The 70168-nt window shown below is 53.9% G+C and overlaps 1 protein-coding gene across 2 annotated transcripts; it reads left to right on the top strand.

Moving 5' to 3' along the window:
* The first annotated feature begins 13822 nt into the window (after window positions 1-13822).
* On the top strand, window positions 13823-65670 carry Rph3a (rabphilin 3A). Of its 2 annotated transcripts, XM_026412071.2 has the most exons (20): window positions 13823-13893; window positions 19536-19547; window positions 27091-27237; window positions 40839-40968; window positions 42065-42151; window positions 43494-43656; window positions 44779-44817; window positions 44911-45063; window positions 50957-51043; window positions 51748-51810; window positions 52670-52855; window positions 54330-54409; window positions 55181-55255; window positions 56729-56838; window positions 57709-57835; window positions 58924-58980; window positions 59532-59686; window positions 62419-62500; window positions 64872-64968; window positions 65540-65670. In XM_026412071.2, exons 1-20 carry the CDS (start codon window positions 13823-13825, stop codon window positions 65668-65670), a joined length of 2052 nt encoding a protein of 683 aa, XP_026267856.2. The 2 variants fall into 2 exon arrangements, with proteins under 2 accessions (XP_026267856.2, XP_026267857.2); XM_026412072.2 differs by lacking the exon at window positions 19536-19547.
* Window positions 65671-70168: the final 4498 nt, after the last annotated feature.

The following is a 70168-nucleotide window of genomic DNA, read 5'->3' as shown; positions in this document are numbered from 1 at the left end:
TCAGGCAAGAAAGGCTCAGAGGACAGGAGATGGCATTATGGGACAGGTGAGCCGAGCTGGGGTCCAAGGGGCTAAACAGAGGATCAGGAGCATCTCGGGGGTTGATAAAGCCTTCTCACTCCCGTCTGTGCCATCCAGGGGGCTTCTGCAGAAGCTCAGGGACCAACTTGAAGTCCTACCTGTGGGCTTGGGAGGGCAGCACGGTGCCGCTGTCCGTGGTCCTGAGCCGCTGTCCATGGTCCTGAGTCGCAGCCGGGGGGGCCCTGCTGACTGCAATCCAACCTTCCTCAAGGACAAGACTCTTGTTGTGTCTGTTTTCTGTCTTCGTGGAAAATATGCACGGACGACACTGCCCGTGTGAATCAGAGTCCCAGCGGGAAACAGATGGCAATTCAAAGTGTGCAATTTGAGGAGAATTTTGAAAAGGAGTGAAGGTGTGAATAGGATTAAAGAACCCGTTGAACCTCCCGGGGCTGCAATAATGGGAGCTGCTGCCTGCCACCTCCAGGCATGACGGGGACCACAGCTGGGGGGTGGGAGCTGGAGGGGCGGTGTGGAGGAGGGCTCCTGACCTGAGCTGTGGCCACTGGGGAGGACATGGACATTGCAGAAAAGGAGCCCTGTCCTGCTGCCCCTCCCTCCACCCGGCCTCCTCTGGTGCTCCCCATGGGCTGAATCCAAACGGAGGCCAGAAACCCAGGGGGGGACCTGTGACATAATACATAACAGCCAGCTTCAGGGGAAGAGAACAGGGAGGTCAGGGTGAGGAGCAGATGTGCATGATGGGCATAAGGAAGGCACACTGCCAACATCAGCTAGCTATGCCGGGTAACAACCACGCCCCAAAGTTAGTGGCTTAGCACAAGGATCACCTTTGCTTTGCTCACATCTGCACCACGTGAGCTGTAATTGGTGGGTTAATCCATCTGCTGATCTTGCCTGAGCACTCACGTGGCTGAGCTGAGGCTTCATAACTGGGTAGCTCCGTGGCTGTCTGGAGCTGCTGAACTTCTTGGCTGGCTGTGCAAATAGGGTCGACTGGATTTCTAACATAAGAAAGGAGCCAGTAAGGAATAGGGCTGGAAATGTCTGGCCCTAAGTCCTCTCCTGCTTTCTTCTACCTCCTCCATCTTCCAATGCTGGAGAAAAGCCAACTAACCTTTATAAGCTTTATTTTTCTATCTTTCAAATGAACTAGGTGGTGTTCCTGGCCAGCCTCGTATATACCATGTTCCTTGGTATGGTTCCTGGCACACAGTTGGTGATTGATACTTTCATATATTTAGCAGCCCTTATATTTTGGAGATGATGGCTAAGATAACTTAATCCTCTTTATTTAACCATGCATCAGGCACTGATGTCCTATTAACCTTAAAAGTATCAAGTCATTTAATCCTTCAACATCCCTCTAAGTAGGTATTATCATGACTGTTGTTATAATCCTTGATTTTCATTGAAGGAAAGAAAAGCACAGAGAGGTTGAGTAATGGTCTTAACATCACACAGCTAAAAGAGGCAAAGCTGGGATTTGAACCCAGGCAACTCTCAGTCTCTGTACTCCTCTGCCTCCAATGATGAGGGTCCTAACATCATTGGAGGCAGAGGAGTACAAGGGTGTTGGAAATTGCTGAGTTCTGCCTCCACCTTCCTTCAGGTTTTGATGGCTGCTTTCCTGGGGGAGAGGGGGAGCCCTGCGGTTCATGCGCACTTTCCAACCAACCAGACCAAGGTTTCCTCTTTCTGTCACCTTCCCCTCCTGGCGCCAGGAGGACTCAAGTGGGAGAGGAATGGACGAGGCAGGTCTTGGTGATCTATTATTCATGGGATGGAGGGAGAGAAGCTCTGTGCTCTCTCTGAAGTGCTCTCAGGTTTCTTAGGCTCCATCCTCCGCGGAGCACCGCAGCTGGACCAGGGGTGGGAAGGCGCCTGCTGCTGTCAGGAGCTCTGGGCTGATTGTCCTGGGGGGTGAGTCAGGAAGCGGCTGAGTGACTCCAGGTGAGGCTGCACCTGCGCTGGCCGGGGACCAGCCGCTCCCCACCGTCCCCTGTTCACATCAGCCTCAAACAACCCTGGGGAGGGGCGCAGGGGCTGCCGGGGGCTCTGGGTGCTCGGCTGTCTGCGGGGCTCAGGGCTGGAAGGCAGATGGTGTGGCTCCCGAGCCTGCGCTGCTGGTCCCCTCCAGAGGGGATGTGCCCCCAACTCTGTGATGTGGGTGGAAGGCAGAGTGGAGTGTGTGTGTGTGTGTGAGTGTGAGCGCGTGTGGGTGTGAGTGTGTGTGGCAAGGAGGAAGAAGAGCCCTCCAGGGGCCGCCCCACTTTCTCACAAGGCTGAGGTGCGAGGCGAGCTTCGGGGCTGAGCGGCTGGGACCAGAACATTTGCACTTTCTGCCTTGGAACTAGAAACTGGCTCTGCCTGGTGACACAGGGCCAGGCCTGGCTCAGGAATGTCTGAGGGTCTGAGGCCCTGAGCCTTTCCTTTCTGGATGCAGCTGGGCAGCTTCAGGAAAGCAGGCCACCCTCCTGCACAGCCCGGGCACACGAGCTCCTGCTGGCACTTGGTTACCCTGGAGACAGGGTCCTCATCACCCATCAAAGCACCACCCTGCCTTTTCCATGGCTCTGTCGGCTGGAGACCTGCTTTGGTCTCCAGCCAGATCCTCCTTGTGTCTCCTTGGGCTGCCCAGGGGTGCCATGCGGATCTAGTGAGGGCGCCCTGCCGGAGGAGCTCCCCGCAGGGCTGCAGAGCACCCGGCTCCCAGGGAGGCTCCCAGGGGTGCGACCTGGGTGCCCCCACCCTCCCTGTCTGTGACCTTGGGCAAGTTCCCTCACCCCTCTGAATGGGAAGCACTTCAGAACCCACCGCAGGACAGTGACTGAGATTTAAGGGGTGGTCTAGGGGAACTGGCCAACTGAAGATGGATGCTGTCACTCTCAGGGCCACCCCACCCTCTGCAGAGCTGATCCTCCAGCAAGGACAGCAAGCTGGTCAGGCGCAGGCTCTGTGGCCACAGGCGACTCTGAATACGGCCCCATTGGCTGTGTGAGCAGGAGGCAGCGGGAGGTCCGTGAGGGAGACGGCAGCTCTCCACGTGGAGGCCCACGGCCAGCCCCTGGCACCTCCGTCCAGCAAGCCTCACCTCCCTCCCTCCAATCTCCTGCTCCTGCTGCTTGTTGGACAAACCAAGCCAGTGGACAGGGGAGCCGCCTGTGGATGTGACCACTGTGTCACATGTCAGGAATGTCCAAGGGTCCAGAGCAGGGTGGGTGCCTGTGGCTCTGCAAGAGTGAGCAGACGCCACGCAGCCGGGAGCACTTATGCAGCTGAGCCTCACGACTTGCCCCCTGCAACCATCATTTCTCATCCCTGGAGCTGGATCGCTGTCTCCTGCCTGCACTTTGTGAGACTGAAACATCCCTGGATTCTGGGGGCCGGGGCTGCTGGGGTCTGAGTCCCTCTCTGTTCCCAGGGCTTCACGCTCAGGCTGAGGCAGGAGGTCACCCGTGGTCTCCTGGAGCAGCGCGGGACCTAGGGCTGCAGGCTGCTCAGCGCCAACCCAGTTCCAAGCAGAACGGATGTCGTGGCAGCCTGGCTCTGAGTGGCAGCCAGGGGCCATTAAACTAAATGGCTTGTTTTAATATTCAGGCCCATCTAATCCCATCTTCCTGTTGGGCCTGGGAGTTGTGCGCATGCCTGAGCCTGGAAATCAGCCCCGCATGGTGCTCTTTTGCTTGCTGGGCTGCGGTGGAGCTGGCGCCGAGATCAGCCCGCTTAGCAAGGTGGCCAGGGCCGGTTTCTGCTTTATCAAGGAATCTGGTGACTGGCTGGACGACACCGGGGGCCCTGCAGGGCTACCGTGTTAGCTGTGTCTGCTGCATTTGGGTTTCATGGACTCAGGGCTCAGAAGGACTCTGTAGTCCAGGAGAGGAAGAAGTCTGGGATTCCCCTAGGTTCTCCCTTTGGGGTCATTTCTGGATCAGTCATGTGGGAGTCAGGCCATTAATTCTGCAGCCTCATTTCAAACGTACTCCTTGTTGCGACTCAATGGGCTGCGAGTCTTATGGCAAATGACTTTACCTCTCTGGGTTTCAGTTTCCCAATCTACAAAAACAAGTAGGGAAAGATGCTACTTTCTAGGATTATTATGAGGGTCAAATGTGCCGTTCATTACATGGGGCTCAATGCAGTAGTCCCTGGCCCAGTAGCAATCACAGGTAGGATGTGTCTGGTTGCGCAGCGATAACAAACATTTCCCAAAGCTCCAGATTGATTTCTTACTCATTCTACCTGGACGTGTTGGGTAGAATGAGTCTGGGTCCCTGAGTGAATTGTTCCTGCCCAGGGAGCCTGTGGATGTGACCTTTATGTGATGGTCATAAATTAACAGGAGCTCCCATTGGGCAGGTGTTTGGTGCCAGCTCTTCATGTAGATCGTCTCATTTGATCCTCAATATCCCGTTTTTGAGAGGGGTGTTATTTTTCTCCCCAGTCTGCCCAGGAGGAAACCGAGATATAGGAAGTGAGCAGATCTTCCCAGGGTTGCCTGGCACAATGGCCTTGGACCCCGAGCCCGTGGGTACCTGAGCCGTCTTGCTGGATGTCTGCAGGAGATCTCAGGCTCTCGATGGCCCCGTGCAAGCTGCGGTTGTCTGAGCAGCGAGGGTCAGGGACACTCTGCACTGTCATCTCTAACTCTTGGACGCAGGGCTCACCCCTGCGCCCTGCCCTCGTCCTGCCCTGTTCTCTCTCCCTGTCTCCCAGCACCTGAGGCCCCATCCTCAGGAAGGTCCACCCCCTGACGGGCCACGCCCATTCCTCTCCTGCATCCTCTGGGCGGTGCCTGCCCCAGCTCACCTCTCAGAGCCCCGCCCAAACCCCCCGCCCCTCGAGGAGCCCCTCCCCCCTCCCCAGCAGAACAGACCCCACAGTCTGTCTGCTCCCATGACATTTTGTACAAAAATCCATTCTACACACACACACACACACACACACACACACACACACCCTTTTCTAGAAAAGGGAAGAGACTCGCCTTTGTTTTTAATTAATTCCAGCTCTCAGCCTGGCTTTTAACGCTGCCACCTCATTTGTCTTATTAAGTACTTGGTTTTGCTTTTAATTAGCATTGTTTATTGCCACTGAATTTTAATTGTCAGTGCAGCGTCCCAGCAGGCCTCCACCGGGGTGGCTTGGAAATGCGTCCTGTCCTGCAGGAAGCTCGGAGGCCAGCCTCTGGGAGGGAGGGAGAGCTGTGAGAGGGGCTGGGGGATTTTTCTCCAGGCCTTGGCCAAGCCTGGTGACCTTCACTGGCCCAGATGAGGTCACATGCCTATCCCGGGCCAATCACAGTCGGCCGACAGAAGTAAGGCACTGATTGGCCCGGAGGACCACGCTGGCCCACCTCTGGGAGCCAGGCTTGGTGACCCCCACCTGAACCACACAGATGGACTCTGAGAAAGGTCATTTCCTGAAGGAAAGTTGGGGGTGCTGTTACCCCAGCAAAGACTATCCAGATAACTGCGAGGTGGGCCAAAACAAGGGCCATCTGCCCCAGATGTCCACTACCATGCCTCACCCAGGCCTGACCAACCCCCAGGAGTCACTCGGAAACCAAGACAGGGGCTGCATTGGATCTCGGGGTTCTGGGTCTGTGGCCATCGATCGTCCACGGCAGCAGGCGGTTCCAATGGTCAGTTTTTGCTGCGTAACAAACATATTGACAATTCACAGCTCAGAACAGCCACCGTTATTATCTCATGAAGGTTCAGGTCGGCGATCGGGCTGAGTTCAGCTGGGTGGTTCTTCTGGCCTGGGCCAGGCTCCGGCAACCCTGGAAGAGCTGGTGCAGACACACCTCGGGGACAGCTGCTGCCTCCTGCCACACGTCTCCTCCTTCGGGAGAGCCTGGGTGCTCCTGTGGTGAAGGCAGCTCCCAATTCAGCACAGAGGAGGCCCCGACATTCCCAGGCCCTGGATGGCATCACACTCTCCACCCGCCGGGCACAGAGGGGCTGCCTCTGGCTCAGGCTCAGACGCCAGGGTGGAGGAGGGGATGCCACCTCTGGAGGAGGGGCCCCGAGGTGTTGTGGCTGCAGGAAGGGGAGAAATGGGGCCCTGTTGCCGACTGGTCAACCCCACATCCCCACAGTGGCACCAAGGGGCCGTTAGTGCCCTTCAAGTCTCCTGCAGCTGGAGGGAGAGAGCAGCGGTGGACGACACCAGAGATGATGACCACGGTGGTAGCTGAGCTCATGTTACGTCTGTCACACTGCCGCTCGTCCCCTGCACCTTCTCTCCCTCTTCCTCACGTGCAACCAGGACGACGTGGCGGGGTGATGAAGCGTGGGGACGGGGCGTCAGCCCCGCCAAGTGCCTGCTGGGGGGATAAGCCACCCACCCTCCTCAGCCTCAGGGTCCCCTCTGCAAAATGGAGACAACGCACCAGAAGAATTAATTAAATTAAATTAATTAATCAAATGAGGCCATCCAAGAAGAGTGTCCCACCCAGTGCCAGGAACAGCCACTGTGACGAGGTCAGTCCTGTTGACAAGCAAGAAGGGACATTAGCTCGGCCTGTAAGTGGCTGAGTGTGGGGAACAGGCTCTGGGCCCGCCTTACAGCCTGACCAGAGGGGACTGTCCCCTGGGATTATCTGAAGGCTCACGGCAGGGACCATTTTTTCTCACTCCCTGGCAAGGGGAGCACCGTGCGGAGGGGACAGTTTGCTGTGTTTGGGGTCCGGGAGCTCAAAGCTGCCTCCATCTCCTTCACCTCTCAGGAGGGTCTGGCCCTGTGCCTGGCGCCGGCTCCAGCTCAGCAGGGGACCAGCCGGGACCTTGCAGTTCCAGCCGTGGCCAGGTTCAGGGCAGGCAGAGGACCTGCCTAGGCCCCTCCAGTGTGACTGGGTGGCTGGATGTGAGGGTTCTGAAGAGGTAGGGGGGCTCACCTGGCCCGTGGCTCCCGTGGGTGTGGCGAGCTGTGCAGGACACCAGCCTTCCTTCTCTTTGCATCCTGGGTTGTAGGAATCTAAGTGTCCAGCACAATCAAATTGGTATTTGAGATAGCAGAATATCCCTGCTCAGGTCACTTCTGTGACCCTTCTATGGCTCCCATCAGGCAGAGTGGAGGCTTCTGAGGGCCTCAAGGTCTGGCACCGCCACACCTCTCTGATCCCCACAGCCCCTTGCTCACTTCACTGTGTCTTCCTTGATGTGTCCAAGTACCATGCAGGTGCCTGCCCCAGGGCCTTTGCACTCACTTTTCCCTCTTTCCGAGTTGGTCTGCCGGAGATATCCACATGGCTCAGTCGGTTACCCCATCAGGTTTGATCTAACATTGTCTCTCAGTGAGACCCCCCCCATGACACCTATTTAAAGCCCAACTCCTCTTCCAATCTCCAAGCCCTGACCCTGTTTTCTTTTCCTCTAGGGCACCCAAATTCCGTATTGACTTGCTGGTCTACCCCCGCCCTCCCCAGGGAGGTGAGCTCCATGAGTTGCTTTTGTCCCTAGTACGGTTTAACGCTATGTCCCCCTGTGCCTAGGACCGTGTTTGAAGCACCCTAATAGCAGACATTGCATAAATGTTTTGATCCTTTCCGTTTTTCAGAAGTGGGCGATCTGAATGTTTCATTCAACCCGGGGCTTTTAAGATTCTGGCTGAATTTTACTTTAAAAAAACAAAACAAAAATCCCTGCCTGGACCCAACAGAGCATGCTCTCCCGCATCCCGTGGGTGCCCATTGCCCTCCTTCACCCAGGCCCAGGGTGAGGGGCCCCTCCCAGCGCATGCGCGATCTGAGTGAGTCTGTCCAGATGCCTAATTGAGCAGCCAGAGCTGGGCTCCGGGGGAAAGAGGCGGGGCGAGGACAGAGAGGGACAGAGGGACCCGCTGGGCACCGGCCAAGCTGCCCGCGGCAGGTTCTGCTGCAAAGCGTCTGATTTAGTCCCAAAATGTTGGCCAAGGAGGCCGACCGGGGGCCAGGGAGGCCGAAGACTGGGGGCCAGGGAGGCCGACCTCAGCTCCGCGCAGACACCTACAGCTCACACAGGCTCCCCGAAGCGCCCTGAAAGGACCTGCCCACCCCGCCCGGTCCCCCGGGTCACTGTCCACACCTCGCAGCTCTTAAACCAAATGGGCTTCGGGTTGTTGAGGTTGTTTTCATTCATCTACAGCCAGCAGAAGATCCCGGGGTGGAACCACTGGTCCTTAGCCAACATGCCAAAGGGTCCCTAAGGGGAGAAGCAGGCAGAGCAAAATGCCGGGGGCGGGAGGGAGGGCGCCTGACCTGTTTTTCTGGGGCTGGGACAGGTTTTTGTGGCAGTCGAAGCCGCAGGGTGTCTTGAGGGTTGGCACCAGGTGGGGAGGATGCACCTACATGTGGATTTATTGAGCCCCTGCTGCATTCCCTCAGCTTCATGACTGACGTAAATATTTATTGAGCACCTACTATGGGGCTGATTCCAAAGTAAAAAATTTAGGGCCCATGAATCAAAAGATGACAGCAGAGTGGGAAGCCAAGCACAGGGTTCTTCTAAGCTGGGGGTCCTTCTATGTGTGAAGCTCAGTGAAGTGGCCTAGGCTGCAAAGCTGGGCCTACCTACGAGGGAGCCTTGAACAAATACAGGACCAGGGCCTGCCCTTGGGGAGCTTACGGAGCAGGTGGAGAGACACACAGCAAATCAAAAACATCACGTGTCACCATCAACATTATAATGGCAATAAACAGAATGAGACTCTGTAATGGGGCAAGGGGAGATGACAGTGTATTCAGGGAAGGCTTCTCGGAGGAGGTGACATTTGTGCAGAGACCAGCAGAGCCATGTGACCGTGGGAGGAAGGTCCTCTCCAGGCCAAGAGAACAGTAGAGGAAGAGGCCCAGAGAGACAAGCGGGAACGGAGGAGACGCAGAAGGTCATGGCCATTCCCAGAGGTCACGGAAAGGCCTCAAATCTCCTCCTTGCAAGGGGCAGCCCCAGAAGCACCTTTTTCTTTTAAAATTGCATTTTGTAAAGACAAACGATCACTTGTGTTTGAAGAGGTGCCTTATCCTGCGGCTGCGAATCGAAGGGTCTGTCCTCAGGAGGCTCCTGCAGCTCCGCCCCAGCTCCCGGCCCCACACCCCACGGCGACATCCTTCTGTGTTTCCCGGGACCATACAGTGGCACTAAGGCTCACAGCCCCACGGTGTGGTCTCCTCACTAGACACTTTATCTTGCTGGTCCCTTCACATCAGTTCTGAAGAGCATCAGCCCCCTTCCAGCAGTGCACTTCCCTCCCATACAGATGTCCCGTCGCCCAGGCAGCCATTTAGATGGCCCCTGGAGGGACTGGACGCAGGGCCTCGGGAAGCCTGCTCCACCTCTCCCTGGCTCAGTCACCTGCACCACGGCGCAAGAAGAAGACAAGGCTTGAGAGGTGCTCCACATGACTGAGAGCTGACATCGAGGGTCCGATTGTCACTGCTCCCCTAGGGCATCTGGGGGGCCGCAGGGGCTGCGGGCTGGGGAGGAGCCCTGGTTCATGTTTCACTGTCTGAAGTCGCAGCTGCAGGACTGGATGGAAGCCAGTGCCCTGGTCCTGCCCTGGCTGCAGCACCCCAGCTCTCACAGGCACCCGGCAGGGGACAAGCTGGGCAAGTCTCTGTTTCTTTTCTGAGGCTGAGAGGTGGGAATCCAGCCAGGGGACAGAGGGTCAGGACTGGATAGCTGGCAATGCCCACCTGCTCACCAGGACCCAACAAGCCAAGCCCGTGCAAGGATGACAGAGAAGTGAAGAAACACACTGGCTCTGCTCCTCAGTAGCTGTGTGATGTTGGGCAGGTGGCTTAAGCACTCTGAGCCTGAGTTCTTGGGCTGTAAAATGAGAATGATAAAGATGAATGCAATAAGGCGGGCATGGAATTTGGTGCATAGTAGATGTTCAAGAAATAATCACTCATTTGACTGTTGGTATCAACTAGAGGAGAAGCAGGAAAAAGAAATTAACTGCCATTTTCCAAAGTCCCTCCTGTGTGTCAGGGACGGTAGGTGGGGATTCACCTCCTGAGCTCAGTCACACCAAGTTCCTGAGGTCAAGCGGCTTGGAAACCGTGTCTGTGTCTGACACGTCTTCTATTTCTGCTGTTGGTGGCTGGTTTCCTCCTCTGTCCCCCACAGAGTCCAGGGCTCCTCTGTCATTGAGGGCTTCTCTGTAGTGGGCAGTGGGCACAGGCTGGGGCGCTGGACCTCAGGCACTCACCGTTGACTGTCCCCACCCCTGTTAACTCACCCTCCCTCCTGAGAGCGTGGCTGGCCTTCCCAGAGTGTCATCTGCAGGCAGGTGGGACACCTAGGGTCCCTGGCTGTCTGGTTGGAGAATGGCTCAGTGGCTGCCCAGTGCTGTAAGGAGCATGTGGCCGTGGGTCCCTGGCTCTCCTGACAACCCGCCCGCGACGTCGCGCCGCCTAGGAGCAGGACCTGAGATGGGCTTCCTGGGCCAGCGATAGATACGCAGATACTCCAAGCAGGACCCGCAAGGAATGAGGGAGACAGGCAGTGGGTCAGAGGAGGCCAGGAGATGGGAGCTCAGTGCAGCCCAGTCCCCAGGGAGCCCTGGAACAGGACGGCATCCCAGAACTGTCCCGCTCTGAGCTGGGCTGTGCCTTCCAGGTGTCTGAGCCAGGCAGCTCCTTGGGGACTGGCTCCTAGGAGTGGCCAACATCCCTGGAGGCTGGGGGTGTGCGCCTGCTGTAGGGGAGTCCCCAGGGGCCACCCACAGCCCTCCCACTGCCTCCCAGCCATCCCAAGCTATTTTTCTTGTTGTTTGGCTCAGATCTTCCCCTCCTGGTCTGGGCTGGGGGCGAGCACTGGTCACAGAGTCCACTCCAGGGATGTTGAACTTGGCCACGGTGAAATAGCCTTGTTTGTCCAGGGTGGCTCCTGGCCTGGGGGACGGAGCTGGGAAGTTTCCCCCGGGAGGTTGGCCTGTGGGTCTGAACTTGGCAGATGGAATTTTAGTGGGACCTGTGTGGGGGGGTGACTAAATGCACGAGAGGGCTCTGCCCCCAGGGCAGCAGGATTTGGAGACCAGAGTTCCTGGGCGAGGACGGATCCCCCAAGGGCCGCATCTCCCCTCCACTGAAAGAAGGGAGCCACCCCATTGCAGGCTCTGGTTCAAACCAGCTGAAACTCACGGGCCCAACGGGAGCCAGGGGTCCCCAGGGGGGGGGGGGCAGGGAAGCCGCTCAGCTCTGGCAACAGCAATAAGGAGACATTAAAGGTTCTTCTCAGCAAATTTCCTTCACAACAGGAAATTTCTCTCTCTCCTTTCTTTCCGTTTTTGACATGCAAGCAACAGCCAAATGGAGGCATTAATCTGGGAAGATTATGTGCCCCCACATAGGAGCCGAGGAAATGGCTTTTCAGGAGGGGACTTCTCCCCCAGCACCTTCCCCCACACAAAGAGGATGATCCCGAGGCGGCAGGGCAGGGCAGGGGCTCGGCTGTTCACCTTCCCTGGTCACCTTCCCTGGTCACCCATTCAGCTTCCGAGGGAGCAGGAGCCGCAGGGGACCAGCATCCCCCCCCCCAACCCGCCCATCCCCTTGCTGTTTCCGTGACCTCCATAGTGAGGGGACCTGGGCCTGGCTGGCTTCCCGGTGCCCACGTTGAAGGAGACCCATCCCGGTTTTCCGCCTTCTGTGTGCAGACACCGTGCTGGGCCTCGGGAGTCGAGCAGCAAGACCCATCAGGAGCTCTGCCAGGGGCTTCTGTTTTGGCAGCGAGATTCAGACTCCAAGCAAACGGCCAAATTTGAAAATAAATTACCATCACAGGGAGCGGCGAAGGAAAATAAATCAGAGTAAAGAGAACCTGGGGGGAGAGGCGGGGGAGGGGGGCGTCTGAAACAGACTGAACTGCAGGATCCACAGTGGCCCATGGGCAGGGTGGACGCAGGGGCCAGCAGGCACCAAGACGACCTCGGCCTCTGGTCGGGGGTTGTGATCAGAGTTTTGCTAAATGAGTGGATGGCAGCCGACCTGCCTCCAAAACAGCAGAGCCGAAAATAGGCAGCCGCGGGGGGTGCCGGAAGCTCATACCCTCGTTTGTAGGATTTATGTCATTTATGCATTTAAATATGCGTTCTTCAAACACATCTATTATTATTTTTTTAATTAGAAAAGCACAAAGTAAATGAATTGAGCAGCCAGGGAGGCCTCTCTGGGGAGGCAACATTGGAGAAGAGACCTTCCTGATGGCGGCGGGCACCGGGCAGGTGTCTGCAGGAAGGGGTCCCCGGCAGAGCGAATGCATGGGAAAGTGCTGTAATGTTCCAGAAAGAGCATGTCTTTCTGGAGCAGGGAGGCCACAGGGAGCTGGGCCGTGCCGAGGGGTTTGGATTTGATTCTAGGAGCAAATGGGATCCAGAGAAGACTCTTGAGCAAAAGAGCGACTGGAGCTCCTTACCTTTGGGGGCAAAGGGAAGGACATGGGGAACACTGGCTTAAATGGCTTCTGCAGACGTGTACACCCAGTTTGTGACCACCCAGACCAGGAACCGGAATATTTTCACCCCCCATGTCCCCTCCCAATTGATAATCTCCCCAGAGTCAGTGAGCCATTTGCTCTATCTTCTTAACTTTCAGGGAAATACTGTCAAATAGTGTGTTTGCTTTCAGCCTCACTTCTTGCACTAAACCTGATGTCCTCCTGATCCATCCAGGGTTTTTTTTTGGGGGGTGGGGGTGGGGGGTACCAGGGATTGAACTCAGGAGGATTGGACCACTGAGCCCCATCCCCAGCCCTATTTTGTATTTTATTTAGAGACAGGGTCTCACTGAGTTGCTTCATGCCTCACTTTTGCTGAGGCTGCCTTTGAACTCACGATCCTCCTGCCTCAGCCTCCCAAGCCGCTGGGATTATAGGCATTTGCCCCCAGGGTTTCAAGGCTACCAGAAATTTGTGTGTTAGCACTGACCAGCATTCCACAATATGATGGAACCACCCTCAATCTCTCTGCTCTTCTGCAGTGGAACCTGGGTTGATTCCAATTTTTAGCTATTCCCCACCCACCCAATTTTTTTTTTCTGTGAATACCCTCTACTTGTCTTAGTATACAAGCACCATTTTTCTTGGATATATAACCTGAGCACGATTCTTGGTCACAGGGTAGACATTAATAGACGTTAATAGACATGGCCAAAGCATTTTCCAAAGTAATGTACCATTTTCAGCTTTAATGAGGTATAATTCCCATGTCATTCAATTCACCCCTTTAAAGTGGACCAGCCAGTGGATTCTGGAATATTCACAGTTTCACACCCATCACCACAGTCAATGTCAGAACCGTCTCTCTGGGTCTAGCCGTGGTGGGGGCTGTTCTTACAAGCTAGGAGCCAGCTTTCTCAAGACCTCCCTGGCCACTCTGTGAAGCAGAAGTGGCACAGGGCAAGCACAGGCACAGAGAGTCGGTCTTGGCCAGCTGGCCACTGCTATAATGACACACCCAACGCGTGCGACTTAGGAAGTAAACACAGGCTTACTGGGGCTTAGATTTCTGGAGATTCAAGTTGGGAGCCCCATCGTTTCTACCTCCATCAAATCCCCAGCACAGCATGGCAGGAGCAGGCCACTCACACCAGGACCCGGGAAACCAAGGACCCGTGGGACTAGAGTCCTGTCCTTCTCTTTGAGGCTGCCTGTGTCAAAGGTCCACAGCGTCCCCCAGCAGCGCCCAAGGGTCCCCATCTAGAGAATGGAGATGTGGATAAAGTTCCTTAGTATGGCACAGAGTGACAGGGTGACATCCTCTCTGGGTTGTTTTCCAGGAGCACCCGCCGTCCACCATGACGGACACCGTGGTCAGCAACAGCGCCAACCGATGGATGTACCCCAGCGACCGGCCCCTGCAGTCCAAGTAAGTCTCAGGGTTTTCCTGGGAGCGGCTGGTTTGGGGGTCAGTGAGGTCCTAACTGTCTACACCCCAAAGAAGGAGGAAATCACGAGAAAAGACATCCTTTTTCCTTCCCTGGGGTGGGGGGAAGGAACCCGGGGGGAGATTTCCTCCAGAAGCTCGCATCCCTGACGTGGCTGCTTTGCAAGGGTTAAAGGAGCAAGGTTAGAAGACTGAGCTCCAGGTCCCGAATTAGAGGTGGCCCTGGAGAGAGAGACTTGGTCTGGTGACAGACACAGACCTGGACCCAGCTCTGGGTCTGGGCCAACTCACGGGGTGACCAGAGGCCACACTCTCCTTCCTTCTGGACCTCGATTTCCTCATTCATCAAATAAGGCAGCCAGGCTAGACGGGAGGTCCCCAACGCCCCACGGGCCCACTCTGACTGGCAGTGTCCCGGGAAGGGTTCAAGGAGTCCCCGGAGAGAAGGGGGACTCCCCTGGGGATCAGTGGGGCTCTGGGCATATGTGACAGAAAAGAACTGCAGCACACACCCGTCAAAGGCAGAGACAGAGGTTCATTTCGGAAGCAGGTCCAGAGTCAAGGAGAATGGACGAGATCTCAAGAGCGAGAGGTGGCCTTGGGGGTTCCCGGCTCTTCTTTAAAAGGGAATGGGCTCAGGGGTGGGTGTGGGAAGGTATCCGCCCAGTGATCTCAAGATGGCGTCTGGTGGTCTGGTCTGCTCCAGGATCCTCCAGCCAACGTGGTCCTCATTATCTGATCAGCAGATAGCTCCAAAAAGTTCCCCAAATATAATTGGGGTCCCTCAAGGCATCCTATCACTTTGGGCTTCATTTAATCGTTGGAGCGTTGATGGACAGTGCGTAAGTAGGTTTGCACAGGGTCTCAGCCGTGGCCACCACACCTGGCTACCTCTGTGTCTTTATGTCCTTTGTGGGGTATGTTGGGAGGCATCTTAGGGCCACGTGCAGAGTTTAGATACTAGGAAGAACAGATGAGAAGTGCCCATTTTGGGGGAAGGAACAAATGTGGTTGTTTCCTAATGACTGCGGCTCACCCAAGTTGTGTGGGGAGGATTTTTAGCAGAGATCCTTTCTCACTGGAGAGCAGAGTATCCCTAAACATGGCCATCAGGGTACCCCCTTCACAACTGCTACCTTATCTCTACCACAGGGCTGTCCTTGTCCTCTCTAAATGGACTCCCTTGCAAAACACTTTTGTTGAATAAGGTCATTTTAGGTGACCAGTGGATGTAAGTGACTAACCAGTTCACTACCCACAGCAAAGGGCAAAACCAGGAAGACAATCAATCAAAAGAAACAAGGTTATTAACAGGACGTTGGTGGTGCCCTCCTGTCCTCTCAGGAGGCTGAGGCAGGAGGACCCCAAGTTCAAGGTCAGCCTGAGCCATTTAGCTAGATTCTGTCTCAAAATAAAAGTCAAAAGGGCTGGAGATGGAGCTGGTGGTAGAGCACCCCTGGCTTCAACCCCTGGTACTGCAAAAAGAAAAAAGAAAAGAAACAATGTTATACATTGTTACACAGTAAGTAGCCCCTCCAAGGTTCTGAGCCCTTTCCCACTTTCTCTCAAGGGACTTGGCAAGCCACAGACAGGTATCCAAGACTGATCAGCAACAATCTGAGCGTTTCTCCTGGAGGTGATCACAGGCTGGGAAGAAGATTGAAAAGGGAAGGGTTTTTCCCCCATGTTTCAACATTGCCCTGAGGTCCACTCTTCCTTCAGTGTCTTCTGTTGACCTCCGATCAACACCCTTGCCCATTTCTTGGGCTCATTGTGTTGATCACGTCTTCCTGACGGTCCTCTCTCCCCACTATTAGTAATTAGGATACTGGATTCACGAGGCTTCTCATCTGAATTATCCCACAAGCTTCGACAGACAGCCTTCTCATTATTTCCCATTTCCAAGTATTTTAAGTCTTACGATTTCTTCTTTAACCCAAGAGCGGTCTGCAGGCACACTCAAACTTTCCTGGCTCTTCGGGGATCGTTCATTTATGATCATTGTTATGAATCTCTAATTGCATGGTGTTGGAGAATGTGCTTTGGATGAGGCTGACTCTCTGATGCAGGTTAAGATTTGACATCCGAGGGGCTGGGGCTGGGGCTCAGTTGGTAGAGCGTTTGCCTAGCATGTCTGAGGCACTGGATTGGATCCTCAGCACCACATAAAAACAAATAAATAAAATAAAGGTATTATGTCTGTCCACAACTAAAGAAATATATTTTTTTTTAAAAAAAGATGTGACATATGAACTAGAACATGCTCATGGATACGTGAGGGAAATGTGCATTCTCTAAGTACTGCCTGAAGGTCAGTTATGTTGGAATGAGCTCATGTGTTTCTGGCATTTCCCCCTCTGCTATTGTTCTGTGTGGGGGAAGCTTCTAGCACAGTGACTTGGCCCATTTCTCCCTGAGGTTATTGGAGGCTGCCTTTCTTCACAGTGTTCTCCTGGCCACCTGTTATCTTAAAGCCCACCAACCTTCCACTAGAACTTCCTAATCCAGTTTTAGAATTTTCATAGTCAACTATTTTACTTCTAAAAATTCTTTCTCATTTTTTTAGTATATTCTTAACCACTTCTTGAGTTTCCAGCTCCTTGCTCAGTTTTTAATGTGAATTGAAATTTAATAACTTCTTTTAACAGGCAGGAACTTCACATTCTGTATCCAATAATTACCTGACCCTGTGGTGCGCTGACCTGTACCACAGGGGTGCATGAGAGCCGATGTTAAATTTGCAGGGGTTTTGCAACCCTCTCATTAAGCACTGCCATCACAAAAAAAAAAAAAATCAAGTTTTGTAAATTTACAATAAAGTTGCATTTTACACAACAGTGACAGACACTCAAAATCAATCATTTAATTTTTTTCCTAGTACAGGTTGCTATTCTGTGTTAGTTATGTCTCTGATTCCTGGGTGGAAGAAATACTTATCATGTGATATCTATTGCCCATTTCCCCCAACCCTGTACGACCTCCTCTTGGCACTTGAAATCGGTCACAATGGGGCTGTGGTCTGAGAAAATGTCATTGAACATTCACCAATGTACCACTAGAACACTGTGCTGCTGTTGGTCTGGGGTCGGCTTCTGGGTTTTCTTTTCCTTTCTGTTCTCAGTTGTCTTGTAAAGACCTAACTAATGTACCTTCCAGAGCACACCTTCTAAAGTAAGGTAAAGTACGGCTTGATAATTTTTAAGCAAATGTGTGTACCCATAAAAACAAGATAATGAACAATCAAGATAATAAATATTTCCTTCTGTCCCAAAACAGCCCCTACCACTTCTAAGTCCCTTCTTTGGGCTCCCCTACCCACTCGCCCATCCCCAAGTAGTCATTAATGTCTGTTCTTTAACTATATATTAATTTGCCTTTCCTAGAATTTGATACAAATGGAATCATACAATATGTACTTTTGAAGACAGGGGATACATAGCTGGCCTCTTTTGCTCAGAGTAATTATTTTGGATCCAACTCTATTTCTTCACATATGAAGAGCTGGTCCCTTTTTCTTGCAGAGTAGTATTCCACTGTGTGACTAGAGGTGTCTGTCCACTGTGAACACTTGCACTGTTCCCAGGTTTGGGCTATCACAAACAAAACTCTATGTAGTAAGTGCTTTTCACTTCTCTTGGGAACTATCTAGGAGTGGAATGTCCCAGCCATTTGGGAGGTATTGATTTAGCTTTTCAAGAAATTGCCAGTTTTCTAAATCAGTTGTGCCATTTTTAAAAACTCCCGCCAGGGACGTATGAGAGTTTCAGCTCTTCTACCACCTCCCCAGCACTGAGTAGGGCCAGACTCTCCAATTTTAACCATTCCAGTGAGTGTACAGTGGCATTTTGTTATGGCTTCTAATTTGCATTTCCCTAATGTCATCTATCTAACCTCTTTGTTGAAGTACCCATTTAAATCTTTTACCCATTTAAAATATCAAGTTACTAAAAAAAAAAATCAGGTTATTTGCTTTCTTGTTGTTAAGTTTTGCACTTTTTAAAACATTTTAGGTAAAAAAAAAAATCCTTTGTTGGATAGACAACTTGCAAATCCTTTCCCCAGGCGATGACTTAACATTTTCTTTTTCATTCAAGAATATCTTTGGAAGAGAGAAAAAAAATGTATTTTTATGAAGTCTGTTTTGTTTATTTGTTTTGAAAAGCAGCAAAATCTTAGAAAAGCCTTAGAAAAGCCCCTTACTTTCTAGCAAGTCCCAAGCTACATTTTAAAAGGTTTGCTTTCATTTGTGTAGCACCTGACTATAGGTTGGGGAAGGATTTTTTCTGTCCACCACATACTCAGAGCCAAAAAAAAAAGCCCTCTGTCTTCTACCTTTACCTAAAACCTTCTCCAGATCTAAGAGCTCCACTGTTTTGAAGTCACTGCTGAACCCTGCTGGTTTCTTTATCAATAGGAAACTTCCAGTCTCCAAAGCCCTCCCGTGATGTCTTCTGGCAGCCAAACTTACTTAGTAGAAAATATTCCGTCAGCTAAAAAGTGTGTCTCTGTAAGATAAACAGTAGCCTGGAGCGGGGATGGGGTCTTTATTTTATTTAAGAAATGTCAGCTAATTAAAATCCCATCCATCAGAGTTTACTTTAGTGGATATGAAGCCAAACAATTTGCCTTACAATTAAATCAGAATTATTCCAACGGTCTGGATGCAACTTCATTAGCGTTCTCCTGGGCTCCCTCGGAATGTCCTGGCATTCTGAATGTCCCCAGCTGCATCTTCTCCAGATATTGAAATTATTTTTCAATAAATGCTAATGGGGGAATTACAGCTGTCGCACATGCTCTCTGGTCTGCTGCAGGGGAGGCTGGGCTACTGCAGCCAATTCTCCTTTCTCCAGTAAATGAAGGTATCTGAGTCCTCATTAACCGCTGGCTGGCCAAAGACACTTATTGCTTTTGTGGTTTTCAGATGTCTTGCTCTTCCCGCATCCTTGAACTTGATTGTGTCTGAAGCCAGCAACGTGGGGTTTGAAAGAAAAATAAAAATGTGCCTGCTTCTAGCTTGATGGAACAATGGCTTATTTCCCCGTGCAGGGAGTGTGTGGGGAGAGGGTCCCTAAAAGTTGGTATTTCTAGCTGTGACATCTGGTGGGAGGAGGGAACTGAGAAACACACAGGGTGTCACCTCCCTTGGTTGCCCATGCAGGAGATGGGGGATTGCTTTCCTTTCTAGAATGGAAGAAATTGCTTCCCTCAACCAGGGCTCCGTGCATTCTGCTGTTCAAGTCTCCTGGCTCTACCTAATGTGACCCTAACCCCAGCCCCAGGGTTTGAAACAATCAAAATCAAGCAGACAGTGATCAGATTGTCACGGAGTGATTTCTCTACAGTGCCCAGTTATTCAAACCTAAGAATGATTGTTTCCGTTAATGAGAAAGCAGACCAGATTGGTCAATTTCATCACAGATGTGGGTCTCGCAACCGTACGTAGAAGACACCCTGGGTTAGAGGAGCTGAAATAAGACAGTGACCAAAAAAACAAAGGAAGTAGGTCCTAATAATCTGAACTGTGTGGTTGTTGCATCCAGATAGAATTGGTGTTGCTCTCAGATTTCTCACCTAACTTTATTCATTTTTTTCCTTTCTCTCTTTGCTCTGCCTTCCTTCAGTGATAAAGAACAGTGAGTATTTTTATAAACACTTTTGGTTTTCTGCAAATTGAATTTCATCTCTTTTTTTCTGATCAAAATGGCTTGCTCCTAAAGAGAGATGTTTAAAGAGGGAACTAGAAAAATTTACATACCTTAAAAAATTTAAGTTCCATAAAAAATTATGAAATTTAAAAAAAAAAAAAACTAATTTGACCAAAGTACGGCTGTTTCTCAGGAGAGTGCTCGGTTGATTCCTGTTAGTCATTTGTGGGTTCGCAGCAAGTTCATTGAGTTCCTTGATGGGTCTCTGCCCACTTCTGCAGCGTTTCGCTGCCCCTCATGTCCCCAAGCCCTGACTCTCTGGTCTGCAAAATGCCCTGTGTCCCTCATGGGGTGATGGCACGATCCAACGACCAGCACAGGAAAGCTTTGTAAACGGTAAAGCACCAGGAAATTCAGCAAAGGTGCGAATCACACCCTGGCCCGCCCGGGTCTCTCTGTGGAGAACACGGCTACAGTTTGCTCAGCCTTTCCAACCCCGATGGCCACGCTATCAGAACCTTTGAAAGTTTACTTGATGCTGGTCACACTTCACCAGGTGACCTGGGGAAGGTCCCCCTGCTCCGTACCTGTTCTCCCTCGGTCCCTTGGGAGCTTCCGACACGGTGACCCTGTCTGAATCTCCGCAGTCCCTGTGGCTGGCTGGCAGGACCTGGCCAGGGCAGATCTGCTTTGTACGGAATTATACATGCATTATTTAGACGCACCAGGGAGAGATACTGAGGCTTTGTTGGATTATAAATATGAGTTTGGTGACTCCAGAGGGTCACAGGGCTCTTAGAAGCTTCCAGAATGCTGAAGGGTAGAAGGTAGAATCTATGTCCGTCCTCCTCCCCTGCCTCCTTCACCCACTGATCCTTCCCTCCTTCTCTCCCTTCCTGGCTTGCTCCCTCCCTTCCCCCTACTTCCTTCTTTCCAGAATGTTTATTAAGCACCTACTGTATGCCAAACACTTTGCTAAGCACCAGAGATACAGACAGACGTGGGCAAAGTATGAATGGTGTCTAGTGAGGTCTATCAACAAATAAACAGCCAGTCACCAACAAATAACACCCAGCGTGTCAGGAGCCCTACTGGTAGGAACTCAGGAGTGTCACCGAGCCCAGACGTGGCGTCACAGTGGGAGAACTTTCTGGAAGAAGTGATGTGGGAGCTGAGACCAGGTGAAGAGAGAGCGCGGCCGGGAGGAGCAGGGGAGCCCCTGGTCGGGAGAGAGATCTGCAAAGTCCGAGTGGGAGAGAGAGCCCGGGGGTTGAGGAGAGCTGGCTGGAATTCCGCCTGGAGGGAGCCAGGGTGCCTCTGGCATTGAGAGGGCAAAGGGACCACAGCTTCCCTCTGCACCCCCGCCAGCATGGCTGGGTGCACTGCACCCACCGGCCTCTCCAGCCCTGGGCCTCTCCAGCCCTGGGCCTCTCCAGCCCCGGGCCTCTGGCTGCTTGTCCTTCCCCTGCTTTCCTTCAGGATTCACTAAAATCTCTCCCACGGAGCTGAAAAGAGACCTCCCGCAGACACCTGCCCACGTGGGCATCCTGGGGGAGGGAGGGGAGAGGAGGAGGAAGGAAAAGGACCTGTTTTCTGCACGTCACGCTGTGGGAAGCTTCAGGGCCGGCAGCGCACCATCAACCTGGCCCTCTGGGGAGTGATAATTTATTCATAGAGACATCTGGCAGAGATTTATTATCTGCCTGTGGTGTGCAAGACATGGACCATCAAGGTGGAGCCAGGAGGAGGCAGAGGCTGTCCTCTGCAGGTTCAGAGGGCCTCCACCTGGAGGAGGCTCATCTCCTTTGTTTGGGGGCCTCCGATGCCGGCTTTGGTGGGTGGCAGCGGCAGATGCTCCAGGTAGCAGGGAAGCGGGTCTGGAAGGCTGGGTGCTCCGGTCCTGGCCACACCCTCTCTGCTCCATGACCTACAGCAAGCCCCTTCCCTCTTGTGTCAGACACAGGGACACGAGCAGGTCAGTGACAACGATCTTCAGACTTTTGTTAGCAGTGAATTTTTTTTTCTTAGAATAATATTTTATTCAAAAGCTAAATGTTTAAGAATGATAAGTGTGGAGGTGGATAAAGACTTTAGTGACTGAAAACATTAAAAATATCATAGTGAACTTTACAAATCTGGAATTTGAAGTAATACTAATGTATAAAATAAATGTAGGGAATCCAAAAAAAATCCTTTTTTTTTTTCTTTTTGGCCAGAGTGAATGCTGTATCAGCTAGCTATTGCTGCGTAACAAGCAACACACAATTTAAAACTATGATTTATTTTTAAAAAATCCTACTGATGGGCTCCTGGTTTTCCCCCCAACTTTTCATAAGAAAAACAAACAAAAAGTTACATCACTGACATAAGATTCCTATACTGATATAGATTTCTTTCATTTAAAGTCAGGCTAGGCTACCTGAACATCTCATTCCCCCCACCTCTTTCTCCCTCCAACATTCCTACTGGTGCAGCTGGGTGGGGAACTGAACTTAGAGACTTCTGCTGCCAGGGCATAAGGGGAGTCTGCAGAAGTCTAAAGAGATTCCTGATCTTCAAACAGCAAACAGGAGTTAATGACCTTGGCAGCCATTCTGTTTCTTCTGTTGGTTCCCCTCCCGCCCAGGGCTGGTGACTCACTCTCCTCCCTGCTCCTCACTATCAAAGCGTCCTACTCATTTATTCAAATCCGGTGTCCACTATCTGTGTAGCCCTGAAGGTAATTTTCCACCAAATTTGTCACCACGGCAAGGATTTCAGACGCACTTATGTCCAAACGTTGGAGAAGAATGACGAGGTGGGAGGAGGAGGACCAGGAGACACCATTGCCCTTTCCGGAGCCTTGGCCTTGCTCCGAGGTCCGTGGTGAACATGCCGTAGTGTGGTCCAGCTCGGCCTCGCAGGAGTCCTGAGGGGTCACTGCTATCCTCTGACAGATGAGCAAACTCAGGCCCGGGGACGCTACGGAGCTGGTGCTTACAGTGACGCATCAGGCAGGGGCGGAGCCAGAGTGAGACCCCAAAGCCTTGTACCTTTCCCTGAGGCTACGAGTCTTCCCAGGCCCCCGAGGGGTGTGTGTCTCTGAGGGTGTCATGGAGGAGGCTGCCAGGGCTGCTTAGGTTGAGGGCCAGCCCAGCCTTCAACTCTGGACTAGCGGCAGCCCCAGCGCTCCTTTGGAGAGCAAGCCCCATGGCTTCTGGCCCGGCCTGACATCTCAGAGTCTCCCAGGGTCCTAGTACATAGTAGGTCTTCGGTTCATTGATCTGAGTCCATTTCTTAGCAAAGAGTTCGGGTGCCGCTGTCCTCTGGGCGCTTGCCATGTGCCAAGGACCTCATGTACGTGTTCCCACTGAACCCTGCGTGGCCCCCAGTCCCACTTTGCAGACCTGGGAGCCAACATGCAGAGCTGTGCAGACCCCTGTGCACACCACCAGGGAGTGACAAACGGGGGCCCCAGGCATTCACTCCACCAAGTCAAGGAGGCCCGGGGGCACACAGTAGGCCCTCTGGGAAGGTCCTGGACTGGGTACAGTCCTCTGAGCCACCTGTCCAAAGAGAGAAGCCCTTTGGCTTCTAGCCCTGGTTTTTTAACCAGGTCCTAACACAGGGCTCTGGCTTTAGGACATGGAGCTGGCATCCAGGGACCCAGGGCAAGGGAGCCACTGTCTGGTCACCAGGGCAGACTTTGAGGCCCCCATCCCTACGTTGCTCCCCAGCCCAGGTCCCACACAGGCCCATGCTCTTCCCTGAGAGCAGAGGCTTCCGTTTGCAAAGCCGGTCTCCTTTCCCCGTTTGCTTTTGGAATTAAAACCCCAAAACCCACAGGAGGCTGGCAGCTCCCACTGAGGCCAATCAGGCCACTTCCAAATACTGGATGAGCTGTTTGTCACCGGCCTGTTCTGGAGCAGAAGACGGGGGGAGGGTTTGGAGCGCTGCCCCGGCCTCCAGGGGACCTTCTGCTGACTGCCCTCTGTGGATGGAAGCAGGTGTTGTGCAAGGGGCCTCGGGGACATCCCTGTCCCTGCTGTGTCTTGGAGCTGCGGGTCCAGGAACTTCGGCTTCCTGTGCACTCTGACCCGGCGGGCTGTGTGGGGTGGGGTGCGGGATGGGGTGAGGCACTGGCTTCAGGTCTGACTGGTGGCTGGCCGCGCCCATGACCCCTGGGCTGTGTATGGGTTACTGAGCTGCTCCGTAAAGGCTGGGAACGATGGCGGGGACGGACGGGGGACCCAAAGACCATCGAGGAAGAGAAATGGGGACGAAAGAAGGAAGGACAGGGTCAGGTACAATGTCACCTCTATGGAAGACCACGGGGGCGGGGGCGGGGGCTGGATTAGGTCGTGACCAGGGTTTCCAGGAGGGGTACCTGGTCTCCATCGACCGGGAGACATCCTGTGTTGGGGTGTCCCCAGGCCCCTCCCAGAACACCAGCCTGCACTTGCAGAAACGCCAGGCTGAGGGGTGTCCGCACAGGACGCGGAAGGTCTCTCCATCACAGGGAGCACCCAAGCAAGGATGGGGAGACCCTGCCAGGCAGACAGACCTTAAGATGATCCCCAGCGACCCCACCTCCTGGTTCCACGGTCCTGTAGAATCCCCTTCCCCCTAGTGTGGGCAGGACCCGGGGCTGGATTCTAACCCACGAGATGCAGCAAAGGGGAAGGGGTTATATATAGGACGGCCCAGCAGTCAGGACTAGAGATTCTCCCTGTGGACTGGACAGAGGAAGTGACCCCTTTCCTGGAGAGTCGCCCATGAGTAGAGACTGCAGGCAGACTCTAAGATCCAGGGCACCTGGGGCCCTCGGTCCTGCATTCCCCAGGAATGACCTCTGGAAGCTGATGCTTCCCCTGTCGAGCCTGCAGATGAGAACACAGCAGACCCACATGGTGACTGCTGCCTGGGGAAGGCCCAGCAGAGGACCCAGTGCAGCCCTGCCGACTCCTGACCCAGGGAGCCTGGGAGATCCTGACACTGTGGCTTTAAGCCCCTGGGTTTGGAAGAATCCATTATGCAGCGACAGAAGATAAATTCGGACACCACAGAGGGACAGGATGTGGTCCAGCCTGTGTCTGCCCTCCAGGGGCTGGTCTTCCCCCAGGGCAAGCAACCCCAGAGATCCAAGTAGATGCTGCCATGTACTTGGTGACCTAGGAAGCCACCCAGAGTCACTTCCACTGTGCTTAGTGGCTGATGCAGGACCAGCCTGGATTCAATGTGGGAGGGTCAAGCCCAGGGTTGGGGGGGGGGTGTATGCCAGGAGGCAGGGATCCCCAGGGGCCTGCTGCAGCGGGCTCCCGTTCTGTTCTTCTTGCAGTCCTTGGTGTGCGGAGCCAACCTCCTCCCTGGGTCCCTCTCAGTCTGGGATCTCCACAGACCTGAAAGCCAAAGCTCTGTGGGGCCTGAAGCCTATGTATCTTAGAGGATCTCCTCGGGATCAAGACAAAAATGTCTTTTTTCAATTTTTCGTAATCCCTTGGCTACTAAGATGTCACAAAAGGGCCATCTCAGGGGCTCGGAGGAGCCACACAGACAAAGGTCCTGACCTTTTGGTGTCACCCGGATCACAGTGAATCCCCTTTGCCCCTCCGGGTGCTCTCTGTGGACCGAGGGCCCTCTGTGGCCTCGGCCTCCCTGAGTCACGTGTACAAGGAGATGCTAACGTGCCTTCGGCCACAGGGGGCTGGGTCGTCCTCCAAAGCCCTTCCTGTGTGCTCCTTCTCAGATCGCCACCTGCGTGCTCCAGATGCTGCCTTGATTCTGAGCCAGACAAGGTCCCCGCTGCTTCCCACTCTACGTCACAGTGGGGTGGGGTGGCAGACACCGGCAGCCAGGAAAAAATTCAAAAGATACCTTGAGCCAGAGAAGGTGCCGTGGAGAAAGCAAGCCAGGCCGGGGCTGGAGGAGGGCGGCTCTGAGCCTGGCATGAGGAGGAGCCAGACATCGGAGGACCTGGGACAGCCGTGATCCTGGCAGGGACGGGGCTGAGACCCTGAGGCCAAAACCGGGCTGGGGCTTCAATAGTGAGCAGAGGCTGAGGTGGCTGGAGCGTGTGCCCAGGGGAAGAGGTGGCAGTGGGGATGGAGAGGCGGGACAGGGAAGGACAGGCAGGACGTCACAGAATGGGGCAGAGGCTGGGCTTCATTTTTCTTCAGGTCAAACTCTCCCACCTGGAAACCATCTGAAAGATCCCGCGGGCCGTCCTGCCATCTGGTGCGTTCTGGTGCCCGAGCACCTAGTCCTGGGTTTTGTTCTAAGTCAATGAGATGCCGCTGGAGGAGTCTGGGTGGGGGGGGGCGCTGCATTTGTGTCCCCTAGAAGCACCTGTGTTTCTTCCAGAACATTCCCAGGCCACAGCTCTTCTCTCTCATACAAGACTGGCTCCAAAGACATCCGCTTCCCTTTCCTTTCAAACTTTGCCGTCTCTGCTCTTGGGAACGACCCAGCTGAGGGGGAAGAAGCCAGAAGCAGGGAAGAGGGAGGCGGGATTTTCATCCAACTCTGATTGTCAAAGGCAATTTCTTGCAGACCCATGATGGGAGCAGGGAGAGTCATCGAAACTGGTGGCTAATGGGTGCTGGCTCCTGAGGTTTGGGAGGTACTGATTTTTTCCCTAATGGGGAAAAGAACTTCCAGGGGTGTTCAGCCCTGCATTCTAACTAACTGGGTGCTGCTCCTTAGCACCCTGGGTGGGTCCCATGGTGTGAGGGGAGAGGACATGATTTTGCCACAGGCCACAGCATTGACTGCTCCCAGCAGCCTCTGCTCTGCTAGACCACCTGCTTTCTCTAGCCTCAGTCTCCCCATCAGGAAATAAGGGCAAGGACAGTCCCCGCTTTGTAGGGTGGTGTGAGGACTCAGTGAGGTGACGTGGGCATCCTGTAGGAACTCTGGCAGTGTCTGCTTTTTAAAAAGGAGATGAGCACAGGGAGGAACCTGAATGTTACTGGAGACTTTGGGGCTGGGAGCCTGGATGTTATGTGAGATCCAGAGGCACTGGGGTCATCCTGGGACCCAGGGCTGTGACTGCCAGGCAGGGGTCCAGCTATGGAAGTCTGCTCTGGAATCTTCCTGAGAAGGTCATTACCTTCCTGGTTCCCATGAGCTTGCAGCCAATGTTCCTTGCAGAACACCTACAGGTGGAAGTACTTAATAAAAACTCCCATCAGATGTAATCCCAGCAGCTTGGGAGGCTGAGACAGGAGGATCGTGAGTTCAAGGACAGCCTCAGCCACTTAGCGAGGCCCTAAGCAACTCAGCAAGCCTCTGTCTCTGAATAAAATGTAAGTGCTGGAGATGTGGCTCGGTGATTAAGTGCCCCTGGTTCAACGCTTGGTATCCAAAAAAACAAACAACCCTGTGAGGGAAGCTGAGTCCCACTCTGCAGATGAGCGGCTGGGGCTGGGGCGCTGTGGGGAGCCCCTCTTGCACAGTGAGTTTCCCAGCCGCCAGGGTCAGGGCCTGACCACTCCTCCGCGGCTGCCTGCTGGGCTTTGCGTCCAGCCTCACATCGTCCCAAATTGCCTTTCAGGCTCCAGGCAGGCTGGAATGTCCACCCCAGCGGTCAGCCCGACAGACAGAGGAAGCAGGAAGAGCTGACGGACGAGGAGAAGGAGATCATCAACAGGGTGATCGCTCGAGCTGAGAAAATGGAAGAGATGGAGCAGGAGAGAATCGGGTGAGGCGCGGGGTGCAGGGGCGGGTCTGGGCTGCCTCGGGGCTCTGGCACGTGTGACTGGCAGGTGCCGTGCACCCAGACGGGGAGTGGGGGCTACCGGCAGGGGGCGCAGCTGAACAGGAGAAACAGCGCCTGCCCTAGACGCAAGGACCGTGACTGTGCTCAGCAGCGAGTCCACTATGTCAAAATAGAAAGCAGGAGGATTTGAACCTCGAATGAATTCTGTAAGAGGACGGGGGGCCCATCACAGGTCCCCGCTGGCTGCTGTGGGTCCTGGGCCTGTGGCTTCTGCCCGCTGTGCCCGGAGTGGCTGGATGGGGGAAGGAACCCCCACTGGCAGGCTAGGGGACAGAATCCAGGTCCCTGCATCCTGTGCTTAGTGAGCAGGAGGGGAGAACTCGGTGGATGGCAGAGAGGCCAGGCTGACAGGAAGCGTGTGCAGAAGAGAGTGACGAAATCCAGGAGCAAAGACAGCGCTAGGGACATGGATGTCACGTGGGTGGGCTGGAGAAGGGGCAGCGGGGGAAATGTGGGTGCTCACAGGGTGAGGGGGTGACCTAGAGAAAAGGGGAGACAGCGGTGGGGGCCTCTTGAAGTGGGCGGAAACTGGGTGCTCAGATGCAGAGAGGCCGGCAGAGGGCTCCCAGAGACCTGGGTCTCAAGTGGGAAATTTGAGGGTGCAGTGCAATGAGAACCCCACCCTAGGCCCTCCCGGCAGCAGCCACCACTGCCAGCCACTGACAACCTCTGCCGCTGACCCCCCTCGGGTGCACCCAGCGGGGGGTGAACCAGGTTCTTGGAGGAAAATGATGTTCCCCAGATGCAGGATGTGGGTGACTTTGATTTCAGTTTCTGCAAACACTTTTATGTGGGGCTGGCTGGGGAGATCAGAGACGCTGTTGACAAAGGACAGACTCCCGCAGCCTGGCACGTTCTTGCTGTGTGCTTCCTCCCCGGAGGGGCTCCTATGGGCTCAGCAGCTCCGCTCGGCTTGGATTCTTATTTGTATTTTAAAAGACATTTTAGGAGTAAGGAGTTCTGCAGGCCACAGGTGTGAATGTGTATGTGTGTGAGTACTGACCCCTCGTACAGCGACAGGCCTCAGCCTGCAGGCATGAAGGTCATGTCTAGCCTCTGGAAGCAAATGTTCCTCTCTTTTTCCTGCAGAGCACTTCCTACCAGCTACCATATTTAACACTCTATATATTTAGTTTAATTACTCTATGCCACTCTGGATGGATCAAATATGAGAGTCCCCAAAGTAGGGGACTCTGATAGAACCTGACACATGGTAGGTGCATAGCAATATACTTTTTAAGTGAATGAATGAACTTGGCCCACCATGCTGCCTGCCAGTTTCTCTGCGCATGCCTGTGGCCCAGGGAGTATAGAATCTTGCCCAGGGTCCAAATTCCCGGGGAAAGTTCTCTGATTGGCTGGCACACGTCACGTGCTATCCCTTCTCCAATCAGGGATAAGAGCCCAGGTTGTACCAATACCAGGAGCTGCTTTGGGAGGTCAAGTTGAGAGCATCCCTGGGGACTGAGCAGATTCCAGCTTGGGCCTTTGACAACAGGGTAGGTGTGGCCCTGCCCCGGTCTCCCTGGCCTGGCACATTCTCCCACCAAGTGGCAGCAGACCACAGTGGTTAGCAACTGAGGACACGAAGTCAGAGAGAACTGGGTTGAAACTGGAGCTGTCACTCATTCTGCATGGGATCTTAGGTAAACCAGGTTATCTCCCTGTGCCTCAGTTTCCTCACCTGCAAGGTGGAGGGCACTTCCGCAGGTACTTCTTGGTGAGTAATGGATTAGCATGCAAAGGACTGTCAGGGGCTTTGCCTTGGTCACATGCTCAATGGACAAGGGCAACTCCTTAACAGCGAGTTAAAGGAGAGAGAGAGGAGGCTCATTTTTGATGCTAAGTGAAGCCTCGGTTTACAATCAAGCCCGGGAATTCTGCAGCCTCTGGCTTCCCCTGAAGGAGATGTGAGAAGCCTCCAGGGAAGCTCCGTCAAATCCCTGCCGACAGAGTGTACCTTTGCTGAGGCCGTGATTTCTGCCTGGCTTCCCCGAGTCCGGGGGACAGTCTCGGAAGATTCTAGTTGCGGCTGTCTCTCTGCACCTCCCAGCAGCAGCCCGGGCCGTAGCATTGCCAGAGGCAACCCCCTTGCTATTTGTGTCTTCTAAGCTCCCACCTGCCCTCCTTCCTGCTCCACCCACGCTTCCCCGGGAGGGGATCAGAGCGGAGTTGGATAAAAGTGGAGTGAGACATCAGACCTGGAGGAAGACGGGAAGAGGGGTGCCATCTGGGCTCCCGCTGTAGAACCTGAGGCGCTCGTGAACAAGGTGTCAGGAGCCCAGCTTCACAGTGGAATCTGCTCAGTCCCCAGGGAAGTTCTCAACTTGACCTCCCGAAGCAGCTCCTCCTATTGGTACAACCTGGGCTCTTATCCCTGGCTGCAGCTAATTGGAGGAGGGATAGCACGTGACGTGTGCCAGCCAATCAGAGAACTTTCCCAGCCCCATCCACAGTGGGGCTGCTGGGGCGGGGGGGGGGGACCCCACCCTGCATGGTTGACTGAGCTCTTGAAGCAAAGGAGCCCTAACTGGTAAAATGGCAGGAATGTGTGTCTGTGCCCCCTTCTGGCCCCAGATACCACCTCGGCAAAGCTGGGTTTTCTCTATTACCTGAGGCGAAGCTATCTTGGCGAGATATAGGATCATTATTAACAAACATGACAAATACTTATCATAACAGGTACTGCTTACTGAGCACTACTATGTGCCAAGTGCTATCATTGTAAAACCTCATTCGAAGGAACTCCTTAACTCCAGTTCTCTGATTGGCTGGCACAAGTCACCTGCTCTCCCTCCATTACCTGTTACCACATAACAACCTCCCAACCCTATCAAGTAAGTGCCCTTATCCTCTTGTTTTTTCAGGTGAGAAAACTGAGAATTCAGTTGTTTGGGTCACTTCTCCAAGGTCATAGAGAGGCAAGGTACCCATCCCTCTCTGGCTGACTCTCAGAACTATGCTCTTAACTAGGAGACGCCTTTCCCCAGGGCCTGTCACTCTATTCTTGGACTCTGTATGACCCCGAAATTTTTAAGAGCCCAGGTTTGGAGGGGACAGTTTGGGGGCTGGAGGTAGGACCCTCTTCCGTGCCTGCCCAGTGATTCTTTGTGGCATTTATCAATCAGTCACGGTCATTGCTGCCAGAGCTGGCTGCTGTGTCCAGAGAGCTCCAGGGGGAAGGGCCTTCAGACCCTCCAGCTCCTTGGGTAGCTTCACTAGCTTTGGCCATTCTGGGGGCCCTGGAGCGCAGGCCCACCTCAGACCAGAGCTGCCTTCTCCTGGAGCCCTGCATCTGTCAGACCGTCACTCACCGCCTGCCTCAACCCGGCTCTGCCCCCGTTAGCATCCAAGGAAGGGAAGTGAGGTCCAGAAAAGAGACTCATTAAGTGGCCTCACTTTGCCCCATGGTCCTTACTCAAGTCTCAGCAGGATCCTGGGGCTTCTCCGGCACCCCTGGCTATGACCAGCTTTCTATATGTTTGATGTGAGGCATTGCTTTCAAGAATTAGAAAACCAAATCCAGACAAGTCGCCTCCATTACCTGTTACAACGTAACAAACCATCCAGACTTAGAGACTTAACGCCACCGCAGTGTTGTACCCCTCGAGGGGAAGAGCCTGGGCAGGGCTCCGCCCAGCAGGATTCCGCTGTGCCAGGGGTTGGCCGGGGTTACTTCCCTCTCTGCTCCCAGCTGGTGGCTGGACTGAACTGGGTCCCTCTCTGTGCCATGTGTCCCCTGTCCTGTGCTATATGGCCACCTCTCTTTGTGTGTGATCTGTCCTTATTCAGTAGCCTTGACACGACAGCTAGATCCCAGGATAGGTGGGAGTTGCTGGGTGTCTTAGTTGACGGACACCTTTTCCACCATATTCTATCATAGAGAGGGAGACAGACCCCATCTCTCTGTGGAAAGAACAGCGTGTGTTTCCAGGGATGGAGGCCATTATGGGGAACCATCTTTAAAGACTCTCACATTATGCAAAAGCAGAAATTTAATATAAGAATTCAGATGTATCAGAGGAGCCAAGGAGGATGTAGCCTGCCTCAGGAAAAGCCTGCTTCTCACCCCCAGTGGGAGAAAACACACCCAGGCCACTCATCCTCAGCTTCTATAGCTCTTCTTGGTCCTAATTCCAAACTCCCAGGGAAGGAGCTCTGATTGGCCCAGTTCACCCTCTTTGTCTGCCCCTCAACCAATCAGCTGTGGCCACAGGTACCAGGCGAACCTGCTCTGTCCAGAGCCTCTCAGAGACATTTGCTTATGATTCCTGCTCGTCCACGGACAGACTGGCAGCTGGGTGGCTTCCACCTGAGGTCAGCTTCCCTCAACAGATGGCCCCCAAAAGTAATTAGGATTTGTCATTAACCTTGGTGACCAGACACGGTGATGGAGGAGGAAGTCGGAGGGACAGAGAGAGACCTGTCATGGACAGAAGATGCTGCACTCCGTCCACCTCCCCACCTGGGCTCCCCAACGCCCCATCCTTCTGGCACAGAACGTTTCCAAACTAGGGACAGAGGACAAAGTCATTAGTGATGGCTGAAACTTGCTGCGCCCACCGATGTCAGCGCCTTCCCCGGGTGTGACAAGGAGATTGTGAGCTCACCCAACTCTCCTCTTCCTGAAAGAGGACACCCGCCCCCACCCCTGCCCGACCTGGTTCTAGATGCTCTATGGATAGGATTCAGAGGTTTGGGGCTCGCCAGAATCATAGGCTCATTTATGCATGTCCACATGGGCATTTTCAGAAGACATATCCAGAGATCTCATCATGTTTGGGGGGAGCGCTGAACCCCCCAGGGTTGAAAACCAGTCTCCCCGGGGATCAGAGCAATGCGCTCCAACACCCACCGCGCCCCTCCCCGTGCTTCACGGAATAGGCCTTAGATGCCAGCGAGAGCTTTCTGAATTCGACAACCAGCACAGCGCCTGCCACCGAGGAGGGCACAGACCAGCAAACGCCGTGTGACCCACAACCCAGATGGCCACGTCCCCCCGTGGGTCCGCGTTCACCTCGAGGCCTCCCCGACCTCATTGTGAAATGGGAATTCGGTCCAGCCACACAGCCGCCAAGTCCCCGTGGCCCAGGGCTTGTGACATTTGGGACAGACGGTTCTTTGCTGGAGAGCCATCGTGTGCACTGTCAGGTTTAGCAGCCTGGCTGGCCTCTGTCCACTGGATGCCTGTGACAACACCTCTCCAGGTGTGACCACCAAGAGTGTCTGCAGACACTGCCCAGTGTCTCCCCGAGGTGGCCAAGTCACCCCCTGTTGAGAACCGTCACCCTTGCCCTTTTGCTGGTGGTTCACAAAGAGGAAAAAACATCTGCTTAGCATCTTCCCATTAGAAGATTCCTTAGAATCCTCCTCCTTTCCTAGGGAAGGAATCACAACAGATGGCTGGTGGAAAGCATCCCTTGCCGGCACCGAGTTTTATGTCCCTGTATTAATGAAATCCTCACCACGGCCTTAGGTGGTACCCCTATCACCACCATCCCTATTTCACAGACGAGAAAACTGAGGCACAGAGAGGTGAAGCAACTTTCTCAGAGTCACAATTCATAAGTTGTGGGAGTGGGATTATAAACCGGGGATGGCTGGCCCTAGGGCTACAGTCCTATCCCGCCTTCCACAGAGAAACGTTCATCTCCAAGGGCTGTACAGGGAATTCTGAACATTTTATATTTCCTCTATTCCTCTTAATGTCCTCCCTGAGAAACAGACCTTTGTCTTTGTTTTACCATCAAGAAAACTGAAGCTCAGCAAGGTTAAGCCACTTGCCCAGGGGTACACAGTCTTTATGTCACCAAACCAGACTTTGAACTTGAATCTGTCTTTCACTTTCTCCTCTTGTCTTTGGAGCCTGCAGGGGGGGAAGGCACCTGGCAGATGGTTTCAGGGAGAGAATGGATAATATCCACAGGTCGCCCCACATATTCACCAGCCTAATGGATTCGCCCTCACCGACGTCTTCCTTCAACTGGACAGTTCCTGCCTGCCTGCCACAGTGGGCTTTGTCCCCTGCAGCCCCCAGAACTAGATTCTCTAGACACTATCTACCACCACAAGGAAGGCAGGCACCACAAGGAGCTCAGCAGGACCGAGCCCCAACTATGAGCACTGAACAAAACTAAGACTTTGTTCTTCTAGCTGCCAGTCCCTTCTCTGCCCCTACTGGGCTATGTGCCCTTGGACAGGTGCCTTGATTTCTCCATCTGTAAAGTGGGAATGCATAATGGAACTGATCTCACAGGTTGATGATGGCTTAAGGAAAACATGCAGGTGGAGTACTTAGCACAGCACCCAGGCACAGTAAGCACTCACACTACTGTTCCTGTGACTGGACCTGGGGTGACGCAGCACCTTGCTCAGCGCTACCTCAGCTCGGCGGAGTTCTTTCTGTGTCTTTGTCTCTTGGCTTCCTCAATCCGTGTGCCGGGCTGACCCCCTCCCCAAAGTGCTGAGGCTCAGGAATCCCGTTCACCAAGTCGGAGACTGGGATCTCTGGCTCCTGGCAGGTGACAGTGATAAACAACATGAGGATGAATGAGTCTGACAGGCGCACACCTCGCTCACCAGCCGCTCGGTCGGTCATCTGAGGACATGTTCCCGAGAGACCCTGCGCCAGAGCCCCAGGCCGGCCTCGGCCCACAGCCGCTCCCCATGTGCAGCAGATGGTGCGGCGCTGGCTTCAGAAAGTGCCAAGTTCAATAAACTCAATGGAACAAAGAGGGTGGGGGACAAGTGAGGGGCTGAGTCTGGAGGCGATGGCGAGTGAGAGAAGAAAGAGACAGACAGACAGACAAAGACGGAGAGACGCACGCACCCGCCCCGCTGTGCTACGTTTTCCTAAATCCTCGCAAACTTGGTCTTCCAAGTTCAAGTGTTCAAAGGCAGCCGCTGGGCTCTGCCTGCTGCGTGCTGTTTCCTGCTCTCCTCAAGGATGGGCGCAGAGAGGGTCACAGGGACCCGCGGGGCGGCGTGTGCTCCGTCCATCTCCTCCACGTCCCTGGTCTCTGCAGCAACAGAGCTGGACGGCTCTAGAGCTGTCTCTTGACATTTTCGGAGGATACTTTGGGATTTTCCAAGGAACCTGAGCTGAACAAGCAGTCGGCTGTGATCCTCCGGTGGCCTCTGGTGGCCTCCAGCACTTGTTTGCAGAAGCAAGCAGATCCCCTTGGCCCCTGGGCTGAGCAGCCCAATGGCATGAGGAGGCATGTCAGTGCACATGGGTTCTGAACACACGGGGAACCTGTTCCTCTGGAGAAGTGCCGGGGCAGACGCATCCACACGTGGCACCTGCCATCTGTGTGTGTCTAGAGATGGGCTGTGAGGTCTGTGAAGCCCTAGTCGGTTCAGCCCCTTGAAAAGCTTTAGAAGGACAGGTGCGGAGGCAGGTGGCCACACCTTGGCCACAAGGGAAACAGAGTCCAGGGAATTATAAAAGCCACACCTTTCCAGAACAAAGAAGGAGCAGCCACTGTCATTGAGTAGGGACCACCCGCAGGCATTTCGCCAATATTCTTATTTTATCTTAGCCACAATCCTCAGAGGTAAGGACTTTATTTTCCCTAATTTACAAATGAAGGAAACTGAGGCTCAGAAAGATTAAATCACTTTCCTGGGGTCCCAGAGCCAGGAAGTGGCAAAACCCAGAACCCAGAAAACTCAGTCCAGAGTTGGCACCCGGCCTAGATTCTGCAAGTGAGTGTGTGTGTGTGTGTGTGTGTGTGTAAGAGTGTGTGTGTAAGTGAGTGTGTGTGTGTGTGTGTGTGTGTGTGTGTGTGTGTGGTGTCTCTGTGGAGGGACTCTACAGTGACATGGGGCTGGGCAGGAACACCTGGAGAAGGTGATGGACACTCTCAGAATCCAAAGCTTGCCTGGGCTGACGTCCACAGCCAGGCGCCAAGGGAGGAGGCTAGGGTCAGCTGGAGACCCGAGGAGGTGGAGATGGAACCCGGTGGATGTGCTCAGCAGGCCCCCCAAGATGTCCACATCTGCATTCCTAGGATGGTCCTTCCCAGGGGCTTTGCAGATGTGACCAAGAATCTTGGGATGGCAAGATAACCCCAGATTACCCAGGGAGATCCCACGTCATGGCAGAGGTGCCCGTGGGGTCGGCGTCACAGAGTGGGAGATGCCACACATCACTGGCTTTGAAGAAGGGAGCAGCCACGAGCCAGGAAACTCAAGCTGCCGGAGGCTGGAAAAGTCAGAGAGCCGCTTCTCCCCCAGAGCGCCCCCCCCCAAATGGACCCCCGCCAACACCTCGACTTGACCCAGCATGAGCATCTGCCCTGCAGAACTGTCCTTGGACTCCCGTCATCTTAGGCCACCAAGTCCGTGATTGTTTATTGCAACAGCAACAGGAAATGCACAGGGTGACTCCCAAGGCCCGGTGGCTTGCAGAGGCATCTCCTGGCCTCCGAAGGGGCTCTGGCCCCACCCCTGAGTTGGACCCTCTGGGGCCAGCATTGTCACTTGGAAAGACCTGGCTGGGTCCCACCCGTAGACAAAATCCAGAACCTGCCTCGTTCCCCCAGGCCCTCACTCTCCGAGCCTCGGGGGCTCTGTTCACACGTTCATGTGTCGTCCCCAAAGGGGGCAAGTTGGGTCTTCTCTGCCTAAGACCTGGCCGCTGTCCTGGGCCAGGGACCCTCAACGCCTTCCACCCAGCCCACCAGCCCTGCCGAGCACGACCTTTGTACCTGCTGAAACCACTCTTTTAAGGACCATCCTGCAAGTCCCTGTGCCTCTTCATGAGTTCTCACAGCTGTCCCTGCTTGTCTTCAGAGTGCCATCATGAGGATCCGAGTGATCATTTAAATAAAGTCTGAATCCCTCCCTAGAGCCGCAGCTCCCTGGGGGCAGGACCGTCCGCCTTTGTCACCGTCACCTCCTGCCTGCCCAGCTCGCAGCAGGTGCTCCATAAATCAGCGTCGATCGATCAGATGACAACGTTTGGGTAGCAAAGTCAGAGCAGCCAGGAATCCACTTCCCAGCACCTCCAAAGAGCATCCACTGGTGCCCAGAAGAGAGGACAGACCCTCTCTGGTGCCTCTGGAGCCTCCTGAGAAATAGAAGGTGTCCACTGACTTCACGGAATGACCAACATTTTCCTTTAAGCACTGGTCTGTGACAGATGCTTCCTGGACATGAGCAGTGGTCACATAGCGAATGTGGCCTGTAAAGAGCTAGCTAGAGGGTGACAGCTTCTTACAGTGTGCAGCTCATTGGCACTTAACATTTGCCCAGGCAAATAAAACCAGTCTGTCTGCAGGGACTGGTCTCCTTATGGTTGAGGGTCCTTCCGTTTCAAAAAAAGAAGAGAAAATTTTGACGTTTCAGCCCCAGGATCTGAAAAGCCCTGACTTAACACCCCTGGAGGAAGCCTAGGTGCATCTCACCTAAGCTTCTTGGCACAACCTGGGAAAGGGGGACCCAGGAAACCGAGTTCTTCCAAGGTAACTGGCTGAGACGAAGGATCAGACCCACATCTTATAACACTTGGTCTGCAGACATTTTCCTTCACAAATGTGCTCTCCTCTCTAAGGCAAGGTCATGCATGTTGATTATAAGAGAGTTAAGAAAGTCGACGAGTCCAGCTCATTGGATGCTCTTAATGTGGAGGGCAGAGGAGATGCAGGCATCGAAGAAGAAATAAACACACAATCCCAGCGCCTGACGATGATCACCATGAATGTTTCATGCATCTCTTTCCTTGTTTTCGTGTTTGTTGAGTGCACACAGTAGAGACTTTCAGGTGAGCGTGCTGCCACCTCCTCTTGTGCCCTGATTACGATTCTGCTCCTGGGTTTTTGAGATTTCCCCACATAGCATGATCAGGACAGCGTCCCCCGCTCACCCCCATGCTTTGCCTCCCCCGTCCATCCCCAGCAGAGCAAAGTGAAGCCAGGGATTCGGCTGCAGAATGAGATCAGTGCAGATTCTCAAACCTCATTCAATCCCAAGGACTCGTCCTCTGTGTGTGGAACCCTGTCCCCCCATGGGTCTAGCTGTGCCCGACATTGAGCCAGAGCCCCGGGCACTGGTATTTGTCTGATGCTGGTGACTGACACACAGTGAGAGTCAACGGCATCTCTTATACAAACAGGGCTCTCCCATCAGGACACGTAAAAATAAAGACTTCTTCTGGGATGACAAATGAAACTGCTCTATCTCCAGGATATGAACCCCTTGGTAGCCTCATGGTCCTTCTAGGGCACACTTTTGATTTAGTTTCCTGCAGTTTTATTTTTGAGTTTAAGATCTTTGGCTTAGCATCTGTGTCCCTAGCATTTGAGGGTGCAGAGAGGGGGTCCCAACAAGCAGGCTTCAGGAAGCTCCCCGCTCACTCCCCATCTTTGGCCATCTGTGCCTCCCGCCCATCCTCTTTATTGGTCCTGAATCCACAAATAACCAGGCCACGAGCTGGGACAACGGAATAATGGTCTCAGATCTGGGGGCTTCGGGTGCCATCTGCAGTCTCTGATCAGACCCGGAGTGCTAATGGGGCCTGTAGGATTGGGCGGGAAGGGGCAGGGTTTCCTGCAGGTTTGCAAATGGCATGTAAATCAATAGCCTTTGTTGTTCAGGAAGAGGCAAGAGACCCTTTGGCTGCCCTAAGCAAGTGCTCTGCGGTTTAGAACGGGGTCCTCTATTACATGTTATCTTCCCACGAGGCCCCAGCAAAGCTGGCCATGAGGCAGGGAGCCACCGCGGCTTTGTGGAACGTGACCGTGGTCTCCTGAAGCAGAGAACCAGCTCCCAGCCTGGCTGTGTGGAGAAGTAGTTCGAATGGGAACTCGGCAGCCAGACCGCCTGGTTCTGAAAATTGGCTTTTACCACTTCTTAGCTGTGTGACTTGGGCAAATTGCTTAACCCATCTGTGCCGCAGTTTTCTCATTTAATAAAACAGGGTGCTCCCCGTCGAAATGATTATAGGTCGAGAATGCGTAGAACACACCCGGCCCGTGGCTCGGCACAGCTTAGCCACACAGCCATGCCGTGGATACGGGCCGTTTCCCCTCGTGATGGTGGGGCTGGCAGCAGATCAGACTTCAGACTTCAAAGCGCAGCTCCTACTAAGGCGTCCTGTTTTGCACCATGGTAAGGCCGAGAAGAGTCCATAGTCCTTGACTCCTAAGATGGCTGGAAGGATTGGTTAGGAAAATCAGCACAGAGTCCTTATCTCTCAACCTGGTCCTAGTTAGTGACCTGTGAGTCCAGGGAGGAGCCAGCGAGGGCGGGAGGTGAGGAGGAGCTGGGGAGGCTGCTGCCTTCAGCTCTGCACCTCCTGCCTCCGGCCCAGTGCCTCCGACCTGGGTCCCTGGGGAGGCTCTGGGACCTGCAGCCAGGGCTCCTCCGGGACAGAGTGGCTCCTGTCCTGGATACAGCACTAAGAGCAGTTGCTGTTGATAACACTGAGGTCGGAGCACTGGAGGGGGTGGCAGGAGCCAGCCGGCAGGGCTGTCTATGACACCTAAGCCCCTCCCATGGCTTCTCACATGCCCAGTGTCCAGTGAGACCCAGAGTGTGGAAGGGTGGCCGGTCTTCTCCATCAGGGTCCACTGGCTGTGACTGCACTGAGCCAGTAAGTGCTCATTTGAGGGAAGGGCAAGGAGAGGGCTCCAGCTTGGTGATGCTTAAAACCCCCAAAACAGGATGGCCAGGCCCAGGTCATCTCACACAGCCACGTGGCCTTGTTACTCAGGGACCCTGGGACCAGCAGCAGCACCACTTTGGAGCTTTCTAGAAAAGCAGCACCTCAGAAGCCTGGTGGTTCAGAATCTGTAATTTGCCGAGGCCCCCTGTCACCTGTGTGCATATTACATTTGGCAAGATCTAATGTCACCTACCCCAGACTCGGTTTCTGGTTTTGATTCTGCCGGTTCCCAACTGTGTGGTCTTGAGCAAGTCACTTAAAATCCCTGTGCCTCCCTTCCCTCCTGTGAAAAATGGCATAATAGTAGTGCTGAACTCCTGGGGAGGGGGGCAAAGCACTTCATCCTGTGCCGGGCAGGTGCTGCTGTGTCAGGTAAGCTGTTATTATGCACCACAGGACATGCAGTTCCGCTCGCTTTTACTGGGATACAAGCATGACGAGACAGCTACCGTGACCTACCCAGTCACTGAGACAAGTGCCCAGATGTGCTGAAGTGGCTTCGAGCGCACAGCAGGGATCAGAGCAGACCAGGTCCCTGCCCAGAGGATCTCCCAGGCCGGGGGAGAGCAGCGTTGGTTTCACCATCAGCTAAGAGCTTAATGCAGATGATCTCGTAGCTACTTATAAATGTGACAGGTGCCCCGGGGAAGTACCGGTCACTCTTCCTGCAAGGACAGTAGGTGAAAAGAGGCTTCAGGGGAGTAATGGATCCTGAAGGAGGAGGGGACCCACGCAGGGAGAACACAAGGGGGTGTGTGTTACAGAAAAAGAGGTCACAGGCACATGCCTGGGGGTGCATTCCAGGCACGGGTGACAGAGCGTGTGAAAGCACAGGGGACAACAGGAACTGGAGGAAAGCTGGTGTAACCAGAGACGCTGCTCTCTCCCCTGAAGTTGCACCAGAGCCACCCGGAGGGCTTGCAAACCTAGATTGCTGGGCCCACCTCTAGAATTTTGGCTTCAGCTGGGCTGGGACCCAAGAAGGCACACATCTCATAAGTTCCTGGGTGTCGGTCATGCTGCTGGTCTATGACGATGCTTGGAGACCTGCTGCATGGGGACAGTCAGGCAAGACCAGGAGAAGAAGAGGTTCAAGGTTTCCCACGTAGGGCCACAGGAGCTGCAAGGCACAACGAGGCACCGGGGGCTGGGGGTGACTGGATCCAGCTTGTTTGAGGAATGTCAACATGGCAGTGGGGGGCAGAGCAGGTGGTGGAAGGACATGGGTGGCAGCAGGAAGCCTGGGAGGAGGCTACTCAGTCATCCAGAAGAGAGATGGCAGTGGCTGGGTTGAGGTGAAGACAGAGAGGAATGGACAGAATCCAGAAGAGTCAGAGGTGGACACATAGCAATTGGTGATTGGACTGGATCGTTGAATGTCGGGGGAGCCGGGGGTCCAGGAAGACCCCAAGCCTTCTGGTTTGAGCTAGTTAACCTGTGGCCACATCATCTCCTGAGCATGGGGATCAGGTTGCTGGGGATGGGGACAGAGATGGAGAGCCTCCAAGATGTCAAGTTTGGTTTGAAAGCATGAGTGTCAGATCCAGGTGACGTCATACGGATAGTTGGGTCACAGGGCTGGAGCTCGGAAGGCAGTTCCTCAGGAGAAGGCAACTTGAGATGGAGAGGGCCACTGCAGGTTCTTCATGGTAAGTCGATAGAACCGCTGTTGGGGGTGTGAGCTTTGAGCCAGCCTTTGGTGGTTCTGAGAAGGTATTAGAAGTTTGCACACATGTGCACTTCTCTGGAGAAGGGTCCACAGCCATGGTCAGAAGCTCCAGGGCAGATGGCCCTGAAGGGTATGCGCATGGGCCCTGGTCCTGTGAGGTCCTTAGTGCCTTGTCTCTGCTTCCAGGCGCCTGGTGGACCGACTGGAGAACATGAGGAAGAGCGTGGCCGGGGACGGGGTGAACCGCTGCATACTGTGCGGAGAGCAGCTGGGGATGCTGGGCTCGGCCTGTGTCGTGTGTGAGGACTGTAAGAAGGTACCTCGCCCACTCCCCTCCTTTCTTGCTCAGCGCTGGCTCTGGGGGCCTTGGGTCTCGGGGATGGAGCTTGAATCCTGCAAAATAGGAATTCCCCTGCGATGCTCTCATGCCCAAGTGTCTCCCAAGGTCATCCTGATCTCACTTCCTCCCCTGATGTCCCCTTAGAGCTCAGCTCCATACAGGATAGACTTGGCTGTGTCTCAGTGAGTCACTTGTCAGCTAAAGAGCATGCCGGGCACACGTGCACACACGCATGTGTGGAGGGCCAGCATCCTCTCACCTGGGGTTATGGGTAAAGGAGACTCAGAAATCCCCTGTGCCTGCAAGTTAGAGCTATTGGGCTCTGAGACCATTTTTCCCCAAAGGGAAATCTCTCTGAGCTCTCTTCCCCCTCTGCCCTTCTCCCCAAACTGTCTGCACTTGACAATGCCAGGCCAGAGATAGCCCTGTCTTTAGATCTATTTGATGATGATCAAGACGATTCCAATGAATGTCTCCAGAGGGAGGACATTCGTGATGCCCCTCGGTCCCTTCTGCGTGGTATCCCATTTAGTAATTAATGTGGAATACTGGGGAAAGCTTGTCTATTCTGAAAAACTTATCTTGACTCAGCCAACCAGAGAAGAAGAATCGTGTGACTTATCAGGTTTTCCTTGCTGTTTGGCTGTCAAGAAATTCAACCCCAAACATAGTGTTCCACCCCACAGACATGGCCTGTAGTCAGGTAGCCTCCTTCTCCATGGAGAGTTGAACTGGTCATTGCCAAGGTTGCCCTGGATCCTTTGAAGGAAGAAAGAAGAAAATGGGTATATGGTCTTTCCTCTTAAAAATCATGTCAATGCTGCATAGTTACTGAAAACTGTCTCTAATGGACCCCTGGAGAATTCCTTCCTCCAGGGCTTGGGAATGACTCCAGTGCTCATTATTGGAAATAAGACTCAAATTGGCACTTGATTCTAATGGACCTTGACCATGGAAGAAAGGGTACGAAGGAAGGAGAGTTCTAGATCTCCGCCCCTCCCAGACCCTTCCCCATCCCCAGCAGCTCAGGGCATGGCTCGCCTGAGTGCTGGTTGGGCTCTTTTGTCCCCAGAACGTCTGCACCAAGTGTGGGGTGGAGACCTCCAACAACCGCCCACACCCTGTGTGGCTCTGTAAGATCTGCATGGAGCAGAGAGAGGTGAGTGGTCCTTTACCTTTGCCCGCCCCCTTCTCCTCCCTGGCATCAGGGAGACTGGAGGGCTGGAGGCTGGGCGTTCTGGGTGGGTCTTGGGCCTTAACTTTGAAGGGGATCAGCTCGGCCAGCTGTGAACTGGCAGGATGGCCTCTGGGTGTTTGGATGAACGTCTTGTCTCCTCACCTGGCGCCTGAGACTTTGCCTTCCCTCCCCCCCTCCCTCTCCATCCTCAACCCTCTGGTTGCCATTCTCCCCTCATCTGTCTCTCACATTCTGGGTTTTCCTCTTCCAACATCTGCTGTTTCTCTTTCCTTTTTTCCTAAGTCTCCTCCATTTTTCTTTCCTCCAAGTTTCCCCTTCATTTGAGGCATTTCTCCCCCTGGTCCTGTGTCCATGGTTTCTTCCCTCTGCCGTCTCTCCTTCCTCCCTCTCTCTCTCTCTCTCTCTCTCTCCCTCCCTCCCTCCCTCCCTCCCTCCCAGACCTGCTTTTTATTATTCATTTTATCTCAATGCAATGCTTTCTCCTCCCCCCAGTTTCTTCTCCGCTCATCCCCTGCTACAGATCCTTGCCTCTGAGACTGTCCCAATGACCATGTCCCCATCAGTAGCAGCCAGGGGCCCGGCAGGACGCAGTGGGCACTCTCCAGCAGGGCAATCGAGGAGAGTTCCATAAAGGTGCCCTTTCCATGGGGCAGGGCAGGGTGGAGGGGAGTCGGTGGCAGGGAAGTGTCCCGTGCACCACTGGCCTGCTGTGACCACTCCTGGGACCGACCGGCTAGGGAGGGAGCAGTTGGCAGATGGGAAGACAGGAACCAACCACTGTCCAGCCAGCAGGGAGGGAACCAAAGAAACACATAGCGTGGCCTAAATGTCCTGCCAACCCCTGCTGAAGACAGAGGTCACTGAAGCCCACTTACTCCTGTCTGCACTGGGCAGCCCTCTGGGGCACAAAGTGGGGTGGAAAAGGATCGACATGAGATGTTCAGTGTGCCATCCTGTCTGGCCCTAACCCACAGGGCAGGTCAAAGGCTAGAGGTCTTGGGTCAGCTGTGGGCAGATCACCCTGTCTCCCAGGAGTGCAGATGGACGGCTTGACGCCAAGCCCTCACCTTTCCACTCCCAGGCTCTGCACTGTTGGGACAACCCATAACATTTCTGACCTTCCATTTCTCCATCTGTGAAACGGGTCTCATCAGACCCTTTGGATTGAGTTTTCAGGGCTGGCGTGTGGAGTCAATAAATGTGACTGCCATTGTGTCCACGTGCCGTGGACCCAGAGCAAAAAGATTTTGAAATTGGTCCATGAAGGCGAGAGCGGTGGCCACAGCTCCTCCTCCCTCCCCAGGTGTGGAAGTGCTCTGGAGCCTGGTTCTTCAAGGGCTTCCCCAAGCAGCTCCTCCCACAGCCCATGCCCATAAAGAAGAGCAAGCCCCAGCCTCCTGCCAGTGAGCCTGCCGCCCCAGAGCAGCCTCCTGAGCCCAAGCACACCTCCCGTGTTCCAGCCCGAGGTAAGACCAGGGCTCTTTCAGCACCACGGACAGCTCCCGGCCAACTGGTCTACCTGGAGTTGTCCCTATGGTGGGCTGGTTTCCACTGGGTTGGTGGCAGATCAGGGAACTCTCCAGAGAAGCCAGGCTGCCAAAAAGCTTTACTATCGTTCCTGTTCCTGGTGGGATGTGTAGAGGTATCAAAGAAGGGGAAGTTAAAATTAGGAACTGAGAGAGCCACACTGGAGCCCTGGGGTGGGGGTGGGGATTGGGGGTGGGGGTGGGGGTGGGGATGGGGGTGGGGTGGGGATGTTGCGGGGAAGGCCTTTCCAGCCCTTCCCATTCCTTCTCTCAGCCCTAAGCAAATGTGAAATTGGACAAATTAAAAGTGAAAGATGAATAGAAAGGAAATTAGTAAAAAGAAAATTATCACTACTATGGATGGTATCGCTCTGATCCGAGTATTATTATTAAATATTAAAGTGAAGACTAAAAGAATCCAGAAAAAGGCAGCCTCAATAAAAACACACTTATCTTAATTGGATTAGGCCACTCAGGCTGCCCCAACAATGCCCTCGCAATAATTTCAATTAACACCAAGTGATAAAATCTGGCCGTAATGGCCGCTCTGGGGAGGAGTGCAGCCGAGTTTCTGGAAGGACCGTCCTAATTGAAGGTCTCAAAAATTACAGCATCCACCTGCGACTCCCACAGGACGGCCTCCTCAGGTACCTGCTCAGTGCTCGGCACCCAAAAGACTTTCAACAAATGCTGTCTTCCTGGCAAGGCACGAGGGACTTCCACTGCCTACAGGAATTGCCAAGTTCAGCAGAGGCTGCAGCCCAGTCTCCACCCCTGGGTCACCCTGTTGGCAGAGCAAGCCCTGCTCCCTCCGTGCGGCCAGATTGTGCAGCCTGACTGTTCTTTTTTAAGCCTCTCTGTGTGTTCGTGTGTACTTGCATGAGCCAAGAAAACAATTTCACATGGTAAAGAAGAACTAGATCAGAGGGGAAACCGCAGGGAGACGTTTTAGAGTTTTTCCATGTCCTGGGAGAGGTGAAGGAACCCCTTTGAGGGCTTCTTCAGTTATCGCTCTCCAGACACCAGAAAAATCACGCTCCCTTGTTATTTCTCTCCCTCCAGCTGACACTGAAGACAGGAGGGGCCCGGGTCCCAAAACAGGTGGGTTCTGCCGCCTGCCTTGCAATTTTGGACAGGAGTCCTTTTCCCCCGTTCCTCTGTTGCCCTTTATCTATTCAAGGCTTTTCCTTCCAGGACCTGACCCAGCATCTGCTCCTGGGAGAGGAAGCTATGGGCCTCCTGTGCGCAGGGCCTCCGAGGCCCGCATGAGCTCATCTACCCGGGATCCAGAGAGCTGGGACCATGGTCAAGGTGGGGGAGCTGGAGACGCCAGCCGCAGCCCAGCGGGTAAGCAAGATGGGGAAACCCAGTTACGCCCCTGAATGAGGAGAACTGGAAAGAATGCAGAGGACAGTGTGTTTTCTTCATTTGTTCCTGCTGTGTTTATTAAGCACCTACTATACACCATGGACTCTTCTAAATGCTGGTCCTAGTCTGGGCTGGAGGAAACACAGGATCATGACCAATTCAAGTTCTGGACATCCATGATTTGGGTCGTGTCCATTTCTTACCCTAACATCATATGTAAGAAAAACATGATTTTTTGCTTTTGTGTGTGTGTGTGTGGTGCTGGGGATTGAACCCAGGGTCTTGTGCATGGGAGGCAAGTACTCTACCAATTAAGCCATATCCCCAGTCCCTTTTGCCTTGTTTTTTTTTTTTTAAATATCTGTGGGAAAATATTCCTTGGCTTTGAGAAAAGTAAAGATGCTTCACTCTCAAGACCCTCCCAAGCTCTCCCTTCCCTGGGCACGTGGCCTCTGCTCCCTGTGAGGATGGGGTGGGTCAGCAGGACCAGGGTGTCATCACAGGTGCCCTCGTCTAGCCTGGTACCTCTGGGTCCACCAGGGGCAGATTTACACAGCAAGGGTGCCCACTGGGGAGAGTCCTCTGACCCTAGATTTTAAAGAAAATGCCAAATAGGTTGGGGACATCTATGTTCCATATGTGCCTATCTGAGACCTCAGCTGAGCCTGGATCTAAGTCGGACAGGCTGAATATTGAGGTCCCATGTTGAATTTGGGTCTTTACTTCCCAAATTGGGGCTCATGGCATATAGCACCTCAGTGCCCCCTTCTTCTTGGTGACAAAATTGGGACATACAATCAGCTTCCCAGACTCCTCAATGAACCTGTGGCTCAGATGGACAGAGAAAAATGAATTTCTAGATCCACAACATCCCAAAATACTTACTGGGTGCTTACTGTGTCCTTGACGCCATCCCAAGCTCTTCCCCCAAACCATCCCAATTAACCCTTGCCACAAGCCCAGATCCAGCTGTGAGATGTTCCCTGGGGCACATTACCCATGACTGGTTAAAATGACAATTCAGCCCACCTCTCACCACAAAAGCCTGTCTTTTTTGTTTTTTCTGCAAGAGGTGAAATTTCTATTACAATGTCTTCTATATTTTTGTAAAATATATTAAAACTATGTGTTTCATTAGAAGTATCATTTGCTATTTCAAATTTTTTTTCATGCACAGTTCAGTGACAGAAAGTACACTGTGGTGCAACCATCACCACCGTCCATTCCAGAGCTTCTTCATCATTCCAAACTGAAATTTTGTGTCCATTCAACAGTAGCTTCTCATTTTGCCCATTTTCTGTCCCTGGTGACCTTGACTCTTTTTTTCTAGGAATTTGACTATTCTAGATACCACATGTAAGTGGAATCATACAATATCTGTCTTTTTGTATGTAGCTTATTTCACTTACTGTAACATATTCACAGTTTACACAAGTTGTAACATGAATCTGGATTCCCTTCCTTTTCAAGGTTGTATAATATTCTGTTGCATGGATATGCCATATTTTATTTATCCATCCATCCGTCAGTGGGCGTTGGGGTTGTGAATAGTGCTGCTGAGCACAGCATGCAAATACCTGTTTGAGTCTCTTGGGGATATACCTACAAGTAGAATTGCCACATCTAGTGACAATTCTATGTTTAATTTTTTGAGGACCCACTGTGCTATTCTCCACAGTGTCTGCACTACTTTTGCATTTCTTCCAATAGTGCACAGGGTCTCAGTTTCAGTACATCCTCTCTGATGCTTGTGATTTTCTGGTTTTTCTTGGTTTCTCTTTGTTGTTTTGTCTGGTTGTTAAGTAGTAGCCTTCCTAGAGTGTGAAGGGCTCATTGTGGTGTTGCAGATTTGGGTTGCATTTCCCTAAGATGAGTCACACGACACGTCTTTTCATGTGCTCATCGGCCCTCTGTATGTCTCCTTCCGAGAAACACCTATTTTGGTCTTTGGCACATTTTCTAAGTCACGGGGTGGGGACTGTTGTGCTGTAGGAGCTCTTCATGGATTCTGGATATGGATGCCTCATCAGATACACCATTTGTAAATACCTTCACCCATTCCACGGGTTGCTTATTCACTTTCCATTTGATGCACAGAAGATTGTTTGTTGTTTTTAATGAAGTCCAATCTATCTACTTTTTCTTCTGCTTCCTGTAGTTTTAGTGTCATAGCGAAGAAATCACAGTGGTGGAGATTCCCTTTGAGTTTTCTTCTAAGAATTTTAAAATTTTAGCTTTTGCCTTTGAGTCTCTGGTCCATTTTGAGCTAATTTTTTTATATCCAATCCTATCCTTTTCATCTCTATATCATTTTGCCTCTGGGGCTACAGACACTCCCAGGACAATTCTGAGCTGGACTTAGAGCTCCTGTCCCTCAGGAGTCAATGTAATGTCCTCTGGGTGGATGGCGCTTTGGGATTCCTCCTGCTCCACCTGTAGCTGAGCTAACCACTCCCTGCCCTGAATTCCCAGAGATGGGGCCGGGAGGCAGCACTAGCCATCGTCTCCCTCCCTGGTCCGATTCACACCAACGTGGGTCTCTCTCCATTAACTCAAGTTTACAAATATTTATTGAGCACAACTACGATTTGAGCTCTTTCTCCTTGTTTTCTAGCTGCACCAAGATTCCCGGTTGATTGTAGGCTGTTCAAGATTTGCAGACTTGAATGCACAGTTAGTATCACAACTCGAGGGTCCTGAGATCCGACCCTGCACCAGGCATGTGACCAAACTCTGCAGGTGTTTAGCCCTGTCAACTGTACCAGTCACCCTCACCTAACAGATATGGAAAAGAAGCTCATAAAGAAATCTTGCCCAGAGTCACATAAAAGTCATGGCTTGTCTGGTATCAGAACCCAAGCAGTTCCCATGCAGAGCCTCTGCCGCTAGCTGCTCTGTAGCTCCCACTGGCTGGCAGAGTGGAGAATAGCTCCAGGGAACAAATTGCCATTGAGACTCTTTTGTTCCAGAGCTTAACCCTGGAGTCTCAGGATCCACCCTTGACACAGTGTGGAAACCCCTCCAGTGGTTCTCTGAGAGGGACTTGATGCCCCTCTGCTATACTCTTCATAACAGGATCTCCTAAAGAGCCCCTGTCATTCAACATGGCTCATTCCAATAAATAAATAATTTATTTATTTGGGTACCATGGATTGAACTCAGGGGCACTCAGCCACTGAGCCACACCTAAGCCCTATTTTGTATTTTATTTAGAGATAGTGTTTCACTGAGTTGATTAGCACCTGGCCTTTGCTGAGGCTGACTTTGAACTCGAGATCCTCCTGCCTCAGCCTCCAGAGCCACTGGGATTTTAGGGGTGCGCCACCAAGCCGGGCTCCATGACTATTTATTAAGCACCTACTATACCCTAAGCCTGGTATTAAGTGCTGGAGATAAAGGTATCATGTAGACCTGGTCCCAGCCCTTAGGAGCTCACACTCCAACAGAAGGAAAAGCAACATAACCCATAAATAGCAAGAGAGACTTATAACCGCCGTAACAGAGGAGCCAAGACTAAGGAGGATGGGTTATCACTCACATTAGCTGAGTGTTCAAGGCGTTCTGGGCACCAAGTTCTGTATATGCATTGCCAGAGGAAGCCCCCAAAAGAACACTGTGAGGGACCTGGAAACCCAGAACATCTAACCCTATTTTTGGAGTTCTAGAAAGACTCCACAGACAAGCTGGTTTCTAAGGGAGAACTATATCAAGAAAATAAATAAATTAGGTACAGCACATTCAGTGTATGTGTGTGGTGGGGGTGGGTGGGGTAATACATTCCAGGTAGAGGAACAGCATGTGCAAAGGTACAGAGATAAAGCATGGCCAGGCTAACAGTGGTCCATGAGTCCATAATGTGGAGGGGTGATAGAGGTGCCCCTCCTAAAATTGGACAGTGCACAACCTGAACTACTCTAGACCACAGCCCTCCCTTGGAGATATCCCAGAGCCAGTCCATGCAGGGCTTCCTATTCCAAGAAAAAAAGAGGTTGAACTTGAGAAATAGTGTTACCTTGCACTGGAGCTAAATGGCTTCCCCATTGCCCACAGCCAATTGTTCTCTTTCTGTCCCAGGCTACCATTTTTGTCTTCTGGGACTCCAGAATAAAATTCTCACGTTTCCTTCCTCCCCTTAAGATTATCCTTCTGCCCTCACTTCCAGATGAATAACCAGTAATTCACAAGATATTAATTCGTCCACCCAACACTTATTGAGCACCTACTGTTCTAATGATGGCAAACATTTATGGAGCACTCCAAAAGCTAGACACCCAAGTAAGCCCTTGTCATGTTCATTGAGTCCTCACAACAACCTTGTGAGATGAGCTTCATTACTATTGCCATCTTCCCTTCTCAACCCTTCCTATTCAACACTGCACTGGCGATCTCAGCCATCACAATATGACAGGAAAAAAATATGAGGCAGAAAGTTTAGAAAGGAAGAAGCAAAACAGTTTCTATTTCAGATCACATGAGACACTCCTGAAGGAACCTATTGTGACAATCAGAACTAGTGAGAGAATATTGTCAGCACACAGGATGCAAGGTTAAAACACAGAAAGAAAGGTCCTCAATTACAGATCGGGGACCCTAGTGCCACATGCAGCATTGAGCAGCTCAGGGTCTGGTGTACTGGAAGCCGCCAGAGAATTCTGGCTGCTATTTTTCTCATGGACTCAGTGTCCATCTCCTTCCTTGACCAGGCTGCACCCTCCTAGAGGTAATAGACAGCTGTGCTGCCCATCTCTGCAGAGGGCTGGGCACTCTGGGGATGTTCAATGAACATTTGCTGATGCACAACTGAATAAATACAAGAACACAAAAGAGCAAAACAAACAGTGGTGCTAATGTAGGATGCAGGACAAGACTTGGTGGTTTGTAAGGTTGGGCAGTGCTAGCAAGATGCCCTCTGTCATGAGCATCTGTCCAGAAAAAAAGAGCTGATCTGAATTCAGGAAAGGTATGATCCAGACCATGAGATAAGAGTCTAGGGATTTCTTCCTGAAATGTCACGCATGCTGGCGCCAGGACCTGCTTCTCTCAGACCCCTGCCAGCCCCATCCAAGAGTCTCAGACTCAGACTCAACACCAGCTTCCTGAGTTCAAACCCTGGCACTGTTGCTAACCAACCATGAGACATTGGGTGAGCTCCTTAGCTCCCTATGCCTCAGTTTTCCCACCTGTATAATGGCGACCACAAAGCACTCGCCTCATGGGATTATTAGTGTAGAGATTAATTGAATGCTCATATGTAAAGTCCCTGGCACATGGTATGTACTGAGTAAATATTAATTCATGATTATTGTAAGGTCAGTAGAGCTGTCAATTCTATGAGGCATCTGAGGTTCAGAGAAGCTGAGCAAGGAGCCCAGGGTCACACAGCTTATAAAGATAAAGGCTGGAATGCAAAGACAGGTCCACGTGATGGCAGTATTTCAATAATAATGAAATAATATCAACTCTGACATGCGTTGAGTGTAGCCTGTAGGCCAAGCATCCCTTCCAGCACTGTGCCTGGATTGGATCTTTGTGCTCTCATCACCGCCCCATGTAGTGGGGGCTGTAATCCCCATTCGACAGATGTCAAAGTTGAGGCCCAAGGGAACAGGTCACTTGTGTCAAGTCACCAGCAGAAACATAATCACAAACCTGTGCCTTTTAACACCCATGCTGCAGCTGGGATTCACCTGCAGGGGCTCAGTGTTGGAAAGAGAAAATACCCAGGAGGCCCGGGCAGGGGCAGGGAGAGCTGGGGGAGGAGGGCTGCTTCCTCAAAGCTCCTCCCTGCAGTGCGCACGAGTGAGTGTGTGCATGCGCTTGCGCAGGTGTGCGCCTGTGAGTGCTGACGGCTGTTTCCTTCCCTCCCCTGCAGGATTGAGACGAGCCAACTCAGTCCAGGCCTCGAGACCCGCCCCCGCCTCGGTGCCCAGCCCAGCACCTCCTCAGCCTGGACAGCCAGGTACCTGCCACTCACCCACCCACCTGTCCAGGCCATCACTCCTTAGCGACCCCAACCCTCCCTCCTTCTTACAGAGCCGCTGGGCTTTCTTCAAGATGCAGCCTTCACTGAACCTAAGCTCTTCTGAGACGCCTAAGAGGAGTCATCCTCTAGGGCAGATGCTGGGCAGGGCAGAGGAGGAGGGGCGGGGCAGAGGAGGAGGGGCGGGGCAGAGGAGGAGGGGCGGGGCAGAGGAGGAGGGGCGGGGCAGAGGAGGGGAGGGTCAGAGGGGGAGGGGTGGGGCATAGGAGGAGGCGGGACAGAGGAGGAGGGGCGGGACAGAGGAGAAGGGGTGGGGCAGAGGAGGGGAGGGTCAGAGGGGGAGGGGTGGGGCAGAGGAGGAGGGGCGGGGTAGAGGAGTAGGGGTGGGGCAGAAGAGGGGAGGGTCAGAGGGGGAGGGATGGGGCATAGGAGAAGGAGACAGGGCAGAGGAGAAGGGGTGGGGTGAGGAGGAGGAGGTGAGGCAGAGGAGAAGGGGCGAGGCTGTGGCAGAGGAGGTGGGACAGAAGAGGAGGGGCAGAGGAGGTGGCAGGTGGAGGAGGAGGCGGGGCAGAGGAGAAGGGGCGGAGCGAGGAGGAGGTGAGGTGGGGGCGGAGGGGGGGTGGAGGAGGGGGGCCTAAATGACATGGCCCCTCTGCTACACCCCTTCTCTCCTTCCCCCTCAGGGCCCCCAGGGGGCAGCAGACCCGCGCCAGGGCCAGCAGGGCGCTTTCCAGAGCAGAGACCAGGCAAGTGTTTGCTCCCTCCCAAGTGCCCCCCTCTCCCCCACCACCCACCTGGCCACCTCCGCTTATTGCCCTGGTGAAATCGGTACCCACCATGGGCTCAGCCTGCGTTCTGAGACTATCTGATGGGGTCCAAGCAGCCCCTGATTCTAACCCTCCAACTCATCCATGCTGATTCGATAGACAGGCAATGCCAACACAGAATGGGGTTCAGAGCACAGGTGGCCAGGTCTCAAATCCCTGTTCCCTCACTTTCTCACTGTGTGACCTAGGACAAGTCACTGAACTTCCCTGAACCTCAGTTTTCTTCTCTCTTAGCAGGGTTGTTAGGAGGGTGAAGCAAACTAATAAATAAAAAAACTTTAGCAGGAGCCCAGTGTGTGTTAAGCCCCCACTAAGCAGCAGTGATCACTGTGTAGGATAGATAGCTGGCCATCCATCATCAACCCTCACGGCCACGACACAGCCATTGCTTTCTAATGTGCCAGGTACTGTTTTAGTGCTGTGCAATTAGGGCATTGTGTAAAATAATACCCACTACTATTACATTACCCTCAGGTATGATTTCCATTCTACAGATGAGAAAACTGAGGCTCAGAGACATTAAGTAACTCGCCTGAGGTCACACAACCACAATACAAACCCAAGCTGTCTGTCTGGGGTCCACACCACTGCTCAGCACCCTGAGAGATCTGTTTTGCCCATGTGTGGATCGACTCCAGGGGTTTGCTGTCCAACACAGGTTCCCAGGCCCCAATGCACGGCCCACGGATGGCCCTGGGAACCTGCAGGCCCCTTAAGCTTCCTTAAATACTGTTGGTATGAAACAGGGATTCATGTGTCCTCTCTCATGTCCCTACAGAAGTGGCTCCCAGCGACCCTGGCTATACGGGAACCACGGCCCCAGCCCGGGAAGAGAGAACAGGGGGAGTAGGGGGCCCTTATTCCCAAGCAGCCGCAGCTGCGCCCCAGCCTGCCCCCGCCCCCACCCGCCAGCCACCCCCAGAGGAGGAGGAGGACGCCAACAGCTACGATTCTGATGAAGCAAGTAGGTGGCACCTGAGAAGCAGTGTCTAGGAGAAGCCACCCCAGGAGCTGACCCCAGGAGGACAGGGCCCGCCCTGGGTCCACCCATCCACCCAGCCCCTCGTACATATGAGTTAGAAAAATACAAATCTGTGTTTCCAAGTTCCCCAGATGAGATCAGCTTCCTAAAGATAAGTGCCCAGTTTTCTGGTAAAACACACAGACATCAAAGTTACCGTGGTCATTTTAAGACAGCAAGGCAGGAGCCGTGTGCGTGTCCTTCACGTTCCGTCTGAACATCCCTCAGTTCCGTCTGAACGTCCCTCAGTCAGACAGAGCTGTCACGGGCTGGCGAGCCCCGTCCTGGGTGTGCCTGTCTACAGTTGGAAAAACTCCCTGACGATGTCCTCTGGCATGATTTCTAACCAGCATTTCACCTCCCCGGCTTCTGTGCATCTGGCCCCTCCCAGACCCCGAGGCCCAGGGACGCGTGGGGGCACAGTCTTCTCCTGGGTGCAGCCGGGAGAGCTGGGGAGGCAGGGTTAGCAGCATCTGGGTCCCATGGGTGCTCCAAGAGCCCTTCTGGAGCTGACCCACGCAGCGGCCAGCTCGCCTCCTACACGAGCTGGTCCTTGCTGGCCACAGGCTGTTTCCTCTTTGGGCGGGTAGAAGCCATCTCCCTGCCTTGCCCTGTCCTGCTCCTTGTCCTGGACGGGACCTCTGCCCCCCTGAACGTCCCCCAGCCCTCCAGCAATAGGGGAACCCTCCCAGCCTCTTGTCTGACCTCTCCATAAGCCTCTCCATGTGGCTGGTGACAAACCTGTCCTCAGACCCAACCCGGCACTCCCCGCTCACTCGACATGTCTTTATGTTTGACAAGTATTCAATGAGCCCGTGCCATGTGCCTCAAACTGCTGGAGAACTGGGGACGACGCCTGGCAGACCCGCCAGAGCCAACACTCTAGTGTAGAGAGATTGTTAACAACTCGAGCTCATTGCAAATGGAGACAGAGCAGGGGATAAGACATGGCATGATGGCCAGGGTGGCCGCGGCACACAGAGGGGTCAGGGGGGCCTCTCTGTGAGACAGTGTGAGCCATGTGAGGATATGGAGGGGGAGCATTCCAGTCAAAGGGAAGGGCAAAGGCTCAAACTCATTCGTTCCTTCATCCAGTAAGAGAGGCCTACTGTGTGTCCTTCACCATGCATAGTAGGGACCCAGCTGTCAGCAAGACAGTGCCCACCCTTGCCCTCCTGGGGCTCTCGATCCAGCAGGATGGGGAGTCATTAACTAAACTAGTGCACAAATAATTAACTGACCACAGGAGGCTGTGAAGAGGAGGGTCAGCCAGAGGGAGCGACCAGAGCAGGGCCGATATCCTCCTCCCCCTGTCGTCTCCATGGCCAGTCCCACCCGGGCACATAGAAAGTGTTTGGGAGATGTTTGTTGAATGAATACACAAGTGTCCTCCCAGCTCCTGTCTCTGTCCTTTCAGCCACCCTGGGTGCCCTGGAATTCAGCCTGCTCTATGACCAGGACAACAGCTCTCTGCAGTGCACCATCGTGAAGGCTAAGGTGGGTGAGGGGCCTGGGAGACCCCGGGATGCTCTGGTGTTTTTAGGAGACTCAGGTGGGGATGGGTTGCCAGGCCTGTCTGTTGTCACCTACCTGGGACAGTAACAGTGACAAGGGCAGCACAGTCATTAGCCACAGCAGATTCCTGGGGGGGGGGGGGGACTTCCCCTGGGATTGTCCCCCAGGGGGTGCATTTACCTCTGGCTGCCTCTAGGGGGCAGAGCCAGGATCTGCCCAGGGCTGCTCAGCACCTGGGTGGGGTGGCATGGAGGTACCACCTGGGAAGTCATGCCAGCTCGAAGTTCGGCCTGACAGCTGACAAGGCAGAATAGCACTGTGTCCTCCTGGGCCTGGTTCCTATGACCAGCTAGAGCCTCAGCCAGAGCAGGGGGCCTGTGGCCACAGCTACAAAGGCACTAATGTAGGCTTCCAAGCGGTGGGGAGCAGGCACTTTACAGGTGGGACTGCATTTAAGTCTCCCCATTCCTTGAAAACAAGTGGTGAGATTGTCAGGTGAGGAAACTAAGGCCCAGAAAGGTTACGAAACTTGCCTAAGGTCACACAGCTAGGGAGCGACATGCCTTGGAGCCCTGTCTGCCTGATACCCGTGCTCTTCCCATGACACCATGTTCCCCTTTTTTCTCTTTGGAAGATGAACACACAGGGTAGATGGACAGGAGGGGCAGATGCCAGGGGACACGCCCCTTGCCCAGGACGCCTGGACCCCAGCCCTCCCCAGGTCCTCACCTCCGTTGCCTCCGTCTCTTGCAGGGACTGAAGCCCATGGATTCCAATGGCCTGGCCGATCCCTATGTGAAGCTGCACCTCCTGCCGGGAGCCAGCAAGGTACCATCTGGCCTGGGCATTTCTGCAGGCTGGAGCCTGGGCCTTGGCAGCCACAGGGCTCTCAGCTCAGAGCCTAAAATAGCCCTATCTGCCCCCAATCTAGGCCCTGCCCCATGAGTGCAAAGCCGTGAGAGGTAAAGTGGGGGGCAGGAGCGGGGTCTGCTCATCCCTCCATCTCAAAATGACCAAGGCTTGTCTCTGGACAGAAACGAGTGACTTTCTCCAGATTTTAGTGCTAAGCCCTTCAGACAGCATTCTGTGCCTGAGGGGTGGGGGCCCCGCCTGTTAAATACCTCTGCAAGTTTCAGGTGCCCCCTAAGACAAAAGAGGACATGGACGCACATGCACACACACACGCACACACGCACTTTGGCTCATTCTTCCTTTGTTGTTTTTGTTTGTCTATTTGTTTGTTGTTTGCTTTTTGTGGGGGGTGCAGGGTACTGGGGATTGAACTCAGGGGCACTCAACCACTGAGCCCCATCCCCAGCCCTATTTTGTATTTTATTGAGAGACAGGGTCTCACTGAGTTGCTTAGCTCCTCCCTTTTTGCTGAGGCTGGCTTTGAACTCGTGATCCTCCAGCCTCAGCCTCCCGAGCTGCTGGGATGACAGGTGTGCGCCACCACGTCCGGCTCTTCCTTTATTTGGATCAAAGACAGTCCCTCTCCTGGCTGTGGCCAGCTCGTAAACTCCACCCACTCCCAGCAGCCTTTGCTTCCCATGAAGACACATTTTTACATATTTATTTATTCTAATGTGTTATCCACGAGGGCAGAAGGCAGTTCACTTCATATCACACAGATAGAGCACAATTTTTCAAGTCACTGATGGGTCACAAAGTATTCTCACACCGTTCGTGACTTCCCACATGTACTTCGGGTGACGATGTCTAACTCATTCCACCGCCATTGAAGACACACTTTTTTGTCAACTCCAAACCTTCCTTGGCAGAAGATCCAATAGGAGCCACTTGCATGTCAGCGTGAATTAGATTCGTCACCAGTTCTCCTCTTCTGATACAGTGACGTTTCTTCTCTCTTGGAACAAAGTTTCATATTCTGTCTCCTCTAAGGCATTTCAGGCAGGAAGGATACTATTGGGGGCAATGGAGGGAATGGTCCCAGTGTCCCCTGCCTGGGGACAGGAGACTCATTTCTACCTCCCTGACTTGTAAAGATGTTCTGGCTTCTCAAAGGACGGGTGCCAGGGACATCTTAAAGGACGACGTCTCTTCTTCCTTCCCTTAAGGGAAGGCTCCAGGAGGGAGCCGTGCAGAACCTTAACCCATGTGTCTGTGGCCACCGTCTAGAGGACACGCCACATGCTCAGAGCATGCATTTGGGAACACTAAGCCCTGGGACGCTCTTTTGGGAAAAGCCACTGCCCACCCAAAAAAAAGCTCACGGGATGGGTCTCCAGGGCCACTCCCACTGAGGCGGGCATCCGTCTGTCCATCTCTCTGGGGCTCTAGTCCAACAAGCTACGGACAAAGACCCTGCGGAACACCCGGAATCCTGTCTGGAACGAGACCCTGGTGTACCACGGCATCACGGATGAGGACATGCAGAGGAAGACCCTCAGGTACCCCAGGGCGGGCGGAGGCGAGAGGGGGCCAAGGCCGGGCAGAACTAGGCCTTGGGGTGCAGCTCCTGGGGGTCCCCCTTTTACAAATCCTCTGCATCTTTCTTTCTTTATTCCATTTACCAAAACAACATCGAGTTCTAGCCGTGTCCACAGGGAGTGGTCCCAGGGCTGGGTGGACACTGGTCCACAGAGGCGGGGGGCCTGTGTCTGAAGCGGCAGAGCATCCCAGGTCACCCCTAGGTGACTTATCACCTAACACCATGTGGATGTCGTGTAAATAGTGGTCAGTCCCAGTGTCCCGTCAGGGCATAACGACAAGAAAGACGCCTAGGCACATTCACTGCAGACTGAAAACATTTTCAAATGTTTCCCCTCCCCTGGTGGGACTGACCCACGGGTGCAGAACTGGTGGACTCAGAGGCCGAAGGTGCACAGCTGAGTCTCCCAGTTATGGTGCTGAGCAAAGGAAGCCCTGTGGGAAGGCGCCCGCACTCTCCAACTCTATTTATCTGAAAATAAAATGCAGGACAGTGGCTCCCATGCAGCCAGAGGCCAAGAGAGGGGTGACCCGGGAGGCAGGGAGTCCCAGAGGCTGCCGACCCTGGAACCTCCCCTATCCTGAGCTGAGCGGTGTGGGCAGGGCTCACATGGTCAGGCCGTGCACGCTGACCAGGCGCACTTGACCGCGTGGACGTTACCCTGAGTCGGGAAGAGATAAACAGCACCCAGCGCAGGGGTCTACACAGAGGACACCCTCGCCCCTAGACACCCCCACGTCCCTCACCACCATCAGCCACAAGCCCGGCACACAGTAGGAGCGCAGCGCTTGCTTCTCTCTCCCCCCTCACCCCCTTATGTCCACGGCAGGATCTCCGTCTGTGACGAGGACAAATTCGGCCACAATGAGTTTATTGGGGAGACCAGATTCTCGCTCAAGAAACTGAAGCCCAACCAGAGGAAGAATTTCAATATTTGTCTGGAGCGGGTGATCCCCGTGAGTTCCCTGGCCTGGTGATTCAATGGGGGACCAGAGGCGGGGGTGCCTGCCACCTTCTTGGATCTTCTCTGGGGTCAGACCCACTAGGCACCCAGAGGGCATCCACGGGGCTAAACGCTGCAGCCTCCATGAAGAGGAGGGGGCTCTCTCTGCAGGTAGCATCAGGCCATGTCCCCTCTGCCAGGCAGATCCCAGGTAGCATCATTTCTCCCAAGGTGCCCTGGGGTCAAGGGTCAAGGTCCAGCTGCCACTTCCTGTTCTGTGGTGGACTGAGCCATTCTGAGCCTAGGAAATGGACATCATATCAGTGACATAAGATGCTTGTGTTTAAAGCAAACAAATAAAGCCCAGAACAGAGCCCACTGTGTAACAAGCTTTTGTCACAGGAACACTGCTCCTAACCCTCCTGCCTGTCCCAAAGCCATATGACACTATACAGAGAGGCAGGGCTTGGCACAGCCCCCATGTCCCTGGCCCTTGGTTTTCTCACCTGTTAAATGGGACACTGTATTACACACCTCACGGCGGGGTCTTTTAAGGATTATAGGTGACAGTGATACAGAGTAGGATCATGGTTCTCATTGGAGGTGGCACTTGTCCTTAGAAAAAGAACAAGTATTAATCTGAGGTTTCAGAATTAGGCAGCACCCCAGAGCTTACAGGGAATTCTAGAACAGGAACTCAGCAAACCAAGTTGGCAACTCAGGCCCGGAGTCCGGGATGGACGGAGCTCTCAAGAGGCAGCATCCTGCTCTCCAGAGACCCTGGGTGGAGCCAACAGCTCACTGCCACCAGTTCCCCCCCCCAAAGGAAGCAGCCAGCTCCACTTGGGGAGCCAGGGGGCCAGGTGGGGTCCTGCAGCCTGTTCCACCCAACTGCCAGCCTGGGGATGACTCCCTGGGAGCCAGACCACATTTTTGTAGCTGAAGCTCAGGAGGAAGACCCCACTCTGACCCTCAGTGTCTTCATCTGTAAATTGAGGACTGTCATAGAACCTACATCACCAGTGGCTGGGCATTACCCTGGTCTGCCTGAGGGGTTCCAGGAGACGAGCCCCTTAGACAATGTTGTCTCCTTCCATTCAGATGAAGCGCGCAGGGACCACGGGGTCGGCCCGCGGCATGGCGCTCTACGAGGAGGAGGTGAGCATCAAGGGTGGTGGGGTGCTGTGCTGGTTGCCCTGCTCCTGTTTCTGCCCTTCCTCCCCAGCCCTGTCCTGCTGAGTCCTGCTGGCTCGCGTTATCCAGGCTTCGAGGCAGAGCAGCACCCACACACACACGGGAATGCCCCTGGCCTTGTTCCCCCAAGTTCACGGAAGACCAGAGCAGGAGCGGGTCCCTCCGTGGGCGGGAGCAGGCGCACCCTGCCCATCTCCCACCAGGTCCTACCTGGGACCCCAGGGAGTGCACTGGGTCAAGGAGGGGTGAGAGCAGAGTCAAGGGTCAAGCTCAGCCCTGGGTCAGGGTCAAGGCCAGTGAGGGGCCAGCGTCAGGCTTAGCCTCTGCTCAGAGTCAGGGCTCAGTCCCGGGCAGGGTCAAAGCAGGCCATTGGCCACGTGCCTCAGCGCCCATCAGGGTGGGTCCCTCCGTGGTCCGTGGTGCTGCCCCTGCCCCTGGCCCGCTGCTCGGGGACACACCACCCCCCCACCCCCACCCCCGCTCACGAGCCTACCCTGCCTCCCCGCCCCAAGCAGCAGGTGGAGCGCATTGGCGACATTGAGGAACGCGGCAAGATCCTGGTGTCCCTGATGTACAGCACACAGCAGGGGGGCCTCATCGTGGGCATCGTGCGCTGCGTGCACCTGGCCGCCATGGACGCCAACGGCTACTCGGACCCGTTCGTTAAGCTGTGAGTCTGCGCCTGGGGACCACGAAGGGACTCCCGGGGCCAGGGAGCTTCCCTGAGACCCTCGCGCCCCGAGGCCCGGGAGGGGCGGGACCACAGTGAACTGGACACCAGATTGGGCGCCAGGGGGAGGCGGGGTCTCCCTGCGAGGCTGGCAGTTCTGCCCCCTCCTGGGAGAATGAGTCGCGGGTGGTGGCAGTGACCCCATGCGCAGCCCCCAGGAGTCAGTCGCACCCCCTCCTGCAGCCCAGAGCCCCAGCCCCAAAGCAGCCACCCGGCTTTCCCCCGATTCATCCTAGAAATGCTCCAGGACCTGAGATGGGTTGTAGGTGATTCCACAAAAGCCCCCATCACAGGGGTCACAACTTGTTAATCCAGATGTTTGGGGCTTTGGGAAAATCTGCACATACTCAGCGGAACTTCTTGTGTGTGGCAGCCAGTTCTGCACCCAAAATTCATGTATGTTTCAAATACACACTACAAACAGAGGTTTCCCCCACATGGAGTCGGAGGCGAATTTATGGACTGTCTGTAGGGCACCTGCTCTCTGACTGAGGCCGATCACATGACGTCGAGGGTGAAATTCTCCCCCAAGAAGCTTCAGACTTTGGATCCTTGTAGATTCTGAATTAGAGAGGCCCACCCACAGAGAGTAATTACAATTACACCAAGGACAGTCATGTGTAGCGCCTCCATGGAATCCTGCCTTACCCTGTGGCAGCAAAATGTGTCTTTGTGGAATAATTAAGAGGGTAGGCTCTGGGTTCATACTGCCTGGGTTTGACGCTCAGCTCCAATTCTCCAGTATTCTCTGGCTGTGTGGCCTGGGGTTTTGTAGCTTAGCCTCTCTGAGCCTCAGTGTCTTCCTCTGTAAAATAGAATAGCACTGTGCGTTAGTACAGATTCTCCAAGAAAGAATGAGATATGCAGGAGATTCATGGGGGAAATGTCTGTGAAGGGATCCAGGAGGCATCCAGAGGAGGTCCCTAGAGAAGACAGACCCCGATTACAAGTCTGATCCCTGCAGAGGGGAGAGGGCAAGAAGGAGATCTAGGCAGGAAGAATTTCCGGCTGCAGTGCAGGTCCACGCAAAGCTTCCAGGAGGCCCTGCACACTCTAGGAATGAGCCACCACGTGTCCGTGCAAACTCACGAGATAGAACACAATTCAAAGCCCTGTCCTCCTGTCAGTCAATTTCATCACCTGCACTTTTGTGAGGTCTGGCACATAGTAGGTGCTCAGTAAAGACCACTGTTGTGGTTATCACTCTCCTGACGGCAGACTGTTTCTGAATGCTCTCTCTGACCGGGGGACACTCCCACCTCCGCTGTCCCCCAGTGACCCCTGAGTCCCGGGGGAAGAACAGGCTGCTGTGGAATTTCTTCCAGAATTTCTCCCAGTGATGATTCTGTCAACCGGGAGCCCTCATCAGGGCTCCGTTTGATTTCTCAGGGAGATTTGAATAAGGCCCAAGATGGACAAGGAGCTCACCCCACAGGGAGTGACCTGGGCTCCATTCTGTCTCAGTCCCAGGCAGAGGTTCCCCCCAAACAGTCCCCCCCCCAGCCTGATCCTTCCAGAGGGTCCCCAGCGAACCAGCCCACAGTTTCCAATCAAATAAAGATGTTTAAGCCGGAATGGCCCTTTAGTTTTTTCAGCTTCTGGGGACTCTCAGTTCCTTATTTGTGACTCTTCTAAAACCCATCTTTAAATCTGTGAATGAGACAGAAATGTGCTCCCTTTACAGGTCAGGAAACTGGGGCACAGTAAGTTGACACTCATGATCAAAGTGGCTCAGCTAGTGACGGCCTCAGGCAGAGAGAATCCAAATGACGTCCGCAAAATTTAGAGCATTTTGTTTAAATGTCTAAGTTTTTTTTTTAAAAAAAGTTTTTAGCATAGATTTTAAAAAAACACTTTCTTGGCAACGAATGTTATTTACACATTTTGATAATGAACATTTGACTTTTGTCAAACACTGTCCCTAAAGTATGCAGTGTCCATCCCAAACATATTGACTGAGCATCTACTATGTGCCAAACTTTGTGCCTGAACCAGGGAAGACTTATAGACAGAAAAAACAGTATGTACAAAGGCCCTGGGGTGGAAAGGAGAGCAAGAACAGAGTGGAATAAAGAGCATAGCTGGACCAGGCTGGGAAAGAGCAGGGACCCAGCCACACAGGGTCTTAAGGCTACTGAGGGCTTTAAACTCTCCCCCCAGGTCAAAGGGAACAGCAGTGGGATGACATCATCAGGTCAGAATCATCTCCCCCTGCCCCCCCACCCCTGCCCCGCCACACACCTAGCATCTCACCAGGACTTGCAGGGAGAAGCAGCCTAAGGGCTGAAAGTGCCAGGTACCATCAGCCACACGCCCCCATTTGAATGGGAGAAAGTGGCAGCTAAGAACACAGGCTCCAGATACAACAGCTGGGTATAATTGTCGGCTGTATGACCCAGGGTGCATGTCCCAACCTCTCTGGACCTTGGACGGTAGAAACACAACAAGTGGTTATATTCCTATCGCCCAGGGCTCGTGTGAGGGTGACATGGGGAGGGGGGCTTGGCGCAGGGCCTGGCGCCTGCCCAGCAGCCTGCAGGCCCCAGGGGTGCCTCATTTCCTGACCTGCTCCTCCATTCTCATCCCATGGCTGGAAGGAGCCTGGGGGGCCATCACAGGGCTGCTTCCGTCATTAAATGTCATCTGTAACAGCCGCTCCTATCCCCTCACAGCTGGCTGAAACCAGACATGGGGAAGAAGGCCAAACACAAGACTCAGATTAAAAAGAAAACCTTGAATCCTGAATTTAACGAGGTGAGGCTGCCCCGTCCTGGGTCGTGCTCTGGGGCACTTCCTGTGGGTGAGAGGAACAGACTCCTGCTGGGATTTCGGGGATCACATCCACAGAGCTTGTTGTCCTTGATCGGCTTGAGCAGCCACAGGCGTGGGAATGAGCTCCCTGTCACTGGCGGGAATCGAGGCTCAGGCCCAGGCCCACAGATCAGGAATACCACGGGGGATGGGGGGCGGGGGGGTACACTGCAGAGGCTGAGGCCAACCACTGCAGTTGGTGCTGCCCGTCCCCACATCCATCCAGGGCATCGAGTTCTGCTGATGCCACCGTCTGGGTCCCGTCAAATTCCTTCTCTGTTCTCCCTCTCGCCGCCTGGTTCGGACCCAGGAATCTCGTGCCTGGACGATTGCAGTAGACCCCTGACTCCCTTCTCTGTGCTCGCCTCCCCCTGCAAATAAGCGTGAACTCTGTAAAACACGCGTGTGCGGGTTCACGCTGCCCTTGCTCAACCAACTCAACCAGGATCCTGGAATCTCTTGGCTGGGCTCACCTCCACGCCCTCCCCTCCAGTCACACGGAATTCCAAGGAGGTCCCCGTGCACCGCTGGTGCCTCCTACAGAGGGCGCGTCCCCTGCGCTTCCAGGTCTGGTGCTTCCCTGCGACCTACCTGGTCCCTCTGGGTTTCAGTCACCTGCTGACAAGCTTGGCGGGCACTCGGCCCCAGGAGAATCCGTTACATTAAGGAGGGACGGGACAGAGGACAGCGGAAGAGATGCTGAGCGCTGATCTGACCTCTGTGTGCGGTTTCCACCTCAAACCTGCGACACAGACAGAAGGAATGCTCGGCCGCCCCCTCAGCCACCCCATGCCCAGAGCCGCTGCCCTGGTGCCCATCAGCCCATTCATTTCTCCCTTCTGGACCCCCGAGATCTGAGGTTGGGGCAGAACCAGCTAACACGGGGGTTTATTCTATGTCAAGCAGGAAGGGACTCTACCATACGTCCACTTGGGGAAGGGGCCGTGTGAACAGGGCCCAGAGAATCCTGACCCCTCCACTCTGCCCTTCCCCCCAGGGCCCTTTCAGCAGGTCACCTCATGTCCCAGCCGAGGCTTGTGGGTGTCGAATAAGGAGCCAGGTCCCCCTCCTGCGCCGCCCTCTCCTGGGATCCCAACAAGCCACAGAGCAAGGAACCCAAGTACCAGTGAACCATAGGAAATAGGCAAAGCCATACCACCCAACAGCAGAGCTCGTAGCACACGGCCCGACATGCTTTAAAAGGTCCGTGAGCATCTGGGGGAATGGGCACTCTGCTGGTGAGAAGCCGCCCAGCCAGCTGTGGAGGACGCCTGTGTAGACACGTCAAAACTACAAAGGATTTCCACTTCCGTTGATTTGGGGAATCAGGCCGTTCAGTTAAATATTTCCAAAGCCAATCTGCATGTGACCAGCCCTCCTCATCTTACACAAATGGCATCCGGCATCTCAGAACACCCATTGTTCTCCATCTTTAAATATCGAAACTCCCTGGAAATTATTGTAAATAATGATCATTAATGATAGTGAAAAATTGGAACTAATAGAAATACCCAACTATTAGGGATTAGCTTATGGTATACCCAAACGGCCATTAAAATGGTGGTGTGCAGGAGACCCCTATTGGGTCCCCCTCTCCCCCTACAGGAATTCGGTCTCTTTTCTTCTCATTTGAACAAATCCCACTCTTTTACACTCAAAGGGGAAAAGGGGGGAATTAAAAAAAAAACGCTGATGTAGAAATATATGTTTAAGATATCTGCAAACACGCTAAGCTGGATTTTACCGTAGGTCATAAAGCACAAAAAGGATGCTACAACACTGGGTACTCGATATCAGGTCGTTTTTTAAAAATGTGGAGCAGCTTGGGCAAATCGTGACCTACGTTATTGTTGGACAGCTGGATTACAGGGGATTTATTTTTCTCCATTATGTTTTAACAATGAACAAGAATGAGTTTTATAATTAGTTAGAAGAGTCATTTTTTAATGGGATTATTTAGAAACACCTACCACTTGGTCCACCCCAACGGCCTTACTCCCTAAGAAGGGGGAAGACCCCCTCTCCTAAAGCTACCAGCAGGGACACCTGAGTTCCTGGTCATCTGCCTTCCGGGGGCCGAGCAGGCCCAGGAAACCCAGCAAGCTCCCGTTTTGAACCGAGAATTCACTAGAAAGAGGATCACAGGGCTTTGTTGTACAGAGAGTGGGTTAAAGGGGGATTACTGGGAGGACCAGAGTGGGAGGAATCCTGGCCCCAGGTGGCCCAGCCCCAGGGCTGCCCATGAACCTTGGAGCTCAGCCCTGTGGCTGCTGCAGGCTCGGGGACCTCTCTCATCTTCCTCTGCTGTCCTCAGGAGTTTTTCTACGACATCAAACACAGTGACCTGGCCAAGAAGTCGCTGGACATCTCTGTCTGGGACTACGACATCGGGAAGTCCAACGACTACATCGGTGAGTGCTCCCGACTCCCGAGGAAACCCCCGCCCAGGGCTGAGCTCCCGCCTGGTCTCTGGGTCCCAGGATGCTGACCCTGGCACCATCGGGGATGACCTCCAGAGGGAAGGGCCCTTAGAGCCTGGGGACTTGCAGGGCGAAGAGGGTTAATTAACCCACAGCAGGAAGCAGGTGCCCGGGAACCCCCCTCAGCCCGCTTGCCCGTCCAGGGTCAGGGTTTCTAAAAGACAAGGAAGAGAAGTCATTAAAGACAGAGCGGGGAGGGACGTCCAGGCGAAGGGCACCGTCTGAGCACCGGGTGACAGTCTGTAGAAAGTCTTCAAAAGAGAGAAACAGGTAGTGCAGCCAGGAGCGGGGCGGTAGTAGGGAGCCATTGCAGGCTCTTGAGGCCCAGAGAGCCAAGGGTAATAGTGACCAGGAGGGTGAGGACATCATATCCACAGCCCTCCACGGAGAATGGATTCCGGGCTGCTCGATGCGGGTGGGGGGCGTCAGTGGCAGTTTTCCCCCTAACTTCACACTCGGGCTTCCTGACCACCTGCCCCCCTCGGCCCTCCCTGTCCTCCAGGAGGCTGCCAGCTGGGGATCTCAGCCAAGGGAGAGCGTCTGAAGCACTGGTACGAGTGTCTGAAAAACAAAGACAAGAAGATCGAGCGCTGGCACCAGCTTCAGAACGAGAACCACGTGTCCAGCGATTAGGGTCCTGGCCCCACCTCCCCGTCCTGCCCCACTCCGGGGTCCCCCCCCAGCCACCCCTGGAACCCCGGTCTCTCTTCTCTGTGCCTACCTCCTCCTCCCCCTGCCCTCCCTGACCCTGCCTTCTAGGAACCCCTCACCTTGGGCACTTCTGCCCAAGACCTCTGCCCCCCACCCAGTGCTGGGCTGCGCGGGCTCTGAACGCAGCCCCTCTCTGGTCCCAAGGATGAAGTGGCAGGGCTGGGGCTGGGGAGGTGTTTACAGAGAGGTGGTTCACTTCACAACCTCCCGTTCACCTGTGTCTGGAACTGTCTGTGGACCCTCCTGGCCTTGAACACGTGCCCAGGAGGACCCTTGCCTGGGTCCCTTCTGTGTGTGAGGGCAGCATGGGGTGGAGGCAGAGCAGGCAGCGTCCCCACGGCTCCTCCACACCCCCGCGATGGCCAGAGGACGCCCGGTGCCTGGAGATGGGCACACCACAGGCAGAAGCATCCGAGGGAGGGACGGGGCAGCCCCAGCAGGAATTCATTGACCTGCTCCTCAGCAAAAAATAACACTCCCTGTCTGTAGCCTCCTCCCTGCCTCAAGTCCCCCGGCCTCCCCTGCCCTCCCCTTCTCCCTGCCCCCAAGGATAATATAGCAAAAAACTAAACCACGTATCTTAACCCAGCCTCGCGCCCTGGCCCCCCACCAGCCTGACCAGCCAGGACCTGGGTGACCCCTCAAGGTCCCCGGGGGCACTCCTCCTGCTGGCCTGTCCACATGTCCTCAGGCCTTGGGACTGCTGCTGGCACAGCCCAGGGGCAGGGCAACCTCCCCTGAGTGTGCAGATGCCTGGCCTCCCCGAGTGGGCACGGGAGACACTTGGAAGACCAGGGCTCTGGGTCCAAGGGGACCTCCCCCAGCCCCTCCTTCCTCCTTCCTCTGTGCTTTGTTGACTGAGCAAACAGCCCCCCCACACACACACACACACATACACACACACACACACACACATACACACACACACAGAGACTGTTGCCTTGACTCTCACCCAGAGCCGCCTGGAGCCTTCCATCTCTCTTCCATCTCTTGGACTCCTCTTTTCAAGTTTCCTGGGGGAATCAAATAGCACCATGGATCGAACACTTCAAAGAGGGTTGGCCAGGTGCAGTGGCGCACGCCTGTCATCCCAGCAGCTCCGGAGGCCGAGGCAGGAGGATCCTGAGTTCAAGACCAGCCTCAGCAACTTAGTGAGGCCCTAAGCCACTTAGCAAGACCCTGTCTCAAAAATAGAAAGGGCTGGGGACGTGGCTCAGTGGTAAATGGCCCCTGGGCTCTATCCCTGGTAGAAAAAGATCCAGCTGAAGAAGAAGGACAGGCCCCAGGCCAAAGGCCTTTGTCTCCTCTGTGAATGGAGGCCAAGGTACATTTCAGGTTGGGATCTGGCAGTCCTCAGAGCCCCATGGGGAAGGTCTGGTTTTTCCAATTTCAATTAAGTCTTTCTCCGTAAAGATCATCACAGATCATCCCAATGCCCAGCACCCCACAGACGCCATCAGACCAACTCGTCCCAAATCCACACCTTTTCACCTTCCCGTGGGGGCCTCCGGCCCAGCTCCCTGACTGCTCGCTGGAGGACCCACTTCTTGCCTTTGAATAACCACTTTCTGAATACCAAGCTCTCCACCTTCCCCAGGTGGCCAGCAGCTTCCGGGCAGCCTTTCCCTCCTGACCTTGACCTACCCTGTGAGGCCCCGTGGCTCCCAGCCACCTCCCTTCCACGGTTCGTGTCAGGAGAAAGCATGCTGGCTGTCACCCAAGCCTGACGCTGGTGTTGGGGCTCGAATCAGCACGTGGCAAGCTCCCGGTGGCCCCGTCGGGGCGCACCTGTCCCCGGACAGCTGTGACCACCTCCCGCCTCGATACACACCCGCCTTCCGGTGCATGCTCGACCGCCCACGCCTTTCTTTGTGATGCTGTAGCCAAAAATAAAGTAGGAATGTCCAGGAAAACTGCTGTCCTCGATTGTCCTTTGTGGCATCTACCAGTTCTGCCTTCCCACGGAGGCCGCGACTACGTGCACACGCAGTGTGGAAGGTGGGGTGCCTGGGTACCGGGGTGCAGCAGGCAGATGTGGTCCTGCCCAGGTGGGGTCATCCTGGGCACGAGCAGGTGGGCTCAAGGTATCCTGGCCGACCCCCACCTTTCTCAGGTGCCTGCCCAACAGCGAGGCATGTCCTCACCCTGTCCCTCCTGCCTCGACCCCAGGAAAGCCAGTCACTTCCCAGAAGGGGGGGCCCATTCCCCACCCCAGAAACATAGCTCCCAGGCCAGGTTCAAGATCACTTCCTTTTCTGATATCATGCTGGAGAGCACATTGGAATCACCTGGGGGATTTATTTTCAAAGCACCCTTGCCCTACCCGCACCCAGATCCCACTAAACCCCAAAGCCGGGGTGTAGGATTGTATTTTCGGGCTCATGTCTGTGACTCCCACTTCCCTGATGATTCTGAAAACAGCTCCCTTCAAAGTTGATCCATTTCTCCTGCAGTTCAGCTAGCTGCCACCAGAGGGAGAAAGGTGCCCGCGGGTGGGCCCCCCAGGGACCCTTCCCTTGCTGGTGGCAGCAGAAGTCAATAATCAATAGGGCTGCTTTCCTGTCTCCTTTCCAACACGGCCTCCCAGCAGCCACCGCCAGTCAGTCACAGGGGTAGTTGTAAAAAAAAATAATTCCCATCCCCAAAACGGCTTCTCTCCTTTCCCAACAGGCCAAGGCGAATACGTATGGGGAGAGTTTGCCTGGTAGACAGCACCCAGGACACACCCGCCTTTTAATTCATCCAGGCCAGCATTCAAATCCCGCTGGTCACAGTCTAGCTGTGCACCTGTGGCCCCGTCACTTTACCTCTCTGAGTCTCAATTTTCTCGTCTGGAATATGGACTCATGAGTAGAACCTTCAGAGAGTTACTGAGGGACATCGGTGGAGTCGTCTGTGAAGAGTCCCTGCCACAAGTGGGGGATCGACAAAGCCATTCATTCAGTCAGCCAGTGCCTGAGCTGGGGCTCCGCGCCCTCACAGAGCTCACGTGGGGAAAGGCGAGGGGCTGGCTTTGGTGGTGCACTGACATGGGGGAGGAGCAAGGCGGAGAGCAGATCCCCAGGTCTCTGCCCAGCTGGGAGCAGAAGCTGCAGAGGTGGTGTCTGTTCTGGGCAGGAGCCAGAGGCCAGGACAAGCAGCTGAGATCTGGAGATCCAGGTCTCCCATGGGGGTTCAAAGGTGAAGCCGAGGAAAGGCGCCCCGGGGCTTGTGGATCTTGGTGAAGGCAGCGCAGCCCCTGCCCCGACTGGTCGATGGCTACGTAGATTGAACACTCCCCTCCTGCAACCCTCCAAGGTGCCCCCCTCAACCCAACCCGATGTGCACTGGGTGAGACCATCCTAGGAGCGCTAGGAGCCCCATGGAAACAGGAAGTCACCGAAAAGGTTCAATTTGCTTGGGTTGGGTCCACGTTTGCTGCATGACCTCCAGCAAATCACTCACCTCTTGTCCTTCTCTTTCGTGGGTGGGACCTCAGAGGGTCAGGATTCCCTAGCATGATGGGCCTCAGTCATGCAACCAAAAACCAAGACTGTCCCCCCAGAGGACAGGCCTCTGGCCACAGCTATTGCCAAAGCTTTCTCAAGTGACACAAGAAACAATCATCAGGGTTTCCTGTTTCTGTTTCTTTAAAGGAAGTGATCACAGGGCCACCAGCAAAGGACAACAAGGGCACCCCTGGGCATCCTTGAATTTCTCTAGTTATTTCCTCAATAGTTCACCACTTTCCCATCTGGCTGCAGCCTGCTCTATGCGGTGGTGGTTGGGGGGCGGGGCACTCTTCTGACATCTTCCAAAGAATTGGGAGTTGGTCTTCTAAGGACAGTTTCCTTGGACGCTCAAGTTGGATCTGCTTCTAGATAATTGGCAAAAAGTCTGCATTTTATTAGAAGCTACAGTTGCCATGATCAACGCACCCCGAAACCGGCAAGCAAGGCGAGCTTCGCACACAGGCCCGACCCCTCCGTGGGTCCAGGTAACTGTCCAGCTGGTTGAGAAGGGTGGCTGAGAACATGGCCACTTGGCATCTATAGAACACTCCAGCCCAAAACCGAGACGTACATTCTTGGGCCGGGGCTGGGGCTCAGGGCAGAGCACTCGCCTAGGACGTGGGAGGCCCTGGGTTCGATCCTCAGCACTGCATAGAATTAAATAAATAAAATAGACGTATTGTGTCCGACTACAACTAAAAAAAAAAAAAAAAAAAGACCACATCCTTCTTAAGCCCACGTAGAACATTTACCAAGGTAGACCACAAAGACTGCATTCTGGGCCCGAAACAAACCTTAACGAAGTTGAAAGAAAATTTCTTTTTACTGCAATGAAAGGGAAGGAGAACTGAATAAAAGAAAGAGAGCCAGAAAACTCCAAAATTCAATAGCACATTTCTAAATGATACATGCGGCCAAGAAGTCTCAAG

This window comes from Urocitellus parryii, chromosome 3 (genome assembly GCF_045843805.1).
Source record: "Urocitellus parryii isolate mUroPar1 chromosome 3, mUroPar1.hap1, whole genome shotgun sequence".
In the NCBI taxonomy this organism is placed as follows: Eukaryota; Metazoa; Chordata; class Mammalia; order Rodentia; family Sciuridae; genus Urocitellus; species Urocitellus parryii.
The sequence above is the reverse complement of the archived record's forward strand: the minus strand, read 5'-3'. Positions and strand labels throughout refer to the sequence as shown.

What these genes read in the sequence shown, in the direction of transcription:
- Rph3a (XM_026412071.2), top strand. Translation starts at nt 13,823, where the DNA reads ATGACGGACACCGTGGTCAGCAACAGCGCCAACCGATGGATGTACCCC. An exon ending in CTTTCCAGAGCAGAGACCAG is followed by an intron (nt 51,811 to 52,669) that starts GCAAGTGTTTGC and finishes ATGTCCCTACAG; the next exon opens with AAGTGGCTCCCAGCGACCCT. An exon ending in GCACCATCGTGAAGGCTAAG is followed by an intron (nt 54,410 to 55,180) that starts GTGGGTGAGGGG and finishes CGTCTCTTGCAG; the next exon opens with GGACTGAAGCCCATGGATTC.